At 41.4% G+C, this 72,089-nt stretch overlaps 1 long non-coding RNA gene across 1 annotated transcript; it reads right to left on the minus strand.

The window, feature by feature from the left end:
* Positions 1 to 18,464: 18,464 nt before the first annotated feature.
* On the minus strand, positions 18,465 to 48,058 carry LOC139440140 (uncharacterized). Its single transcript, XR_011650205.1, has 4 exons — positions 47,984 to 48,058; positions 47,364 to 47,525; positions 20,245 to 20,365; positions 18,465 to 18,735 (listed from the first exon to the last, which is right to left on the minus strand). It is a non-coding gene; the product is annotated as an uncharacterized lncRNA (long non-coding RNA).
* Between the last annotated feature and the right edge of the window lie 24,031 nt (positions 48,059 to 72,089).

A 72,089-nucleotide genomic window follows, 5' to 3' on the forward strand; every position in this document is an offset into this window, starting at 1 on the left:
CACAGACCCAAGTCCCTTCGTTCTGCAAAGTTCAGGCTTCAATATTTAAACTACCTTCTTTACCGGATCCCGTATCCTTGTGGAGAAATGGCATCTGCCATCTTTTCAGATGGTTAAATTTGTTCTGGGTGGGCTGCACCGAGACTTGAAGGAGAGTGTTGGTCTTAGTATGAGGAACCTGAGTTCTAACTGAACATCTGACCTCTCCACACTTAGTACCTTACGCAAGCCCTGCTCTCCCGGAGATTCCAAGTTCTCATCCACAACACGGCAGCCTTACGACTAGACGTTCAGGGTTGTCATTGGCCAAGTCCTAGACGCACGTGAAGTGATGTTGTCCGCAAGGGCTTAGAGGATACGTCTGTGTGTGTGAGCACCTCTAGCAAGGGAAGGCCAGAAGAACCCCCCTCTGCAGGAGGCGGAGGGGCTTGGTAACACCTGGGGAGGCTAGGATGGGAGCTCAAACTATCCCACTTCAAACTATCCCTCAGGGGTGGATCAAAAGTTTTCTTCTCTTGGAAAGTCTAGGCATTCCCCCCTTCATCTTAGGGAGCTTTCCTGTCCAAAGAGCTAACCCTACCCACATCAAGGGAAAATCTGCCCTGAGGTATGTATGTTCACATGTTTTTGCAGTTGTGTCATTTACACCGGCCATATGTTAATGGTATGTACACAAGGGTTAGCCTTATTTAAGAGGGTTGTACATCAATAGCTCTGGAAAACATGTAAGTGAATAAGGTTTTCAAAGGGCATGCTTCAGTGAGTGTGCATTCCCAGAGCTTGGCTATAAAAAAGATTTTCAAGCACACATTTGGCACTTGGTCTTAATTTTCTGTTGATTTCTAAGCTCTGGCAAACCGCAAACAGCTCTGTGAGCTTCTCCGCCGAGCTGGGGTTGCAGATGTGGATGCAGCAGCAGATCTTACTCCAAATCAGAATTACATTAAAAAAGTAGAGAATAAGGACAGAGCGGCAGAGTCCAAACGCTTAACACATCACACGAATGAGGCATCTTAGGACTTCAATGCCTTATTTGTGATCAGAGTGATCACCAAGAAGCCCAGACATTGAAATACACATCACAAGAAGCATTTTATCCTTGTTTTGTGTGTGTGTGTGCTGCTTTATATTTTCTGTTCTTAATACGTTACTCTCTCTTTAAAAATTTCTTCTGATTTGTCCAATGGAAAGAAAGGTTAGAATTGTTTTTTGAGCACAGGATTGTCAGCACTAATGTGGGACTCACTCCTTTGCTAGTTTTTAAATGTAGCTGGCCTTCCTCTGGGCCTTTTGGAGGATTGATGGTACGATGGATGTGCCGTAGAGCCCATCTCCGGCACCTGGAGAGGACGACGTCATCCTGCCTCGTCCTTAGCCTCGGGCCTCTTCCCCAGTGCAGGTGCACCTGCTGCTTCTCTGAGATTTAAAAGGTAAAAGGTTACCCTGAGCTGGGGCCTGGTTCACTTTAGGCAGTGACGAGGGACTAATACCTGAAATCCTTTGGAAGATGGGAAATAGATGTGGGGATATTCCGAAGGGGCACTTGAGAAACAGTGACGGATTAAAACGTTCTGTTTGTGCGATGGTGTTTGTCATTCCAGGCGGGCGTGCTCAGGCCGGGTCCAGCAACCCGCGGCAGGAGCCGAGGGGAACCTCAGGGACCTGCCTGCTGCCCGGGGCCGTGTGGCCCTCAGGAAAGCGCTCCTGTGTCACTGAGTCAATACTTACTTCATCATCATTATTCACCTAATGAAGGAAAACAGTCAAAGCCTCCTTTGAGCACAAAGCGGGGACTCATCAGCAGCGTATTTTTACACAGAAGCCGATGGTTTGCCCTGTCATGTTTCGCAAATTCTGATTTTCACTTTGATATCAGAATTTCTTTGAGGGTGACACAGTTCCATTCTAGAGCCCTCTTAATTCTCAGAAACACTCAAGAGAATCACTTCATCATCCCGTTCAAACTGAAACCTGAAGACTGGTCATTATTTTCTGATAGTAGAAACTAAATTTTCCTTAAGCACCTTCTTTTCCTTTCATTCTTACTTTTTCTTTCTTTCCTTCTCTCTTGTCTTACTATCTCCTCCCCCGCCCCTCCCTTCCCGCCCCTACCTCCCCTCCTGTCCTTTCTCCTTTTCTTTTGTAAAACAGACACTGATTCCGGAGCGGGTAAGAACTAGAGAAGCTCTTCATGCTAGGCTGCAGTTTGGGAGGTCAGCAGTATTACAGCAAATAATTGCTGACAGCAAAATACAGGTTCAATATTAACTCTACTTAATTAGTCAGTCTTGCAATCTAAAACCTTTCCAATTGAAGGAACACCATTTTGTTTTATTTTACTGGATAAAAGTTTCCAGGCATTCTGCCAAAAAGGTGACACAGGTAGAATAAAGACTTTATTTGGAAAAGGCATGGGTATTGTTTGCATAAAGTATGTTCACACAGAGCTAAGTTTCTTCCATTTATTTCTAGGAAAATATGTGGTCATCATATTTACAAGTTCTAAGCCTTTTCTCGATATAGGACAAAAGTTTAAGCAACTTTGGAGTTACAGTAAAAAGAGAGAGAGAAACTGGCAGCCTCAATAACACTATTAGAAGGAAAAACAAGCTACTACCAGCTCTCTCTTTGATTTATTTACTGGAAAAACAACCTTCAAGAACATGCAAGTTTTCACTTATCTCTTGTATTTCAATCTTTAATTAATTAAATTTAAAAATCAGGCTTCATTCTCCCTGCCAGGCATTTCCATTTTCCGGCCATAGCCGCAAAGATGCATCCGGTTTCCGTGAGTGGCTCTAGCTCTGGGCTATCTGGAAAGGGGCTCTGATATTATAAAGAAGGGCAGTTTTATTTAGTCATATGGGTTTATGCGCTTCTTATTCTTTCTGTGTTTCTCTTTCGTGGTATCCATCAGTCAAAGAAAGTAACGAATAAAGATGTTATCGAATAGTCTGTAATTTTACTGGCACTTCTAAGACTAAAATGTCTAAGCATGTCCTGGAATGCGTAGATTTCGCATTTTATCTTCTTCTGTGTTTTACTTTGTCCTTTGCTATTTTCTTGGTCGGTTGAAATCAACATGACTATGTGTTCCAACTAGCTCTTTATGAAGAATCCTGGACTGCAGTAGCCGTTAGCAAATCATCGATTATGACTCTTTCTATACTTCTGTGGCCAAATAGATGTGTATATGAGTGTGTGTCAAAACTGGGGGAGTTCTGTTGACTTAGAAACCCTGTCGCTTCTGCAGGTCTCACGTTGCAGGCCAGCATCCTGTCCTGGTTAGTACATCAGAAACTCCTTCACCGTTGATTTTCAGTCTCCGACCTCGTGTGAATTAGTGACTTTGGCAGTGTTCACATATTTTGACTCGAATAAAGCAAGCATTATTTTTTTTAAATGTTTTGGTTCATGGATTTACAAAGACTAATCTAAAGAACATTGGAAGAAATAAACGAGTCATGTCTCTTACAACATATACTATAAACCTATCTTGTCCATAACGGAAAAACGGGTTAAGGAGCCGTCATTATCTGGCCTCAGAGATGTTCAGGTTAATTAGGAAACAGGAAAGAAAGGCATATGTTTGATCAAGTGATATAAATAGAAGAGATGCACATATTCATCAATTCCCACCCAGAGCGTTAAAATGCCCAAACCTGCTCTTGTCATTTCCCTGAAGGGGGTCCCTTGCTGTCTGGGGCGGGAGGGGGGCGACGCAGCCCTGTCAGGGTTAGGACCTGCGACCACAGAGGGAGGAGAGCACGGGCAGGCGCCGCCCTGCAGCGAGCACCGAGGCCAGGGTTTGCCTGCGCGTCCCGGGGAGCTCCCCTTGCAAGGCGGGAGCTGCCCCCCGACACAAACGACCCTCTTCCATTAGGTTGACATGAACTTTACAGCAGCAAGTGACCCCGCAGGTGCACCCACCCTTCCCAGCCCCGCCGGCCTCCCAGTGATTCTTAATCGATGTAACATGACTCTACAGTGTAATCAAACAAAGGTCATGAAATGTGAAACAAGCTATTACTTTTAAGGCAATTTCAAATCTTCATCATAATTGGTTTAAATATAGAAACAATAGCTGATATTTTTTTCTCAATTTCTGTTGCATATAATCTCAAAAATCTCAAAAAATTTAGGGCTTCATGAATATTTGCCATCATGATTACTAAATGGAGAATCGTTTCACAGAATCATTACATTGTTTGGATGCTTTCAGTGTTGAACCTTCTGGATAAACGGCCTTCTGCTGTACTCAGTCACACTCGGAGCCTTAAATCAAGCCGCAAATAGGGTTAAAAAATGACCAATCAGGTTAAAAGTATAAAGATGTGCTGTTTTGATCATTGTGAGGCCGTCTTCTAGCTTCAGCAAAGGTAGTGGAGAAGAGTTTCCAATAAAGTGAGAATTTCTGCAGAAAAGATATCAGAAATGAATCTTTCCACTGTAATTGTTTACTTTTTTTACATGCTTTTCCCCCACTTTTAATAATATTGATAATTATTGTTCTTAATTTAACTTTATTGCTCTGTGGCTAATCACCATCTGAACACAACTGTGATTAAACTCAAATGAAATATTGGGCTATTTTACAAAAGGTATTATTACAAGTTTGATTCTGGCACAGACCCACAATAACCCTTGCAAATAGCTAAAACATTATCTACCTCATTTGCTGTACCCAATTTGTCTACTAGCGCATTTGTTCTTCCAGAAGGACCTGGTGATGCTGTCATACAGTGGTTTGAGACTGAGTTTTCAACAGGGAGCTCTCTCCCCGCCCCCATATTTCAGCATTGTTTCCAGCCTCATAGTTTTTCAAATACAATGTTCCACCTTTTAAAAACTATTTGAATTATTAATGACCACCACAGAGAATGCACTCATTTTTCAGAGATAGCCAGGAGATATTTAGTCTGCTTTGAGATCTCAATAACCATAACAGGAAAACAAATACTTAAAACCCTCAGTTAGATCTTGCTATCCAAGTAACAATTTCAATGTTGCTCTCACTTGTTTTAAAAAATGGTTAACTTTATTTCTAATTACACCAGTAAAGGCAATAGATCTTCTCCTGGGATCAAACTATGCCCCAAGCAGCTTAAAATTACTGTGCCCCAAAGCCCCCAGAAATGGCACCTATGTTTACCCTAGATGCCCAGGTGGAAACATTTGCTTCTTCTTTGGTTCCTCTCTTGCCCACCTCTCACCTCCGTCTTCACACTTCCGTGTTCCCAGTGCAATTGCCCTTCTGCTTCCTTCCCCTCGCTGAAAGCTCACGCAACTCCCCTCCTGTCTAGAACCACGCAAGAGCCAACCAGCCTCCCTGCCCCTATTTTCAGTCCCTCCTTTAGGGGGATCTTTTCAAAGTGTAAGTCAGATCAATTCTCCTAATCACATCCCCTTAAAACTCTCTAAGGGTTTACAAAACAAACATGCAGAGCATCCTGCAGGGCTCCGAGGCATCACAAAATTTCACAAATTCTACTATACACTTAGTGTTTATGTATGTTCATGTATGAATGACATGTTTCAATAAATTGTTCACAGAATGAAAACAAAACACAAAAAAGAAATAAAAACTCTCTAAGGCCATTTCATCCTATTAATTATAATATCCAAACTCTTAGGCAGTCTACGAGCAGGCTGGCTTCTGCTTTCTCTTGTTCCCTGGGCTTGCCCAGTTCCAGCCTCACCTCACACGTGCCCCTTTCCCCCTCCAGCTGCCAGTGGCCTAGTTCCTCAGTGTTTATTCCACCTGGAGAGCATCCCTTCACCTTTGACAATGCCTGCTCCTCAGCCCTCCAGTGTCTGCTCAAACGCACCTTTAGACCAGCTCCTGTCTCTCCTCAATATCATTTCAGAAGAAACTGCAGTCGTATTGGGTTTGAGGGCTGATTCCGAGAGAGTTCTCATGCATTGGTATTTTTTAAAAAATGTGTGTACTGGTGCAAAAGCAAAGCTTTAAAAACTTAAGTTCTCATTTTATAAATTCATTGAGTAATTTCATTTTTTCATTTAAAAGGCAATCTTAGAGGTCCTTTCATTCTGACATGTGCAGTTGTAGCCCTCTTTCTTTGTAAGGTCCTGAAGAGTATTTTTCAGTTTTCTTTTCTTTATTATAAATATTTTTCAAGGACTTGCTGCTGGCTTGGAAGTGAGAGGTGAGGGAAATGGATAAATCAAGACCCTTCCTAGATGCCCCCTGTGTGAAGTAGTTTACTGAAACAATCCTGCTTCAGAGGGCTTTCCCTCATACAAATCTTACACATGTACAACTTTGCCCCGTGAGGGATATCGAAACATGGACTGCTGTACCTTGTATGTGTACTTAAAAAAAAAATATGCTGCTACCTGAGCTTCTGGAATAGCAGTGTTCATCTACACTATCACCAGCAAGGGATGAGACCCAAAACCTGACTCTACACCATTTGGTGCTATTGAAATCTAAAATAGTTTGGTCAAATTCACTACATTTCTACAATATTACGGGGCCCATGTGGAAAACTTAAGGTGGTGCATGCCCAAGATCTCACCATAACCTGCAGATTTCGACTTAATTATTTCGGTAACTGCCCAAGAAGAAATGGCCGCAGAGTTTCCATTCATTTAATAGTATTTCAGAGTCACTGACATGGAGAGGCCAGTCATGCGCTAAGAGGCTTGTATCTGAAGCACTGCAAGGCACGGCAGCACTCAGCTTTGTTTCGTATCGCTCTGCCTTTGACAGATGAGTCCGTTTCCTTAGTATAGCTCCAGTATTTCTCCTTTATATACCACAGAAACCGATATCCCATGGGGAGCTCCATCTGAAACTTAGCTTGACTATACCTAAAGAAAATCTCTTGTGATTTTAATCAGGTCCCAAAATAAAGATCATTGATTATTGAGTTAAATCCTCTTTTTTCCTCATTATTTTTCTTTATATGACTTCCGTAAAGCCGATCTATTGGGAAATATATGCATGAAGATTCATTTATAAAGGAAATACGGCAAATGCAATTGTGCCTGAATATAAAACTCAGAAGTACTCACTCGAGACTCAGTCATGAAGACCAAGAAACTATAAATCTTTCTGACTAGGGATAAAATTTCAAAGAAGATACTTCTTCAAAGTGCACGTCAGGAGAAAGGTTTTCTTAAGTGTAATAAATTCACATTGTTTGAGTCGACAATGAGCATGGGATTTGTTTTAGCTGATAGGAAAGAGACGAGGCTTTCTTCTTTCAGACTCCCTCTGGATGGGCAGAGAGCTGTTCCAGGAACTGGAGGGCAGAGGACTTAACTAGAAGCCAGTTTGATCTGGATTGTGGGGACTGTTCTTTTTGGTTGGTTTGTATGTTTGTTGATAGAGCATAGAGGAATCAGAAGCCAATGCAGTTCTCATAATTGTGAGAATGGAATCAGAGATTATGGAGAGCAAAGTGTGACTTCCATAGATCTGAGGGCTGTGCCACAGCTCCGCTAGACTTGGGAGTGTTGCCCTTTGCCCTATGATTTGTTTGTTTTGTTTTGTTTCAGTTAGGCCAGTAAAAATAATTTATTGGAAAGTGGGGGAAAGAACAGAGCTTGCTGAGAAATGGGAGAGAGAGATGGAAATACATACCAAGATTTGGTGTGGGCCCCTCTAGGCAGAGAGCTGCCCTATGATTTGACAGAGGTATACTCACAGAAAGTGGGAGACATGGCGGAAGTGGGGGAAACCTTGTCAAAAAGTGGGAGGTACAGGTCCGGAATTAGGAGGTGTGTGTCAGGATGCAGGAAGTGCAAAGTATGGCTCCTTCCCTTGGTCTGGAGGAACCTGTCAGTAGGACAGAGCCAAAGAAGACCTGACACACATGCCACATGGTGGTGACCTGTCAAAGCAATCAAGTGACTTTCCAGAGCCCCCTCTGTCATTCATTCCATTTCTGTACTTGGAGGAAGAATCCAGATCGTCCTAACGGCCCTGCCTTCCTAACAGTATAGATTGATGACCTGTAATTCAGAGGGAAGAATGTCAGTTAAACTCCTGAGAATTAATAACTGTGGCATGAGGGGGCTCAGCTCAAGTGAACTGAAGCACCTACTCCAGGGTGACTGAACCCCGGCACTACTGACCTTGGTGCTGGAAAATTCTTCGTTGGGAAGGTCTTTTCTGTGCACTGCCAGATGGTTCGTACCATGCTTGAGCTCAAACCACCAAATGCCTGGAGCACTCCACGGCTGTGACAGCCAAACGTGTCTCTAGACGTTGCCAAGTATCATGTCTAGGTTCTAGATAAAATACCCACTTGGATGTGGTCACGCCCGAAATGGACCATTTTCCCCCAAGTTCTTCCTAAATGAACTGTGACTCATGCCAGAGAAAGGAAAGTTCTGGAAAAATGTAATGAGAATAAGATTTTTGGTCAAAGGCCTGGCACAGAATTTAAGTGGTTTATGAATCTTGTTAATGCCTTAAGTAGAGCGTAGCAGGATGTTTGCTCTATACTGCAGGTAACCGTGCAAACCAAATAAAATAAAAAAATAAAATAAAATAGTCCCTGCTCTCTTTTTTCCTATGGCTTATTATTTTCATGCCTGTTGTTTTAGCATAAACATGATGATGGTATTTCATGTGTGTTGTTTGATATCCACATATCCACCAACAAAATTTTAGAATAATGTTCTCTTTCACAAACAAGAAAATATAAAGACCTATAGAAATCAGTGTCAGAGGGAGATAAAAAGAATCACTCCGTATAAAGTTAAAAAAAAAATGTGAAAATAAAGTTTGTGTTCAAAGTCGAGACTAGTAAGTGCAACTTCTAGGTAAAAGTGAAATGTGGCCAGGTCTCAGTCAAGGAAGAATGCAGGATTCGCTTGGAAAATAATGCGTAATTGTTCGCTTCCCGCACAATATGGTTCTTTCTATTCCTCAGAACAAAAGCATTTCAAATTCATTCATGAAAACATTCACAGAAAGAGACTCCGAGGATGTTATTTTTGGGATAGGAGAGCACATCTCCCCAGGCCCCTGAAGTCATCAATGCTGAATTCAGGGAACAGGGGAGCAACAGTAGGCTATTGTCACCAGGCCTTGAGGACAAGGTAGAGCCGCGCCCTGGAGCACACCCTTTGCTCGACTTTTCCTTCTTCCTCTCCTCCCCTTCTGCTCCTCTTGCTTGTCCCATGCCTCCTCTCCCTCTTCCTCCTCCTCCTCCTCTTTCTTCTCCTCCTTTCTCCCTTGTCCTTGTCCTCTCTCTCTCCTCCTCCTTTGCATTCGTCTTTTCCCTTCCTTCTTCTCCTTCTGCAGTTCTTTCCGACTCTATTTTCTCACTGGTGATGAGGATATACTGTAAAGTGTTGTTAAAATTCCTATTTCAAACCTGGAGTTCCTTTTCCTTAACAAAGAGTATCCATATTCTTCTTCCAGCTTGTTGGCACAAGCTGGTGGGAATCAACAGACCCCATCCCCATTCCCTCCTGGGCGCCAGTGGGCAGTGGGGACACAGTGGAGATGAGGCAGGCACAGCGGGCCAGCAAAAACAGCCTGCCCTGGGTCCTGGGCTCTTTCAGCTTCCTACCTTATATGCCAGCCACTCATTTCTTTTCATCCATAAATTAGAATAAAATAAATGCTTCACAGTTGCCTTCCATAGACAGTCTCAAATTTATTGGGTAGAATAAATAAAGGATAGAGGTTAAGAGCTGCTATTATTAACATGATGGATTTTCAGATTTTCATTATTTGTGTTTTTGGTAAAGCCTTGTAAGTTATTATAGAAAAGGTATCGTGGTCTCTTTTTAAAAGCTGATAAAGGAAAGCGAAAGTGATTGCTTTTCATCAAATGCCATGCTAAAAAATCATACTCAAAAAAATGCCATACTAACAAATACTATGCTAACAAAATGTAATTTCAAGCCAAAAGATTATCTAATTGAGTCAAAGTTTCAAAATCCAATTCACCACGCTTTAGCTGCCTACAATTTGTGCTATAATATAGTTATGAAGATACTCAAGTCTGGAACCAGACCGCTTGTTTTCTAATCAGAGTTCTGCTGCTTACTAGCTAATCTCCAGGGGAAGCCACCAGATCTCCATGTGCCTCAGTTTCCCCATATGGAAATTGTTCATCAGTGTAGTAATTGCCTCAGAGGGTTGGCGTAAGAGTTAAATGAATAGATCTATGTAAAGGACTCAACGGTTCAAAGCAATCTAGCTCTTACTTTTGCTAAGAGGTTGCCCTTGCACTGACTTCTGAAATGAGGGAGAGGATGCCATAGCATCTGGCACTTGCTGCCACTATGAACAGAAACCAGTATGTCTCCAGCTGTCTACCCTGTGAGCCTGCCCTTAGCAGCCACAGGAGCTGTCCCCAACTAAACCCTGGCTAAAAGGAAATCCAAGGCTGATGGCATCAAAATCTCAGTCTCTCCCACTCAAGAAGCCCCTGTAGATTTTCTCCTCCCTGTTTCTTCTGCTCCCATCTAAGTAGCCAGTTCTGTTGTCAGAGCTGAAACACTTCTGAACCCCTTTGATCTAAAATACATATTCTGAGTTTTTGCTTAAAAATATCTAGCTTAAAATTTGAATTCCCTACAGTTTTTGAAACTGAAATTCACTGGGCATATTGAGAAGCACTCTTTGGAGACCTTATCACCAACATGTGTACACCAGTGTGCCTAACTTTCATGTAAATACAGTGAAACACGGCAGCTGAGAAGGAGGGGCCAAGGACTGGTGAATCTCTGAACTGGACGTAGAGAGTAGAGAAAAACTCTTAGCACAGCAAAGACAAAATTACATGACTTGAAAGATAATGTCACAAAATTAGTTCTTTTCATCTCCGTTCTTGCCTCTGCTCCATTTATTAGACAACAGTTTCTCCAGGTCCAACTTTAATTTGATAAAACACACCTTTTTTTTTTTTTTAAGTTGCTAGTTGAGCAGAAATGACATTTCCAGAAATCCGTGCTCTGCACGTAACCCAGGAAACTCTTCCTTTACGTCACTGACTCTGGAAGGTAAATTCTCAACTTAGTAAGCTAATCACCCCTGAACTTGGGACCGAGGTGAGGTGGTAATGGGTCCTTGGCTCACAGCGCGGTTCCGCCTGCTGAGGGCTCGGGGACATGGACGTGTGGCCGGCTCTCCTGCTCCCGCGGATCCAAATCCAGGCCCCTTTTGATCTCTCTGCCGTGAATACCCAGGCTGCCCATTTCAACATGCTTCAGGACAGGATTGCGGCGTGGAACAAAGGATTATATGTGCTTGGAATATTTCATTCCAGAGAGAAACGACCGTCCCGATATTGTATTGCAGTCTTTATTCTGCTTTCAGTGTTTGTGTTTTTGCTTTCACCTCAAAATAACTAATTGTACCTCTAATTAATTTTCTTAATATAGAGGTTAGGCTATTTAGATTCTAAGATATTCTCTTGCTTACCAATGTTCAAAGGATCAGGGTGACATATTTTGAAGGTTTTATGATCATGTCCTTTTTGTTGCCTCCTATACAAGGCTAAAATCAGTAAAACCAAGATCCTGTTAGAATTAATACAACTTTAAACACATCCCCGGTGAAGGTTGGGTAAAACCTTGATATTTCTATCTCTACCTCATGTATAATGAAATGGAGCCGAAAGGTTGTGGGTACAAGTGATGTTTTTTTCAAGCATTCCCCTGGAAGGGGCAGCCGCCTTCTGTCTGCTTCAGGCTCGGAGGCAATGGGGCATGTAAGAGGGTCGCCGTCCAGGGCAGCCGCCGCACAGCGGGGAGCGACTTCCCAGGCACCGCAGAGCAGCTCTGGAGCAGCGTGACAATTTGCAGTCAAGGAGGGAGGACGTGTGATACGAGTTTCCACTCTTAGTAAAAACGTACAAAGTGATTGTTTGTGAAGTTTATGCAAGAGGAAGTGTGGGGGTTGTAAAGCATAATATTTATTTGGATTAGGTACCACACTTTTCTAATTTGCCCTAAGAAAAGTTACACTGGAAAGAGAGAAGATTTGGAATGATTCCTTTAATAGATCTTAGGGATAACGTTTTTTTTTAAGCTGAGGAGGACAAAAAGAACATTCTTCTGTTTTATTTATTTTTAATTGAAGACACTATACAAGCATTTGCCAAATTATTCAAGTGAGAGCCATAATTAGGCAACACAAGTGGGGAGAGAGAAGCAGAAGTACCACAAAGAAACATCTATTTATGGATATTACCACACATAATGAAAGCAAAACAGTTGTAACCATATATTAAATTTAGAGTATCATTCCTAATAATATTGTCCATGTGTAAAGCAGTTGGCAGATACATCAACATAAGAACAAATTCATGATGGTCAGATGGTTGAGAAACTAGTGCAAATAATTAAAGATTAAATAAATAAAAGAACTGGATATGAACAAAAAATAGCACAGGCTATATGACTTTGTAGTATAAAATGAAGTTGTTTTGTCATGCATTTTTTATTATTGTTTTCAAAATGCTAACCACATAATTGTCAGACAAAGTTGGAATTTTTTTCTTAATATGTTCAATAAAAATAGATGAAATAGGAAGCAAAGTTTTATTTCTCAAGTAGGCACAAGATCCTAGACTAAACGTAAGAAAAAAACCTGATATATATTTACACATAGCTTCTATGCTACAGTCTTTTCACATATAAACAGGATATATACATGTCTTCCTTCTCTTAATCCACAAACTCATGGAAATATCCACATAGATGTATCAGTTAAGAGTTGTTGTTGAATTATTGTCACCTCAACCTGTTAGCCAATTTATTCATTCAGAAGAAAATTGTCTCTATAATCTGTATTAAGTGCTATATTTTCATGTCTGTACAGATAAATCTCCACGATACCAGCCCAAGAAACCTTCAGAAATTTAGAAACATACAAAGATGGTGCAGGTAATTTTATCACCACTTCCTCCATCTCCACCATAACCTCATTTTCCTTCCAAAGTTCCAACAGCCAGTGACTGAGTCTGCCCTGGGTTTGGTGCATAGCACGTGCACAACAAGATGTTGAGACTGAGAGAAGAGAAAAAAGAGCATCACATAAACTGAAAAGTACCTTTTTCTAACTGTCAGATCAATGTCTGAAGAATCAAAGCAGATTTTTGCCCAAGTGTAAGACAAAGAAGTAAACTAAAGCCCTCTCTACCTAGCCTGCTTGTTATTTTCTTACATTTTTCTTACTCTCTTGAAAGGTTGTGTCCTTCACTCATAGAATTTATTGCCCAAACTTGATATTCTTTTCTGAACTCAATAGGAAAGAAGTCAGGAAAAATTTTGTTTGCTATTAAAAACCAACGGAACTTTCGAGAGTGTATTTTCTATTGCATATCATCACAAAAAATAAAAATAAGATAAAAACCTCCGGTCTCCAGTCTCCAGAGGTCTTTGTGTTCCAAGTTCAGGAGTGACCCTTTGAAGGGGTTTTGGTGACACTCTGAGAAGCGGAAACAATGTTTCCATCCACCTGGCAGCAAAGCATTTCTAAGAGCTCTCCTTCCATTCCTGATGCTGTTGGCCTCCTCCCCAGAAGCAGTGGCTTTGAAACCCAGATCAGACCCTGGCCTGCCTGGAACCCCTGAGAGCTCCCCTTCGTGCCCCGCCTTCCCTAGAACAGCCAAACCCCGGGCTCTGACACGTGCCTGACCTGGGGACCTGGTCTCGTGCCGGCCCAGGCCTTCTCGGGGCCCACGGGCCTTTCTGCCACTGCGCCCGGCAGCCGCGCCCAGCCTGCTGGTCTGTGTCCTGGCTCTCCTTCCTGAGATGCCCCTCCCGCTCCCCTCCCCGTCCCCATTGGCACCTGCTGGCCACTCCTTGACCCCGCCGACATCGCCCCTGGACAAGCCTTCCGTGCCCACCCAGTCCCGCTCTCCGCACGCCGCCCTCTGGCTTTGCCCCTTCCCGTCACGAAGGCCCTCATCGTGCGGCCTGCCTTCCCCCCTTAGAAGGTGGTCCACGAGCTCAGGGACAGCGTGTGCACTTGGCACAGTGCGATGCCTGCTCTTAGCGGGCCCTTCGCAAGCCTTGGGCGGGTGGCTCCCCAAATCATACGTGAATGAAGCAGAAGGTAGACGGAACCGCAGCAGAGGAAAGGGGCGACGGGGAACCCCCTGGCAGGCAAGGGATTGGGCAGCAGAGTGGCCCTGTCGTGCCCAGGTCCACAGGCAGGTTTGGCAGAGACGACCCCATTTCAATGTGATGGAGGGAGCGGAAGGGAATGAGGGTGACGATGACCTGTGGGCCTGACACTGGTGACGTGGGACGGAGCAGGGCTCCCCCAGGAGTCGGATGCGCATCTGGGCAGAAGGTGTGTGCCCAGGTCAGCTGTGTCTGTTTTAATCCCTTCTTTCCACACAATCACTGTATATTGTTTTATACATAATGTGGCACGCACAGGACCAGATGATGGACTTCTTCCAAAATCCCTTTCTATTTTTTTTTTTAAGCAAATGACTATGCATCCAGAAAGTCCTCTCCAAGAGAGCTTTGCAAAAGATTGTTGTAGTATTTACATTTTAGAATCAAATGAATGGCAACCTTTGATACTGCAGCTTCATGTCAACACATACTTCATCGCCACATTTGCTGTGGGATGTCTGTTCACTATTTACTTTTCTTGTCCTTTTCTTTGACAAGCTTCAGTCGGTATGGGGAAGAGGAAGTCACCGACCTGCAGCTCCTGAGAAAACATAAAAGCAGCTAAGATTCCAGCACTTTTCAGTGTGTGGCTGTTCCATCCTTTAAAGGAACTTGTGCAAAGATTGATAGCTAAATAAGAGAGATTACAATAGTCTTATTATTATACACGTTTTTAAAAAGTAAATGTGCAAAACCAAACGGCCTGGCTGATGAAATCCTTTCTTGCAAAATATAAAAGCAAATAAATTACTGCCATAACTTTTTTTTTTTTTGATAAGAGTTGACAGCTGTTAACATGTGAAACTATTATGATAAACTAGAATACCCTGGAGATGTAGCATTATTTAAGTATATTTTATGTAGCATCAGTTATAGGAAAATTACTCAGGGAATATATTTTGCAGAATATTATTTTTGAACACAGATAGAAATAAAGCATGCTAAAAAGAAACCAAGGATTTTTAAAAAATTACATGCATATGAAAATTATTAAAGTAGCCAAATGCATTATTTCTTAAACAATGTTATTCTGATATTCTAAGCTTCATGAATTCATGATGATTCTGTGAATTCATCCAGGCTTACAGAGTACAACCACCACAGTCATTGAGAAGTCGTTATGCTTTTTTTTTTCTTTAAAACCACAATTTTTATTAACTTACAGCATAAATGATGAATGCTGAACCTAAACAAACCAGTCTTTTCTCAACACATGCACTTCATAGTGCTTTGGTCACAAAAAAAAGAAAATTGTAAAGCACTTCCAAAACTACTTCAAATTTCATTTTAAGTGGTGCCTATTTTTGGTATTTTCTTCTGAGAATACAGTGCTTGTGTGAATGTATGTGTGCATTTGCATTATACATGGGTTCTACTTATGATGGATTTTAACACAAAACTTATAAATAATAGGAGAAAATTAAAGGAAAGCTTTTGAAAAATGCAGTATTTAAAACATAAACTTAGTAGAAATTCTTGTACAAGCTTGAGCATAAACTACATTTGCATTGGTTTGAAGTCTTAAAAAATAGACCAACATATAATACATTAAAAATATGGAGTGATTGCACCTTAGGTTTCATTTTGAATATTCAAGGTAATTTCCATGTTGTAAATAGTATCTTTGAAAAATCCCATATTTATGCACAAACAATGAACATTTTAAAGAATCTTACAGGTGAAAAATTCTCACTGTGAATTATGGTATGTGTTTGAATATTGAAGACGCCAATAGAAACTGAATATTGATAAAATGAATTTCTATTTTTTGGAAAGAAAAATTATGTTTTACTCAAAACAATTCAATATTATTCTTAGAGAAAAATATTAAATTACTTGTGCTATTGACCATATTTCCATGTTGCTGAACTATTTGCTACAGCCCATGTCCAACCAACAGAGTAAATTTCTACTCCTAGAGAGCTTCATCTTGTGGCATATTGCCAACATCTACTTGACATGTCTTTCTTTTTTTTTTTTTTACATTTTTTTAATGTTACATTAAAAAAAATATAAGAAGTTCCCATATACCCCCCACCCCCCCCCACCCCAGTCTTCCCACATCAACGACACCACCACCGCCGCGGCACACTCATTGCACTTGGCGGACACGCCCCGGAGCACCGCCCCTCCCCATGGATCCCAGTGCACATTGCAGTTTACACGCTCATAAACGTCAAAGCTCCTAATTTTTTTAATGAATTTAAAAATTTTTTTAAATGATTCTAATTTTTTATTAGAAATTCACTACCACATTCTTCAGCAAACTTGATTTTAAATTATGGTTGTTATGAAACAAAGGAAATGAAGACAAGTCATTGTTTTTAACCTACTAGCACAGGCAGGAGCTGGGGCCCCAGAATTGGCACAATCCCCTGGAAGCTGGAAGCAGGGAGGGAGGAGTTCAGACTTCTGACCCGCAGAAATGTGGGATCATAAATGTCTTGTTTCAGGTGATTCGGGTTTTATTCTTCTGTTACAAAAGCCTTTCAAAGAAATGCAATAGCGGAAATGGAGATGCAGGACAGACAGGCTCTGGGAGACTGGCCGCTGTGCTGCTGCGTCGGGCGTTCCGGGACCCCCAGGCTGTGAGGTGGGACGTGCCGAACTTGAAGCACTTGCCTCTCCCCAGATTCAACCACCATCTGCTGACCCTCCACAGAGCAGCTACATAAAAGGAGGTTTGGCCTGCTGGTGGGTACTATGTATGGCTATTAGTTTCCTAAGGTTCCTGGAACAAATTACCACACACTTGGTGGCTGAAGACGGTTCTCTAACGGTTCTCCACTAAAGGCTGAAGCGCGTTTCCAGGGCCGAAGAAAAGGTGTGGGCAGGGGTGCTTCCTTTTGGAGGCTCTGGAGGATCTGTTTCCTTTTTTCCAGCTCAGTGCCCTTCTCCATCTGCAAGCCCTTCTCTTCCACCTGGCCTCCCTCTTGTAAAGAAACCTTGTGCATACATTTAAGGTCCACTGGATGATCCAGGAAAACCTCCACATCTCAGAATCCTTCATTTTATCCACCTCACCCAAATCTCTTTCACCATGGAAGGCAACATCTTCATGGGTTCTTGGAAGAAGGTCCTGGAAATCACTCCTGGTGTTCAATTACAAGTCAATTCCAGAGTCAGGCCAGGCTCCAGAGGTCAAAGGCATGGAGACCCAGACTGCCTTCAGACACCAGCTACCAAGTCGGGGGTCCCCGGGTCCACCTGCACTTCTGACCTCCTGGCTACTAATTCTGGGGTCCCACCAATCCCTCGGTTTCAATGCTTTGCTAGAACTACTCACAGGATTCAGGAAAGCTGCTACACTTAAGATTATAAGTTTATTATAGGCATAACAGATGCACATCAGAAGAAGAAGCCAAAAGAAAGGACACAGAGTGTGAGTCTGAGAAATCTCAATGGCGAAGCCCCCGTGTCTTCCCCGCATGGAGTCAGCTGCATTCCCTTCCCAGCACAGAGATGTGTTATCAGTCACGGCAGCTCCCGAGGTCTGGGTGTCCCTCAGCCTTTGCCCCTGGTTTCCTCTGCTGCTGTGAATGTCTTTATGAAGCACGAGGTCCACGCTCCGCATTCTTCAGTTTTCATTCACATGCCACCATCTCAGGGGGCCGTTGGGCATGCTGGTTAATTACGCCCACCATTCTCACTCTGCTCTCCTGGCTTGTTTTATTTTCCTTCTTCTTCTCAAAATGCAGAATCATCAAACATACTATTTATTTATTTCTTATTTATTGTCTGTCTGCCTGTCTCTTCCCCATAATTGCAAACTCCAAAGAGGGGAATTTGGTGTGTTTTATTCCTACTCATAAAAAGTACCTGGCTTAAGGTAAATGTTCAATACATAATTAAAAAATATATATATATATATATATTTAAATATACTTAGATTACACAAAATGTAACATGCAAAAATATAAGGGATTCCCATATGCCCCACTCCCCACACCCTCCACTTTTCCCCATATTAACAACATCTTTCATTAATGTGGTGCATTCATTGCAATTGATGAACACAACTTGGCGCATTACCACTAAGCATGGATTATAGTTTACATTGTAGTTTACACTCTCGCCCACTCAATTCTGTAGGTTATGATAGGCTTTATAATGGCCTGTATCTGTCCTTGCAATGACATTTAGGACAATTTCAAGTCCCAAAAATGCCCCCATATTTCACCACTATTTCCCTCTCCTTGCCTTCAGCACCTCCAGTGCCCACAGCCTCCACATAAATGATGAAAGTTTTCCATTGCTAGATTCCAGTAAGTCTATAGGAAAATACCAGTAAGTCTACTCTAGTCCATAGTTTATTCCCCAGTCCTGAGGATTCTGGATGGTGATGCTCACTCCATATCTATTTGAGAGGGGACCTCCATTCGACATGGCTGATGGTTGGGACTTTCTTGATTGCAGTTATAGACTCTCTCAGTTCCTTGGTGTGGTGGTTTACCTCCTTACTTCCTTGTTGGTTGTCCTGGGTGAGTCCAATGAGCTGGAGAGTAAGTGCTGCAACTCCATTGAGGCTCAGGGCCCAGCTGGCCCATGGATATCTCAAAGATTGAAGTCTCTTGGATGCACATTTACCAACTCCAGCACCAACTATAGATTCTAATAGAAGGGAAAGAAGAGGCACATGTAGAGATTTCACAACTGAGCACAACTCTGTCACACTGGGGAACACAGACTCCAAAGTAGGGCCCCCTGGCCCTATCTGAGCTATCTGCCTTGACCATAGGACTTGGGTGTCTCCAGAGCCCTCAGGAGTTCCACTATTCAGGGCAGTTAATACATAATTTTTGAATGGAACAATGAGCCCCTACTTGCCAGGAACCAGCCTCCCTGGTGCCTTTTCTCACTTTCAAGGACAACATGCCTGCACAGAAATCAGGAGGGTGAAGACTTGAACCCACGTCAGGCAAAGCTTACAGAATGTTCTGAGACCTCAGGACAAGGACAGAGCTGGTCCACATTTCTATATCTCGCCTGTTCGAGCTCCCCTTTCCTCTGCTTGGGGCTTCTGTCCCCTGGTTTTAATTGCAAACTTACATTTTAGTCCCCTCTAAGAAGAATAGGATGGCTGTTGATGTAGAGGATGTGGAAGTTTAAGAATTATTGTTTTCAACACCTCGCTTAAATAGACAAGTTATTCAAATGAATGCAAGGTTTGGTAGATAAACCCAGATTAAGAAGGAAAAATAGTGTTGCCTTTTGGGAGAGGGGGTGTGCTAACTCATTGCTTGGTATTACACATATCCTCCCTTGCGTTAAAGAAGTTCTGAGTTGAGTATACTCAGAGAGAGAACATGTATGTATATTCCTTGAATGTCAGGCTAGGATTCAGGTCCAATTTCCTGCTCAAAATAGCAGAAGAAAACAACATTCTTTGTGCAGATGGTGACCACAGACTGTTCTAACATTTCTCTTTGAACACTCCAGATGTAACCTTAACAAAGTAGAATTTTTCTGGTGCCTTCATGAAAACAAGCCAAGGCCAGCAGAGGAAAGCCCCATGCTTTTAACATTTGTCTGCCTTGAGTTAGCATTAAGGAGTCTAAATCAGATGCCATCAGAGCCTCTCCTTTCCAAGTGTGAAAAGCTGGACCACGAGAATGTGTGGTGTCCTTTAGAAATTACTCTCTTGGGAAATAGGTGGTCATTTAGTTCTCAGGGAATGGCAGGGCTGCGTGTGCTGTAAGACTGAAGGTTGAGTAACAGCACAGTGAAAAATAGAAAGTGGAAGTGAGGAACGAAGTTAAAGAAGAAAAAGGTAACAAAATCAGAAGAAATAAGGACTCCCAAAGCATTGTTGGTGATGGACAGATTTTGCCAGGACTTGCTAACATTTCCAAAGGGTGGGCATGCCCTTCGGACTTTGATCTCCATCTTCTCTTAGAGCAGAACTGCTGAGCAGGAAGCTAGAGTCCTGGACGCAGAGCAGGGTCGCCCAGCCCTGACCTCCGGCCAAGGGATGCGTCCAGCTCAGAAGGGCTGCCCACAGGGAAGAGGCCAGCGATGTGGACGTCCTGCCTCGCTGGATGGCACCCTCTCTGTCTCTCCCTCTGGTCTCCCTGGTCTCCCTGTCAGCCAGAACCAAGGGCTACTGACTTTCCTACTGACCAGTCTTCTGAGCACGGAGCCTCGTGTTGGAATTGGAGGGCCAGGATCAGGTGAGTGGACAGCGGAGCTGCCCAGCCAAGCTCCTGACAGCACCTGCCTACAGCACACGGGGTCCGTCCATCTGCAAGGGAATCCAGGAAGGAGAGATATTAGCCGGGACAAATTGTCAGTACTAATTAAACCAGAGTCTGTTAAATTACAGGAGGAGGGAACAATGGGAATTAGAAAATCAACCAGCATTTCCAGCTGCAAAAAAAAGCTACATTACATGATTTAGTCAGAAAGTTATTAAAGCTGGAAAAGAAAATGAGAGATAAACATGGCAGAAAGAACTCTGTGCCATATCACCTAAAGAATGCACAATTTACAGGGATAAAAATTATAAAGGAATAAACTGAACAGGCAATATGCAACTTACAATTTAATCAGCCAATAGACCAATTTTCAACTTTGTATTTGCTATAGACTTAGGAATAAAGAAAATCAATAATCCTATGAACACAGTAGAATACAACTTGGTTACAAAAACATTTGTCCATACATTCAAAATAGTTTGCAGTACAAATATGACATAAATATCAGTTTGTTTTACGTTGGCAAAGTTGAGTAAGAACTGTCTTAGCCTGGGACCCTGAAGAAGGAGACCTAAGATCAGACTTGGGAGCCAATACTTGATGATGTGCAGTCCAGGGTGATGAGTGGTAGATTGAAACGTTGACCCGATAGATGCATGCTCCACATCTGAGTCCAAGTTTCCGTGGGTGTGGACCCATTGTAAACAAGACCTGTGGAGCTGTTATTATCAGCTAAGATGAGGACCTATTTGTCAAGACATCTCTGAAGATACTATTCAGGTGTGGCCAACCCGAATCAGGTGAGTCATCTGTGTTGCTGGGAACCTTACTATGAGAAAACTGGGAGTTGGAGAAATCCACAAAAAGAAGCCATAAGCCACAGAAACTGGAGAGCAGCACGAGACGAGGTCTGCCAGCCTGACCCGGGAGGCAGCATGGCCTTGCACCTCGCCAAGTTGGCCTTGAGAAAGTCAGGGCTCGAGGCTTCAGCCAGCCCATTGGGTGGTGTTTGTCCCAGCTGCCTGGTCAAGACAGAGTGTGAGTGTGAGGTGAGAGGGGAGGGAGACAGGGAAGAGGGGTATGGACTCAAGGAGGTGCTTCCTCAGCCATGGTTGGTGGAGAGTGGCAGTGTTTTGTGAACGGTCTCTTGGAGGCATGGTGGGGAGGGAGATGACCTGCTGGCTGCCCATTTCTCCACATGCTCGTTGGCCAGGGTTTGTGCCCAAGCGAGGTGACTCCCCACTAGGAAGTCAGATCCTCACCCACTGCTCAAATAAGGGTCATGTCACTGGAATCAGAACTAGTACCGAGCACGTGGAGAACAGTGAGAACAAGCAAATCTGCAAGGCATAGAAAATGCACCCAACACATAGCATTTTAGGACAGAAAAATTGAAGTGAAAATTCCAAAAAAAATCCAGTTCGTTAAAATCTAATATCTGACCCAATTTTGCCAAGAGTAATTAGATTTTGGTTTTGTTCTCACTTTTTTTGAAATGCTGTTTTTATTTTATATTGATTTATTATTTGTTAGCAAGTATGTATGTAACCCACATACACACATATTGCTAACAGAATAAAATTGCCTGGCTACATTATAACTTGGAAAAATTCAAGTATACATGCTTCTAATTTTTAACATGCCATTCCCACTCTTATTCATAATTATTTGGGCTTGGATACACAAATTTAATTATGTCCCTTATTGGCCATTTCTAACTATGTTATGTGTGTTATAAATCTTGATGTCATTGCAAATAAGAGCTTAAACTTGTAAACTCCTAACCACTTTCACACAAGGCATCTTTGTGATTTGTAGCCTTTATTCCCTTTATGAATGCTGATGAAAATTAAGAATATGTACTTTATAAAGTATTTATCCCAGGCTGTTTTGGTCCAAGGCAGAGCACACATTTTATTTAAGATTTTACAGAATTTTAGTTGTTCAAAAAGTTCTAGCATTGCTCAGCCCCAATCAAACATGGCTTGCTGGAAGAACGTGTGTGCCTGGTTGTTGCCTTGGAGATCAACTTTTCAGAAATACTAAGTTCAGCCCAGCACCGCTTGGTCACACCTCCAGCAGTCACCAGGAGGTCAAGTGAAATGAAGGATCTCTACTAGCAAACAGTGGGTTCTTACAGCCTCTGTGACCTTGGCACAGGGCATTTCCCGGGGGGCAGATGACCTCTGCAGACGGTCAGTTCCCGTGGGTGGTCACACATCCTCCAAGCCATGCCCCTGTGTGCATCACTGGTGCTCTACTTCATGAGGACTTCATTACTCCAGCAGGCGCCTTGGCTTCCCTCTTCTCTGATACAGGCGGGCTCAGGCGCCAGGCACGTTAGCATCGTTTCCCACGCACGGACAGAGAAATAGGTGCCGCTTCATAGACACAGACGTGATTACATGCATGACGTTTTGGAAATATTTATAAATACATTCAAATAGACAGACACTTTCCATATGCACAAATACCAGCTTCATACATCACCCCAGGGCATTTTCTTAGAGTCTGTTTTTATGCACAAACAAGGGTTAGATTTGTCATTTTACTATAGGGCCTTATTTGCAAATCACAACTTTGATAAGCTTGGATGTTGCTATTTGAAGGAATCTTTATAATCTCTTAAGATAAGACTGAATTTAAGCACTGGAAACAGAAAAACACACGTTTTGCAGGTGTAGTTGGCCATCTGTGTGTGTGCCCACACGTGCAGGTGTGTGTTTCCCTGCTCAGTTGTGTTTGCGTGTGTGGTTCAGGACTAGTCCGTTTAAACTTACTGCCCACCAGCACAGCATCTCTCACCCAAGCTTCTGGTCAGAAAGACAGGCTCAAATCTCAGCGCCATTACGAAGCATTACCTAACTCTCCTACTCTCTGTTCTCCATATTTGTAAACAGAGCTTCTTAAGTTCATAATATTGTTGTGAGGATTAAAAGTGCCTCCACTTCCCATTTCACCATGTGATTGGATCACAGATATGGGATGCCAATATAATCCCCGAAAGAGAATTCTCAGTGTGGATATATGTGGATGTGCACATATACTAGTTATTATAATTCCACTATTTCATGGGCAGTGAATGTTTCAGTCTAAGATAATAAAAGAATTTATTGAGTTATAAACCTCTAGTCCCATTAAAATTAAAACCAAATTAAAATACATCTTTTCAAAGAAAGGTAATCAATCATATAGTTCAATGAGACATTTTGGCTTTCATCGATTTTACTATATTTTACAAACATTGCCTATATTTTACTCATGCATAAATTTATTAATCTCATTTGTATAAGCATGGCTAACATGTTCCTTGACGTGTGGCCCCAGCTTCTGTTCAATAGAATAATGACTCGTTTTTGTTCCAGCCATTTCTCTGTGTCATCGCAACATTGAAATGACATTTTAAATATTTCCTTTGTCTTTCTGTGATCATTTCCTTAAATAGTGATATTAATAAAATCATATGAGTTCTGAAGTATTTGTTCTATTTCTTTATAGAACTATTATATTAACTCCTTCTTTCTCATTTCAGGCACAACAACAGTATTTCCCGTAGGAGACGTGCACAGAAAAGCGCTGTCTAGAAAAGGCTCCATCTCCTCTCCTTCTGGGAAAGAGCTGTGATCTCCTCTAGAAACAGTAAACGAACAAAAACAGACAAAACTCAAGGCAGTCACAAGTGCAGTGAGTCTCCCTCTTTTGAAATGTAAAATCCAGCGAGCAGTTTTATAAAGTAGATATTTTGTGTGCAGTGATATTGCACACAATATTGCACACAATTGGCATGCACTTACAGTTCACAATGAACATGTAAAATGAAGCCTTGTGGAAGCTGCTGTTTTTAAAGAATGTGTATTAATCATAAAGGTGAATGGGTTACTTCCAATACCATTTCATACTTTCACCTAAGTCTTCTCTCACTGACAAAATTTTAACATCTAAGAAACTTCTGCTCAAGTTCTGATGATCTTGGTAACAAAAGGCTACTTCCATCTTTTGAATGGATCTGGTTTAACTCATTATGTTTTCTCCATATTCTGAGGTTGGCTTCCCTTTTTTTTTAAAAAAAAAAGATTTATCCTTAAGCTTTTACATGGAAACTTTAGTTAATATTCTAATAGGTAGAATATAAAGTTGGGAAAGATAAGATCACTCCTTCAGCTTGGTACACTAATCAGCCCTTATGTATTTACTTGTTAGATATAAGAAACCAAATTGAACACAAGGTGTAAATTAGCCCCTGCAAAAACTACACATATGATTCTTTCTGTAACCTGATGGGTCAGATATAAATATATTCCCTTCTGGGTCTCTTTGCTCCATCAAGATGTAAATGTTTATGATATCTAAAATTCATTCTGTGCTAACTTCCCTAGTGCTTTAGATGGTGTATCTTATTTGCGCTTCATGAGCTGCATTGACAGATCTTATATCATCACCCCCACACTGAGGATGGGTTTTTGATTAGAGTGGCTCATTCCAGAGGCTTCACTGCGAAACGCCATGGTCTAACACCCAGGAGAGACGGAGAACCTGCTGCACCACTGTCCAGCCGGAGAGCAGCCAGTGCCGTCAATTTACAAACCAAGACTCCAGATCTAAGACCAGTTAGCGCAAACATTTCAGGGAAATCTAATCTCTATCATGTGGGAAAGCATAGATAACATACATACTATTTAGCAGAAAAACACAATAAAGTTAATGAGACGTGTCCAAATTTAAATAAGTCATGCTTGGATGAAAATTTTCAGTTGAAGATCACAAACAAGATATGGAGAATCAGTTGTTGTTTTTAATTTTATTTTTTGAGGAGGGGGATAAGAGCTTAAAATAACATAGAAAACATTGAAAGCGTTTTTGAGCATGTTTGTTTATAGTTTCACACATTAAAATTTCTTAAGTCCTAAATTCTGTCTTTTGCGGAAAGCCTGAGTACATAAAATATTGTGTCAAGGTTTCCACTATAAATGTTATTTCTCAGGGATTTATAACATTTGCCATAAAATGTGACCCCAGGCATTACCTATCTGTTCTCAACACAGAGACTGACGTTTTTATGTGTACCTTATCATACACACACACAAAAACTATCAGTCGGGCTGTTTTACGCCATGTATAATTGCTGAAAACCTGTTAGTATTGTAGTTACCTGAGTTGCAGTTACTGCAATTGAAAAGCACTCCTAAAAGGGCAATTAATTGGTCTGTAATCGGGTCTAATCATATTTTATTTGAAAAACACTTGGGCGACACCGGCACTGGTCTGAGTGTCCCTTTTGTGGAGAGATATGAGCCTCTGCCGCTGGCTCTAGCTCCCCCCGGCCCGTCCCCTTACTTCCTCTGTGTCATAGTTCATTATGCACAAAAGTGCTTTGTGGCGTTGCAGGTTTATGGGAAAGGAAAACGTAGACATCTAGGACTTCCTCTGAGAAATGAACATTGACTTTCTCTGAAAAAAATATAAATGGATTTACTTAATTGGACTTCAGGCATCGGAGCAATTAATAATAGATTGTGTCATAGTGAGGGCTTTGTTTGTATTTAAAGCAATAAATTACAAGTATTAAATGTATATTTATTCCAACTTAAACTCATTTCTAATTGACATGTTACTTAGCCCAAGGCTTTTAAGATCTTTTAGTATAATTAAATTAATAGAGAGCTATAGATCACAGCATGATAAACAAACAGCCTGGGTTTTAACATGACAGATATACAGAGGACAGGCCGTGTAAGCAGATCATTATTATCGGGTTAGGCTCACCAAAATACCACCAAAGAAAGAGGAAAGAAGTAGGAGAAGTCGTGGCTGGAGTGGGTGCTACAGAAGCTGCCAGCTGGCGCATCTGATCTGCCAACAGCAGATGACCGAGCTGAGCAGGCCTCCCTGCATGGGCATTTTCCTGACTAGATTGATTCCTATTCCACATGCACTTAAAGCCCCACATTCAGACACTTAACAAATAACATGGTCACTCCTGATAATGGTCAGTCAAAAAAATGCAAAAATATTACGTGTATATAGTGTAAGATTAGCCACTTCTACTGATTACTTCTCAGAACTTATATACATAAACGTAGTCCTCGACGCGAAATGCCTATCATAAGCATTTTCAACTCAAGCTATAATGCTGGCTTTAATTTTTTTAACTTCATTCAAGCCAAGAGCTCATCATACTCTGCAATGGGTTTCTTTTCTTCCTTTGTTTTGACAATATGCCAAAGAGACAAATACAACCTTCTCTAACATCAGGTAAAATTGCTCTGTAGGCCATGTCTACAAGCTGAATTGTTTCATTTCAAATGAGAATGGTTTATTTTTGCCCATGATGTAGAAACAGTGTTTCTCTATGGCAACCATGTTACTCATCCATGAACACTTCCCAAATTCCCTGTCTCTGGGACCGTATTGTAATGAGATTTCTCATTCTATAACGTTATTTTTCATATCTGATAGGAGTTGACTTGTGTCCCCAAAAAGATATGTCCAAAGTCCTGCCTCCCATCCTGTGAATTTGGTCTTATTTGAAAATGGGGTCTTTGAAAATGTGATTAGTTAAAATAAGGTCAGTCAGGTAGGCTGGGCCACAATCCAGTAAGATGGGTGTCATAATAATTTTTCATATCTGTCTTAACAAATGTGTCAGGAAAATGCAAGGCATTAAGAATAGGGCAGGTAAGTGAGGAGTCTATGTTTTACTCAGTCTTAACACTTAAGACACATCCCTATGTCTAATGGGTGCTTTCCGCTGTTTTCATTTCCAATATATATTAGCCAAACCCTCCAAACAATTTTGGTTCTAACAGGATAATGAAGCACATTGGATGGAAAATGGGTATATGAGTCAGGGTTCTCCAGAGAAACAGCCGACAGGAGACGTGCATGTGTGTATGTAAACACTAAGATATTTATTATAGGAATTAGCTCACATGACTGTGAGGATTGGAGATTAGAAAGTCCAAAGTCTGTAGAACAGTCCATGAGTTGGAAGCTTGATGAACGTGAAGCTGAATTCCCCAGGCTGAAGTAAAGACAGAAATTCTGACTTGTAAAGTCCTCAGTTCTCAACTTGAGGCCTCCAGCTGAATGCACTGTCCTTTTCTGACTGTAGATGTGATCAGCCTGAAACACCTATTAGTCTATAAAAGTAGAACCCACAGCGACGACCCTCATTTTCTGGGTCCCCTGAGTCCCAAACTGCATCATGTGTCTTAGGACTTGTGTCTTGCATATTTGGCTCCTCTCTCTTTCCAACATCATTCAACATCCTAACTGATGGAACCCTTCCCTGCCTTCCATCAGGTAGGGCTTTAACCAAGGAGACCAGTGGGGCCACTTGCATCACCTAATTCTCTTTAAAACTCCTGGAGGAATTGTTGAAACTCTAGTTGTTACACATTGTTGTCGAGGAGTCAAGGACACACTTAGCAGCCGTCTCTCATCCCTCACCTCTCCCCCTCCTTTCCCGTCTTGCTCGTTTGTGTGCAGGTATTCGTTATGTTTACCCTCTTGCTTGTTTTGTGGGCAGGTGATTTTACGTTTCCATCTGTGCTTGTTTACATGCAAGTTTTGGTATGTTGCTATTTCACAACAAAACGCAGGCAGCCACAGAGCCATTAACTCTTAATCAGCTCAAGCTCTTGCCAGGGCACACAGGTTGCTCATTGGCAGAGCCCATCCCCTGGAGTATATGAAAGCCCATCCTGAGTCAGGTGACCCTCAACTCCACTATGAGGAGAGGTGTGGAGACATGTCACCTACTCACGCTGACCTGAGTAACTGGCCTCCCCTAGGGACTTGCCAAGGTAGGCTCTTTCCCCTGCTCTTTTGGACACTTAGTGCTATGCTAGCAATAAAACAGTCCTTTGCTGGGAGCTTAAGTTTTACCCGATACTATACTGTCACTGCACACCAAATAGAAACTCACCCCATGAATGTGACTCCTTACCTTAATTGGAGGATGGGCAAACATAGCTAAGAATAAACAAGAGGTCTGAAGTTTTTTCGTTTAGACTCTCAAAGGCCATTAAATATTCTGCAGATTTTAAATCCTTGCAGGAAATAGATGTTGCATTTGGGAAGCTCAGGATTGAAGAGAAGCTTCTGTACTTTTCAGCCTTACTAATGCGTTTACTCTCCTGACACTTGGGGGTGGGATGAGGGCAAAGTTGCAGAGAACTTAGCAAGATTAACTCCTGATATTTTATGAAAGGAAGAATTTGAAAATGGCAAGCCTGGATATTTAGTTGAAGAACTTTCCAAAGTAAACTTGAAGAATATGGCTTGGCGTCTCCTTGCAGCTTTAGCAAAGTACTAGATGAGCAAGAACTGAATTGCTGGGTATAAAGAAACCAGAAACTCAGTTGTCATTTGTAACTCTAAAGTACTGTGAAAATACCCAATGATTATCTGAACATTTTTATATACCCTATATACATGCCCTGGAGAACTCCCTCCCAACCATGTATCCCCATCAATAACACCCCATACCAGTGCTCCTCCCCTGCCATAGTTAAACCCCTCTGTGGTCCAAAACTTCTTCAAAAATGAAGTCTAATATATTAGCAAATTCAATTAGTAGGAAAAAAAATATTAATGATAGGATTAAAGATTAGAAATAGAATACATATTAATTTAGAAAAAATAAAAAATAAGTTGGGGTATTAAAAAATGAAAAATATCATAAAACTTTGTTCTTGAATTTTGCCTTTCTTCATTGTAATAGGTGTTGCCTTGTATGTACAGTGGCAATGCAATTTCTTTCATTCCTTCCTCAGTGTCTACATACTTTTTTAAAAAAAATGTTTAAAATGACAACTGAGGGAGTGCTGAGTTCCCAGCCAGGGGAGCGCTGTCGCATTCCCCAGTGAAACAGCAACAATTCCGCAAGTGCAAGGGGATGATCCAATGATGAGCTCTTGATACTGATGACTATGCTTATGAGCCTGTGTGTCTGAAATTTCAAGTAAGCCTAGAGCTGCATGATGCCTAAGAGTTACCTCCTGAGAGCCTCCTTGTTGCTCAAATATGACCACTCCTGAAGCCAAACTCAACACGTAAATGCATTACCTTCCCCAAGTGTTGGACACGACTCCTGGGGCTGAGCCTCCCTGGTGCCAAGGGATTACTACAAATCACCAGTTGATGATGCAACTAGAAAAAGAACTTGAATAAAAGGGGGAAATGGTAAAGACAAATGAATTTATATGGCTAAGAGATTTCAAAATGAGTCAGGAGGGGTCACGCTTACACACATCTCAGCAGGATCTCAGAGACAGCCAAAGAAAATACAACCCCAGGTAGTGGTACTCCCGAGGATTATGGAGGCACCCAAGTCCTATGGTCATGACAGATGGTTCTGGAATTCGGTGCCTTGCCAGTAGGCCCTACTTTGGAATTTGTGCTACTGAGTATGATGGACTTGGTCTCAGATGTGGCCTCTCTACACATGCCTCTTCTGTCACTTTTCCTGAACCTATAATTGGCACTGGGGTTGGTGTAGGCTAAGGAGATTGTCCATGTGCCAAATGAGTCCTGAGCCTCAGTACAGTTGCAAATCCTACTCTCAGGCTCATTCGACTTACCCTGGTCTGCTAACAAGGGGGTGAGGATGGTCAACCACCACACCACGAAACTGAGAGTCTACAACTGCGAGCAGGAGAATCCCATCTATCAGCCATGTGGGATCTAAGCCTGCTCTTGATTTAAAGGTGGCGTGGATATCACCATCCCAGGGCCTTCAGGATGGAGGAAAAAATGTGTGTTAGAATAGACTTACTGGTATTCTAATATAGAATTATCATGACTCTAGCAATGGAAGAAACTATATCATTGATGTGGAAACAGTGGTCACAGGAATTGCTGAGGGCAGAGAGAGGGGAGAAGATGTGTGTTTTAGGGGCATTTTTTGGACTTGAAGTTGTCCTGAATGAAATTGCAGAGACAGATGCAGGACATTATATATCCTGCCATAACCCACTAAATGGACTGGGAGAGAGTGAAAACTAAAATGTAAACTATAATCCATGTGGGGTAGCAGTGCTCCAAAATGTGCTCATCAAATGCAATGAATGTGCCACACTGATGAAAGAAGTTTTTGATGTGGGAGGAGTGGGGGTGGGGTAGGGAGTGGAGTATATGGGAAACTCTTATATTTTTTAATGTAACTTTTTATGTGAGCTATGTTTCTTTAAATAAAAATAAATTAAAAATTTAAAAAAGGTAATAAATAATACTAGAAATATAAAAAAAGTTAAAAGGGAGAAATTCTGTTTTGTAAATATGTTACCTCAATAAAAATTTTTAAAAATTAAAAAAGAAATGAAATCAACTAAGTAATGAGTATATATTATATGTATGATATGTACCATAATAATATTTTTCATCAACCTTAACAAATGTACCACTCTAATAATAGGGAGGGTATGTGGAGCTCTGTATTTTTTGCATGACTTTTCTGTAAACCTACAACTTCTCCAATTAATAATATGCATAATAGAATTCTCCTTTACAGGTTTCATAGAGAGTATGGCTGTGGTGACATTTTGACCAGACTTATCGTCTCCAGAACTGAAATAGAATAAATTTAAACAAACAGATAAAGCCAACTATTTTGTGTTACTTGTTATGGCAGCCATAGGAAGTAAGACAATCCAGATGAATTGCTCCTCAAGGACCGGAAGGTCTCCTATTAACCTTTGAATCCCCAATGATCATATTGCCCTGCATATAGTAAGTGTGCAATAAATGTCTGTCTAATGGAACAATGAAGTAAGCGCACGGCAATGGCACTCTTGCTATTGAAATGATTTCTCTTCACTGAGCAGATCAAACCTTGGAAGCATGAGGACCTTCTTAAAGATAAAGCACTGAAAACTCAAATTTTGCCAAGTATTATGTATTCCTTGGAATATATTTTATTGTGTAAAGTTGCCCAAGTATAGACTGGGCAAATTTATTTTGCACCAGCTGCGGAGAAAATCGTAACAATCGTGGGGAAGATTCAGCCAATGTGGTATCTGGCTTCTCAAAGGGAGGAGGACATTTTTGGCTAGAAGTGATGGTTAGAAGTGATGGACCATTAAAATGTTTAACTGTGAATTTTATCTTAATTTTTAAAGCCTTACTCAACAATCTGTAGGGTATTTAATTTACCTCTAAGAATTTTGAAAGAAATATAGAAAAATCAATGTGAAAGTCTGTCAGATCCTTCAGTCATGTCAATGCGTATGTGTGAATGTGTTATTTCCTTGGTCTATTTAATTTTGTGCCTAAGGGTTTTGAAAACCATCTATTCTAGAGAATAAGACCTTTATTTAGGACTTAAATAAAAATTCTTTTGTTGTTATTCTACACAATGATTCTAAATCCAGTAATCTTTGTGAAAGTCATAAACTACATTTCTGAGTTTAACTTAGTTATGAATTTAGAACACAAAAGATAAATTGAATCTGCACGATTACTCCACTTACTGGTTGTTATAATTTCTTTTTTTTTTTTAAGATTTTTAAAAAATTTTTCTCCCCTTCCTGCCACCCCCCGCCCCCATTGTTTGCTCTCTGTGTCCATTTGCTATGTGTTCTTCTGTGTCTGCTTGCATTCTTGTCAGGTGGCACCAGGAATCTGTGTCTCTTTTTGTTACATCATCTTGCTGTGTCAGCTCTGCATGGGTGCAGTGTGGGGTGGCTCTCCTTGCGGGGCACACTCCTTGTGCATGAAGCCCCCCTATGCGGGGGGCACCCCTGCATGGCATGGCACTCCTTGTGTGTGGTAGCACTGCACGTGGGCCAGCTCACTTCATGGGCCAGGAGGCCCTGGGTATCGAACCCTGGACCTCCTATGTGGTAGGGGGACACTCTATCAGTTGAGCATATCAGCTTCCTATAACTTCTTTAATTCCACTTCAATTAGGGTTTAAAAATTGCTGAATATACATTCTCCTTTTAAACTGGATACATTTAAATATGCCTAAAAACAATGCAATTATTAATTTTCTTCCTAGTATTTACTACCAAAGGTAGTTAGTTAGAAATAATCATTTGATCATGAGCGATTTACTAAGGAACAACTGTCCCTCATACCTCACAAGATGGAGGTCGAAATCAATGACAGATCTTAATCATTTTCATATAAAAGCAAACAAGTGGCATTACCCCCTTCCCCATAGTTTGAGGAAACTGTGATGATGAATCTGAAATGAGATTCAAGGGCTACTAAAACTAGTTTTTAAGATAAAATGCAAGGCACAGATGGACTTAAGTTAGTAGAATCCCTCTCTGCATTGAAATAGACTTGTCTTGGGTGTCTACCAAACAATGGCTAGAGCTTTTGGATTCAAATAATTGTTTTATGTGAACTGATTCTCCAATTTCCCCTTTGGTCAAGGATGTCACCTGGCAGGCTGCCTAAAGGGAAGATTGCTAGCCACAGGCATTAGACCTTTTCAAAGTGAACCATAAATGACTTAGTAGATTAAAAAAAAATAAAATAAAATAAAAAGGAAAAATGTGAGCAAATTCTGTGTTCAATGGATTTATTGTCTCATTTATGTAACTTGTGGTTAGCCTCAGTTAGGATTCTTAACATTGTTGGGCGAGTTTATGCTTAATTCTATAATATTCTGATGATTGTCATGAAGCATCACAAGGAAATTAATTCTGTGGCTTCCTGGGCATTTTATCAGACAAGCAATAAAATCCATTTGCGCTCCAATCAATTTAATAAAACCAAATAGCTAGAATACTTCTACTAAGTTGTGCCTGGAGGCATTAATACTTCGTTGTTTTTCTTTGTGTTAATCTCTAAACCAAACAATAATTGTTCCAACTTGTGTCTTTGGTTGAACCTGTTATTATTATAAAATTGGTCAAGCATATTAAATACTTAACCAAAATTGGTTTAAATTGGTTAAGGCAGTTAGAAAGAGTTTGTTAAAAAAATCATCCCTAAAAATGAAGTTGAATTTCTACTTGTTATTTCAATTAGTGGAGGTAACTAATGTGACATAATATTTTAAAAAACTGTTTATTTTGGGATAATTTTCCACTTAAGAAAAAAGTTTCAAAGTGAGGAAAGAAAATTCCCATGTACCTTTCACCAAGTTTCCATCAAAGGTAGCATATTACATAACTTTTGTAGAAACTAAACAAGGCATATTTGATAGCACGTTTAACTAAACTCCAGACAATATTTGAATTTCACCCGTTCTTTCACTTGTGTTCCTTTCCCCCTCCCCTTTACTTTTTTAAATTGTTACATTCAAAAAATATAAGAGGTCCCCATATACCCCCCACCCCCTCACCACACTCCTCCCACATCAACAACCTCTTTCATCATTGTGGCACTTTCATTGCATTTGGCAAATACTGCTGCACCACATGGATAATAGTTTACATTGTAGTCTACACTCTCCCCCAGTCCACCCAGTGGGCCATGGGAGAACATGCAATGTCCTGCATCTGTCCCGGCAGTGCCACCCAGGACAACTCCAAGTCCTGAAAATACCACCACATCATATCTCTTCTTCCCTCTCCTTACCCTCAGCAACTACCATGATCACTTTCTCCACAACAATACTACAATTTCTTCCATTACTAATCACAATAGTTGCATAGTAGAATATCAGTACATCTACTCTAATTTATCTGCTCCATGATCCAATCCAGAATCAAACACAGCCTTATCCAGCATGTATCCCCAGTCCTCTCTGACGTGGAAAGTTTCTCAGTCTTTGCAGGTTTTTCCTGAACTTGAGAGTTTTGAAGAGTGGTGGTGTAATATTTTGTAAAACGCCCCTCACTTTGGGTCTCTCTGTTGTTTTCTCATTCATATATTAATTTATGGATTTTGCATAAAGGGTTCTTCCTGTCACAGCATGCAGGAGTACCTGATCTTGACATGTTGTCACTGGTGATGTCACCCTGCACCACTCACTAAGGTAATGCCAGACACACTGCTCCTCTCTAAGGCACAGTGCTCTTGTATTTGGAAGCAAGTCACTGATTAGAGCCAAGGGGAAAGACACAGACCCCTACCTTCTGGAAGTGGAGTTACATTATTTGGAATTCCTCTATGAGGAAGATCTGTGGCACAGTGTGTTAGAAGGAATTACAGGTTTAATGTAGGAATCTTTCAAATGACTTGCCACCAGCAACTGCAGTACCTGCCCTTCCTGGCTGACATTCATCTGTCCTGCTGCACTTGCAATTAAAAAAGGCACATCAGCCACTGACGCATTTTCCAGAGGTAAAGATTCTATTTCTTCATTTTTTTTCTACATTGCATGTTGTCAACAACCTAGGCCATGGTACCATTCAAAAGAAACTTCATTTTTAATGTTTTTAATAGATAGACTACTTAGAAATTGCACTCAGCTAGGAGGAAGCCAAAACAGTATTATTCTCCAATCACTGGGGCAGCCAGAGATATATTTGACTCTGCTAGAATAATTCAGTCAAAAAATACCTTAGTCTTGAAAAAATTCTCCTAGGAAAATATGGAAGCATATAGAGCATTTAATGGAAATATAACCAGTAAGACACTTGTAAACATTATATCAGAATTAACATCAGGGGACCTTTTTCTGTTAGAGCTAAGAGTCTAAAGAGTAGATTATTGTTTGGTTTGGTTTTAAAAGTATTTGACTTAAGAAACTCTTGCATGCATTTATACTCGTTTTACAGATCACCTGTATAGGTACACATAAATGCATTTAAAGATATTTCTTTTCCTAAAAAATATACATTTTATGTTACTTTCAACTCCATAGAAAGTATGTGACAATAATCAGGAAAAATCTGTGGCAAATTTCAAAAAAGTCCAAATGAAAGAATGAAAAAGTTTAAATATCAAGGTGAAAGTTGCAGAGCAAACAAATGTTTTGCTCTTGTAACTATCTCACTTATTTTGCAAATATTACTCCCCCCAGGAAAAGTGTATTATTATCTAAATAAATTCAATAGCCATGATCATAGTTTTCATTTCTAATGCACTTATTTTTCTCTAAAATCCTAAAGAAAAGTACTGTGGGCTGAAATAGAGCTAGTACTGTAAAGTCTAAAATGGGAAATCGTTCTTCAAAATATGCTTCTATTAATGATAAATATGCTCACAATTATTACTCACTGTATATACATTCATGGAGAGAACTAGTTTGAACATGCTTTATAAGTGCCTACATCATGTGGTCCTACAATAAAGTGTGTTGTAAAGATAAGTTATATGTCAGAGAGAATCATTAGAAGAATGCTCCGTTTTCAGACCATTTAGGCTGACATTGTCCCTCCTTAGATCTACCTCCCAGGAGCAGGAAGCAATGCGAACCAGGTCGGTAGAACAGCTTCTGGGGAAATGGGAGCCGGCACGTTGTAGTCCACCTGCAGACTCGAGGTACCTGTGCTGAGTGGCAAGTCCACAATGTTTGGTACACTTAACTATTTGTTTAGTTGTTTGTTTAATTTTCTAATACAATTTCCATAAGAAAGTGCATGCTATATTTTAGCATAAATGCACAAGATTTAGTATACCTCAGTTGTTACATTGGGGCTGATTTTTCTGAGCTTCACTTTCTTCATCTATACAATAGATTAAATATCAGTGACCTCATTGGGTTGTTGAAAGATTTAAAAGCAGTAACATGTAAAGTATACAGTTGAGTGCCTGGCACACAACTCGGCAACACACGTAGTACAGTGTGTGCATGCTGTATCTTTAAGGGTGGAGGTTATGTACCTAATATTGACACATTATATTAAAACAACAAACAGTTTTGAACCTCAAAGGAAGCAAAATAAACAATACCAGATGGTACAGTTCCATAGAAGTTTGCTTTAAAATACCTATCCATCTGTTGGGAACACTCGAAATCGTCTGAGCTGTCTTTGTGAGAAATATTTAATAGTCCAATAAAGATAAAAAATAATGCATTTGCTATCTATTCTTTCATAATAAATTACTCCAATGTTTGGTGACTTAAAACAACACAGATTCATTAGCTCACCCTTCCTGAGGCTCAGGAATTGGTGCTCAGTTCAGCCAATCAAGATTAAACCAGGGCTGGGGTCTTATCCAGAGCTCAGCTGAGGAAGGAGCCGCTTCCTGGCTGCATGGTTTTGGCAGAGTTTGGTTCCTTGAAAACTGGGGGACTGAGGTCCCAGGTCCTTCTTGGCCATTGACTGGCAGCCATTCAAAGCTCCTTACCATGTGGGCCCCTTTGCATAGCAGCTTGCTTCATCCAAGCCAGCGAGAGAGAGAAAGGAAGCTGGAGAGATGGAAGTTACAGTCCTTGTGAACTGATCTCTGAAGGGACAGCTGACCAATACTGCTGTTTTCTACTGGCTGGAAGCAAATCGTTAGTTCAGACCACACTCAAGGAAAGGGCTTTACGCATGTTGTGAATACTATGAGGTGGGATCATTGGTTACTATTTTAGAGGCTGCCTACCACAGATACACACTTTCGTTCAGAAATTTGATGCATGCTTCATTTGCTTCATTAATAAGCAAAATATATATTTAAATTATGAGTATTTATCTTTTCCAAATAAATAGTAGTGCATTTGTTAAGGAACACTAGCCTTGCTATACATTATAAATTCAGGGGTGAAACATTTTATAAATGGGTAGAATGGTAACTTTGCTACATAGGTATTGTGATAGACTTTTGGAGGAAAAATGGAGGCAGCATTTTTCGACCTTTGTTGTGGAATCCAAGGAAATCCAGTGTGGATATCTACGATTCAGGAAAGAGAAACTTGAGAAAGATATGGGGTCTGCTTAAGGGGAAAACAAAACAATATAGAAACGTTGGTCGCCTATGAATTTTGGCAGAGGATTACAAGTTCGTTGGGCACCTGGATTGTTTAAGGCCAGTTTAGTCCACTTGAAGCTCTGTCTACTAAGACATGGGGATCTGAATTCAGCAGGCAAAGTGGAACGACTGTGTCCTGGTATTCAATTCCCAGTTCCTTCCGTCTCTGCCACTCAAGACCTATCAAAGTCTCATTAAGAGGAAGACATGTTTACAGAGGTTGCTTGAGATGCTTGAAGTACACTAATTCTGGATATCCTAAAAATTACTCTTTGTTTAGGTCAGTTTAGTGCAGCTGGTTCACAGGATTATGTCACATCGGCCATTTGAGAAATGGTACCCTTTACCGAAGTGTGCTGAGGTGTGAAGTTCTGATTTTTTATCAAGGGATTGGACTAGACAGCCCTCTAAAGCCCCTTGGTGTCCACTTAAAGGATATCGCTAGCGCTACTGAACATTTTATTATCCCGGGCCCCTTTTCTAAAGACCTTGTAAGCAATTTGTCCTGTTTGAGAATCAGGATTGCCCCACTTCTCTTGAACACTTCCTCCAAAGGTTCGTTTTCTATTTTATGAACACTGCAAAGGGTTTGACCGGGTTATTCTTATTCCATTGACTACTAGAAACTTCAGAAAGATATTGTGGCCAGGCCTTTGCAAGTTTCTGGATATCTATGCAGTTTTGTTTGTTTCATTTCTAGTAACATATACATTTCCCTTTTTAACAAAATTATAATATATAATATAGTGGTATTTTTATGTATTGAAAATGGTATGTTGCCAATCACCACCATCTACTATCAAAACTTTTCTATCACCCAGACAGAAAGCATGTACATTTTAAGCCTTAATTCCCTGTTTCCTACCCCTACCCTATTCCCTCCTAACCCATATTCTAGATTCTGACTATGAGTTTAACTATTCTAATTTATCTCCTATCAGTGAGGTCATACAATCTTGGTCCTTTTATGTCTGGCTTATTTCATTGAACATAGATTCATCCATGTTGTTGCATGGATCGAAACTTCATTCCTTTACATGGAGGAATAGTATTCTATTGTAATTATATACCGAATTTTGCTTATCTATTCATCAATTGATGGACATTGGGGTTGCTTCCGTCTTTTGCCAATTGTGAATAATTATTGAAAGATCTGTTCAAGTCCCTGCTTTCAAATCTTTTGGGCATTTATCTACTAAGTAGGATGGCTTGATCATATTGTAATTTTATATTAAACTTTCTGAAGAACTGCCTAACTACCTTCACAGCAACTATACCATTTTACATGCCCACCAGGAATGTGTTCCTATTTCTCCACGGCCTCCCCAACACTTGTAATTTTCCATTTTTTAATAGTAGGCAGAGGTGGCGGACTTGGCTCAGTGGTTAGGGTGTCCGCCTACCACATGAGAGGTCCAGGGTTCAAACCCCGGGCCTCCTTGACCCGTGTGGAGCTGGCCCATGCGCAGTGCTGATGCGCGCAGGGAGTGCCCTGCCACGCAGGGGTGTCCCCTGCATAGACACAGGGAGCAGACAACTGGGGTGGGGAAATAAATAAATAAATAAATCTTAAAAAAAATAGTAGTCATTCTAGAGGATGTGAAATGACAAATCATATTATTTGCATAGTATATAGAAAACCAAAGGCTTATCTTTACTTTTTATCCAATTTCATATTAAAACCCATAAAAAATAAAAAATAATGTTAAATACAAACAAGCAAACAACAAAAACAGTGCAGTAGCTAGCACTGCCATTTGTAATTACCCATATGGCTACTTTTACCAGTAGTCTTTACTTCTTACGCCGCTTCAGTTCACGCTCCGGCATCCTTTCTTTTCAGTCTAAAAACTCCTTTTAGCATTGCTTGTAGAACAGGTCTGGGGTGATGAACTCACACAGATTTTGTTTATCTGGGAATGTTTTAATCACTTCCTCATTTTTGAAGGATAGTCTCATTGGCTCACAAAATTCTTAGTTGGCAATTGTGCTCTTTCAGTGCTTTAATAATTTTTCCTCACTGCCTGCTTGCATCTATGGTTCCTGATGAAAAATCAGCACTTAATGTTGTACCTAACACGTTCCTTTCTCTTGCAGCTTTCATTATCCTTGTTCTTGACATTCAAGAGTTTGATTTCTATCTATCTGGGCATGATTATCTTCCAAGTTTATCTTTTTGGGTTTTCGTTGAACTTTGTGAATATGCATATCCCTGTCCTTCATTAAACTGAAAGATTTATGGCATTGTTTATTTAAACATTCCTTCTGCCCCTTCTCTGTTTCCTTATCTTCTGAGACTCCCATACATGTTATGTTGGTATACTTGATGGTGTCCCATAAGTCTCTTAGGCTTGGTTTGTTTACTTAATTACTTTTTTTTTCCTTTCTGCTTCTTATCCTGTGTCATTTCAATTGTCTTCTCTTCAGATTCCCTGATTTTTTCTTCTGCCAGTTGCAATCTGCTGTTTAAAGCCTTTGAGGCAGTTTTTTATTTCACTTATCATGATAGTTAATGCCAGTAATTATGTTCAGTCCTTTTTTTAAAATTCCCATCTCTTCATTTAGATTTTCCTATGTTTATTCATAATTTTCCTGATTCTTTTAGTCCTTTCTCTGTGTTTTCCTTTATCTCCTTGAGCAAACTGATGATTTGTTTAAAGTATTTGTATGGTATGTCCAAAGTCTTGTCTTCTTTGTTAATGGTTTATGGATTTTTATCTAGTTCTTTTGAATAGGATCATTCTTCTCTTTCCTTGTTTGTTTTTTTATGTTGCAAATATATTTAAATATTTTTAGCTGTTAAAACTGGGATTCAGTCCCTGAGCTGTCTGCTCCTGAAGTTTGTATCCAGATATTTAAATAACAGAAATTTGCTTGAATGTCATAAAATGATAAGTCAAATGAACCAACTCAAAAACATCTTTCACAGACTTGCAAATTGATTTTGTGTTGGCTTGCACTCTTCTTCAGAGTTTAGCTCTCATATCAGAAAATCATCCTAAGGCAAACGCAAAGTGAAGGATCCTCTTTGTCTTTTCTGATCCTGGATCTTGTCCTGAGATTTTGTTTGCACCTGGCTTTATTAATTCTCCTATTTAGAGGAATGTAACTGCCCAACAACTATGAAGTAGACTTTGCCCTAAGCTACTCTGATTTAATTGTTTCTTATACTGCTTTAGCTGTCTGCAAGCTGCTTCTGCCTTCAAGACAAGTTCTGGTAGGGCAGCCAGAGAAGACATTCCTGGTTCAGTCTTTCAAGCTGCAACTGATAGACTGGCATCAACATGCAGGCATCCCTCTATGTGCATAGGGGTTACTCTGCTCCCTTTGGAACAGGATCAGGGATCCACAGTGGAGCACTCTGAGGTTTTTCTACTCTGAGCTGAGGATGAAATGGTGAGGGACCAGCAAGGGTCTAATAAGATTCTCCTACCATTTTAAGCCTTTCTTTTTCTTGAACAGGCACTGTAGCAGTCTGATATTGTTTATGAATTCCAAAAATAGATATTGGATTATGTTTGTAAAGTGGTCCATTGGAGATTTCTCTTGTATTTGATTAAATTATTATTAAGGCTTTGATTGGGCCATGTCAGTAGGACATTGAGTCCGTGCCCCCTTGGTGGAGAGGTACTCACAGAGAAAATGACATGGTAGAAGAGAAAGTTAGAGTTTTAATGCTGGAACCCCAGGAAGTAAAGTGAATACATGGAGAAACAGATATGTGAGGAAAGAGAGAAGGCTCTAAGAGACACAGCAGCAGCCCTGGGAAGAGACACAAGCCATTCGCCTGACAATTTATAGCTGATCTTGTGGTGGTTACAGATCAGCTAAGCCTGGAGAGAAATGAACCTTGGAGAGAGAGACGAGACTTATCTCAGCCTACAGCTGATATTGGAAGAAGCTGGAACCATGGAGCCTTAAGAGGATGAGGAAGCCTGAGTCCTTGCAGATGTTGGCAGCCATCTTGGCCCAACATTTGGCAGCAGACTTTGGTGAGGAAAGTAACTTATGGTTTATGGCCTGGTAACTGTAAGCTTCTACCCCAAATAAATACCCTTTATAAAAACCAACAGATTTCTGGCACTTTGCATCAGCACCATTTTGGTTGCCTAATACAGAATTTAGAACTGTGAGTAGGGTAATGCTTTGGAATTACCAACGTGCTGAAATGGTTTTATAAGTGGATAAGGGGTATTTTTTGGAGGAATTGTGAGATGCTTGGTAGAAAAGACTTACATTGTTTTGAAAAGACTTTTTATTATGCCCTAGAAGTAAATGATGAAATTATTATTGGAAATGGGAGGAAAGATGATCCATGTTTTAAAGTCACAGATAACTTAGCAAGATTCACTCCTGATGTTTTATGGAAGGCAGAATTGAAAATGGCAAGCTAGGGCATTTAGCTGAAGAATTTTCCAAGGTAAACTTGGAGAATGTGGTTTTGTTTCTCCTTACAGCTTATAGTAAAAGGCTAGATTGGAGAAATAAGCTGAGAATTGGATTGGGCACAAACAAACCAGAAGCTGATTCTGGAAATTCCAAACCTCTGGAAATCAAGCTTCCAGATAATATTGCCCCATTTGAGGAATTAACTAAATTTGGAACTTATAAATCAAGATTAAAAATGCAGTTATCTAGGAAAGACTTCTGGAAAGTCTTATTAGCTAATGGCTTTCACTCTTGCTTCTTGCATGCTAAACCAATAAGATTTTGAGAGATCATATGAACAAAACCACTGTCATCTTGGACATAAAGGAACATGTAAGGGAGAGATGGAAGGGGAAATGATGTCAAGAGGAAAACCATGGAAAATGGGATCTGGAATTAAGACATCTCCTTGGGCCAAGAGAGGAAATCCACCCATGTGTACAGAGAGGGTGAGTTTGTCCCAGCAGTTGAAGAGGGAAGATGTTTTCATTTGATGTTCAGGGAGAGTTTGCCACCCCAGGGTACAGAGAGGTTAGAGAACATTCCCTGGGGATTAGGGAGGTTGAGCTCAATGTCCCATAGGTCTGAGAAAGGCAGGACTGTACCCAATGGATTAGGGAAGGCTAGACGGCCAACTCATTGCTCTGAGAGTATTGGGCCTTGGGCCTGTATGCCAATGGTTAGGGAGGATGTTGTCTTCACATTATTTTACTAAGGAGGTTAAGACTCAAACTCAAAGTTTGGTTGAAGTGTGGCCATCACTCCAATACTCTTGGAGGGTGAGGTCTGGAGATTGGTCGCCACCCAGATGCTTGATAATGGTGGGACCAAGAAAATGGCTCTTGGGCAAGCCTGTGGAAAGGGTGGGTCCCCATGAGGCCTCAGGGAGAAGAAACCATCATCATAAGTCATCTTAAGAATGACTCTCAGACTTTAACTAATGAAGTATGCCCTGCAGGTGTATAGAACTGCAGAAGACCCACAACTCATGTTTCCCTCCCAATTTCTCCTTTTGGTAATAGTAATGTCTACCCTTTTTCCATATTTGGTTTTTGGAAGAAGATAAATTGTTTTGTAAGTTTCAGAGATCTACAGCTAGATAAGACTTTGCCCCAAGACAAATTATTTCTTCAAGCTCGTATGATTTTTTATTTAGCATTGTTACTGAAATAAGGCTTTTAAAATATTGTAATGTCTTTTTGGAATTTAGAGGGTGGAGTATAGTAATTTGATGCTGTTTATGAACTCCAAATATAGGTATTGGATTATGTTTGTGAACTGATCTGTTCCTCTGGGATTGGACTGGATTCAGAGGTTTCACATTTACTTGATTAAATTATGATTAAGGCTTTGATTGGGCCATGTCAGTAGGATGTTGAGTTTTGGGCAGGGACTCACAGAGAAAACTACATGTCAGAGGAGTTAGTTGGAGTTTAATGCTGGAGCCCCAGGAAGTAAATACACAGAGAAGTAGATACATGATGAAAGAGAGAAGACTCCATTAGACATGGCAGAGGCCCCAGGAAGAGATGAGCCATTTGCCTGATAGTTTACAGATGGGATTGTGGAGAGAGCAGAGCAGCTGAGCCCAGAGAGAAACAAGAGAGACAAGACTTATCCCAGGCTACAGATGATAGTGGAAGAAGATGGGACCATGGACCCTCAAGAGGAAGAGGAAACCTGAACCCCTGTGATACTGGCAGCCATCTTGTACCAACACGTGGCAACAGACGTTAGTGAGGGAAGTAACTTTTACTTTATGGCCTGGTAACTATAAGCTTCTACCCCAAATAAATATCCTTTATAAAAGCCAACAGTTTTATGGTATTTTGCATCAACACCCATTTGGCTGACTATCACATTTATTTATTTATTTATTTATTCATTCATTCATTCATTCATTCATTCATTTAATATACAAGTGTATTTTGGGAAAGGTTAAAGGCTTATTCTTTACTTTTGGATGAGGCACTCCAATCAGTGGAAGAGTCTGACAATTACAGTGGGCTAACCAAAATGGGTATCAGGTCTTGCCTGGTCTTATTTTAATACTTATCTCATAGGTAGAGGACACCTTCTCCTCACCAACAAATACTTCACATTTAACAAGAATATGTCTAAAATGACTCAATTATGAAAATATGGAGTTGATGATTTTGAGCATAACAATATTTTATAGCATAATAAAACAAGGTTAAAGTACTGTAGATAAGAATTCTGGAATGTTTTCTCTGATATTCAAAATAACATTAGCTTTAAAATTTCCCTTCTTTTTTTGCCTTAAATATTTTAATATATTTATCTAATTTCTTAAATGATTCCAAAGTAAATTCATTTGTTATATAGCTTAGTGAAATTAACTCATACACTTTTATTCTAAATTATGTAACCTACACACAGCTTCATCTTCTCCTTCTCCATGAACATTTAACTCAAAGTATTTGTTTCTGAGGTTTATGTCTCATATTAAGACATTTAAACATTAATGATTTGATCAACCGAATTGTATGACTGTTAAAATATGATCCACAGTGCCTATTTGTTTTGTCCCTGATATCAGGGATTGTGGGATGTCAGAAGATTGAGCTTGTACCTCCCCTTGAAATGCTCACTGTGTTTTGGTCATGGGTTGCCCTGTGTGTTCTTCCTAGACTACAGCTTTTTTTGACCTCTGTAACATTAGGTAGGTCATACTTTGTGTCAAAGGGGAAAAAAAAAAGATTTTATTGAATAGAAAGAGTGATTGCCTATAGAATCTTAACAACCTCCTACATTATTTTCTTCTTGATTCAGAGATCTGAGAAACTAAGAAACTGAATGATTGACCCTCTGTTATTTAAGTGTCCCTCTTGAGACAATAGAGGAGAATTTTGCTGTGTCCCTTTCAGATGCAGAATTACCCTGTACATGGAACCAATTGTGGGAGGGAGAGAGAGGACAAATAGAGGAGCAGGCCAAGCAGCACATGGGCAATGGCTAGGGACAATGACGACACAGGAGAAACAATTTCTTGTGCACACTGGAAATTATAATCTTTTTGATATTAACTGAGCTGATATTTTTGAAGTACAGTGGATGAAGAAAATAATTATGTTTCTGAAGTACAACATGGCAACTCCTAGTAGTGTTGGCTAGAAAGGTGGATGACCTGGTACTGGCCATAACCATTTGTGCTGAGATTGTAATTTAATAGTAGGATTCAACAATTATTTCAATAGCCATGGACATAGCTAAGAACAGTACACTTCACCATCTTCAGATGAATATTTTTATACAAACTTAGTGAATTTTAAATATAAGAGATAAAGAGATATAAGTTAAATTCTGTTCTATGAGAAAGATACATCAATTTTAGAAAAGTGAATGTTGGGGATTGACTTGTGTCCTCCACAAAAGACATGTTTAAATCTTAATATCTGTCCCTGACAATTTGAAACTATTTGAAATTAGTGTATTTGAATATTTTTACGTGAGTCAGGGTAATGACTCATTTGTGAATAGAATTTTCTAAGATCCTTTTTAAAGAAGGCCAATTTGAATGAAGTTGGGCCATAATCCACCCTGTAGGAGTCCTTATACGAAAGGAAATTGAGTATGGAGGTAGAAGCCAGAAGTCAGAAGAAGCCAGAGAAGGAAGCAGATGGCTGAATGATGGAGGGAAATGTGAATGAAGGAGCCCCAAGGGGCAAGCCAACACCAGAACTCTGCGACTCCAGGAAGCTTGGCTTCTCAAGACCTCAAAAGCTGTGAGACAGTAAGTTTCTATTGCTTAAACCAACCTGTGTATGTATTTTTTATAGCAGCCCTGGAAGCAAGGACTGTGAACTTCATGCAACTGATGAGCAGGAATTATCTCCCAAATAAGTTGCTGTACCTGCATCACTGAAAGTGAATTATTTCAGACATTTGAGCCAAATAAACAGTAAACTCCCAATCCATATAAATTCTTCCAGAATTCCAAAGGAGTTACCACCACCCAATCCCAAATTCTGGGAGTGAGCAAAACAAAGTAAGCTCAATTAAAAAAAGGAATCATTCCAATCCCAGCTATGAGTAGAGAAGCAAATTACGACTACAGTATTGTTAAGTCAAATCCAGCAAGATACACTTTATAAATACCCTCTCGGTCAAGTGATGCATTTTGCAGAAATGTAAACACAGTCACTACTGTTGGGAAACTACAGATTCATTTTACCACATAAGTAGGTTTAAATTAGACTTATCACCAGGTTCACAAAGTCATTAACATAAAGGGTCCAAAATTTTAACTTCAATTTTTGACTGAAAATAAAAATAAAATTTCTTAACAAATTATAATAAAATGATAATTCAAATATATAAATAATATCTCTCTTAAAATAAGGGCTATCAGGATACTAAGGATAAATTCTTGAAGCATCCTACTACCAGAAGTATTGAATACAATTCTGAATACTTTAGCCTATACTCAAAGTAAAGAACAAAATAAATTATGAATGCTATAAATAAAGTTTTTATTTGTGAATAATTTGAGTGTCTACTTGAAAATTAAGAGAATCAACTACTAGGCTTTATTAAAATAATGCCTGTCAAAAAAACGTATTTAGCATTTTAACTTCCTAGAATTCACCTAACTACAGAAGTGAAAGTTCAGTGTAAATAAGATTGTAGTAGTCTAGTGAGTTACAAAATGAAGACTCTGAAGTTATATCTCCCAAATTGAAAAGCAATCAATATTTAAGAGAGGTCTTTTATTCTAAAGTTAATCTTCAATGCAATACAAATCTAATAAAAATTTGAATAGAATTTTGCATGGAACATGAGAAAACTATCAGAGAATTATTTTTGTAGGAAAGCTGAATAGCCTTATACCATAGACAATATTGTCAAAATTATTGGAGATAATGACTTTTACACTACCCTCAGCTCCTTATGTAAGGCACCAGAATCAGAGGAACTTTGGGGAAGTTGTGAAAAACATTCAGGGAACAGGTAACACTCTTGTTTTTAATTGTTATAAAAAGAATGAGCTCTGGTTCATTTTTGTTGTTGTTGTTTTCCAGTCAGTATAGCAAGAATTTCCAGTGCCGTCAAAGAAAACCATAAACCATATTCTCTTATAAATATGGGTTTGAAAATTCCAAATAAGGTGAACCTCAATGCACTATGAACATTTATCTGCTAATTCCAGGAAAATAGGCTACCAACCCATTAGTTTAAATGGATAGGGTTTCCCTGATTCAGCTAAGAGATGAAAAAAGATAACTGGTAAATTTTAGCTTTCTTCCCTGATAACTGGTTTATAAAACCACACATAGAGTTTTCTCTTCTATGAAAAAGTAAATTCCTTAGAATTTAGTATGAAATTCTATAATCAACAAGGAAACACTAGTGAAATTCTAATTGAAAGAAAGGAAGCAAGGATTATTCCCAGCCAATATTTGTTTCACATGTCTTAGCCATGAAAAATGCAAAGAGAAACAACCTTAAAATGATCATCAATTTCATTCAATTGGCTATCTGCAATTCCCAAGAGTCTATCAAAGAGCTTTTGGAGATTAGTGTAATAACATATCTGGAGAAATGATAATAAATATCCAAACAATATCTTTTCCACATAACTGGTGTCTGTGTGGACATTGTAGTCCTTGGATATTCAAAAATAGGCTGCAGAGTGAGAAGCAGGGAGAAGGTATGGAGGAGCATAAAGAAGGGATGCTGACTAGGATGTCTAAACGGAGAATTTTAAGAAAGGGTTTGTCTTGTTTGCTAGATATGTTATGACAAAGACCACACACCAGTTGGCATAAGCAATAGGAATTTAGGACTCACAGTTAGGAGGCTCGAAGTTCAAAATCAAGGACATGCTTTCTCCAAAGTCTGTAGTGTTCCAGGGATGGCCATCGTCTGCCCCATGGCCATCTCCTTCTGCTTCTCTTGTTTCTGCTTCTTCTGGCTTCTGCTTCTGTCTCCAATTTCTTTTGCTTACAAGGACTTAAAAGTCACATTGGATTAAGGCCTGTGCCCATTCATTTTGGTCTCACACTAACTAATTTTAATATCTACAAAGATCCAAAGGTCCTACCTATTTGCAAATGGGTTCACACCTACAGGGACATGGGCTAAGACTTGAACATATGGTTTGTGAGGGACATGATACAATCCCCAAAAGGGGTCATTAGAACATGCTCACAGAAGTCAAGAAGATTTCACAATTTGTGGAGGCCCTTAGACAGCTGTCAGGTCTGATGGCAGGGACCAGGTTGCCCCAGGTCCCTTCTTGTTTCATTGATGTTGCACTGTGTTGTCGCTTCTATTGATTAAGCATGGCAAGAATCCTAAGGAAGACCCTTTCCAGGGTGACAAGGACTTTCTGATGGCTTCTTAGGACCTCCCACAGACTGCACAGTTCTCTAGGATCCCCTGTTTGCTTCACTAGGGGACAGACTTACTGGGTGGTCTGACATCTCTCACAACCTTCTCTTGCTCCTTCCTGAATGTTCTTATACCCAGACAGTTCTCCTAATAAAATAAAATTATTTCATATTTATTCCTCTTGGTATTTACTTCTTAGGGGGCATGGACTAATATGCAACTAAATGTTTCAATTTAATAAAAAAGAATAAAATAAAAAAAAATAAAGTGGCCCAAACATGTCACTTGATGATAGTATTTCCCATGGGGAGACGTAGGCAGATGTTGTCAAATTGTGGCAAAATAAGAGATTATGGGTATAGTGGTCCTGGAGAGGATGAGTCTGCCTTCATTTCCTGGAACTTTGATAAAAAGGTCAGGAAGATATACTCCACTCTAGACACTGGGATAATGGAAGGACTATCATTTTTAAAGATGTCAGTGTTATGTGGTTTTACTCATGTTATCCAACATGAACAATTTGCCAAACTTAAGCTGGGACAGGTGCTTTGAAACTATCTCTTAGAATGTCCTCTCACTTCTCCAATGCCCCTCCTCAAATGATTCACCCCGTGTGCTGGTTTGATTCTTTTGTGGACCTGAGAAAACTATGTTCTTACACTAACCCATTCCTGTGCATATAAACCTACTGTATGTGGTACCTTTTGGTTAGATTTGGTTAAGGGATCTTTTGAGAAGATCACTTTTGATTGGATTGAATTCAGTTGGAGGCCTTTGATTATAGTACTTCAGTGAGGCCTGACCCAGGGTGGGTCTTGGCCCTCTTGCCAGAGTCTTATAAAAATGGGAGAAACGTGCAGACACACACAGAGAAGGAGAGCTGCCTTTTTCACCCTGCCATGTGAGAAAGGATTCTAGGATTCCCTGCAGATGTAGAAAGACAGAGAAACCCCAAGAGGCTGAGAGAGAGGACAGAGCAGCCGAAGCTGAGGAATGAGGCCTGAGAGAGAGAGGGGAGACATGCGCCACCTGCCTGATCTCCACAGCCGAGCTTGGGGAGAACATGAGCCTGGAGGAGAAGGCAGTGACTGACTGCCATTTTGCCTTGAAAAGTGGCAGGAGTCCAGGATTGCCAGCAGCTGACCTAAAAGAGAATCTCTGCTGATGTCATAATTTGGATTTTCACTACCTCAAAACTGTATGCTCTTACCCTAACCTACCCATTTCTGGTATTCTGCTTTGGTACTTTTTAACAAACTAAGACACCCAGCCAACTCCTCTCCTACATCCAAGCCTATTTACAGGTGTATTTCATCAACCCTTCAATCTGGGTTCCTGTCTGTGAAGAAGATGAAACCCCTGACTGAATCAGCTGGCGTATTATCTAACCTTTCTAGTTTTGACCACACACACATTTAACAAGACTGCTTTTAAGATATTCCTTTGAGTCACAGATGAATATGTGAACATGGTTTTGTCAAGGACAGAACCTTGTAACAATTCACTAGACATTCATCCATATTGATTTTTGATCAATTGACCAATATTCTTTGAGAACAGTTCTGTAACCAGCAACAAATTCATTTAACTCAGCTCCAATTATGGCTTTCATTCTTCCTACATTCCCAAATGATGACAGGAAAGTCCATGCCGCTTGTTTCATAGTGATCAGCAGAGGTGCCTCCACGACAGCCACTGGCCTATGCTCTAGTGAAGTAGAAGTAAGATGAGCTGGGCCAAACTCAGATCCAGGGACTCCATGCACATCTCCACTGGCTTCTGCAGTTTTCTAAGTGCTCAAAGGTGATCTACCTACCAATTTTTGGGAATCAAAGACAAGAATAGCAATCAATAGATCCTGGGATTGACTTTCTTTGGAAAATGAAGGTTCTTTTCCATTTTTAAGTCTTTGGGTACTTCTACATTGGAAGAGAAAATCCAGAATCATCTGAGACCAACAAGCTCTTCAAATTCATTTACAACAGTTAGCAGATCTCTTTGATTTTGCAAGGCTCATAGGTTTCTGTTATTTCTTAGCATGTTGATTTGATATTTTCCTTGAATTCTTTTTTATTTGTTCTTTCTTAAAAAAAGTAATTTAGGAGAACAGATACGACTTTCCTGACTAGGTGAACAGTAAATTATATTCCTGAAGAAATGACTCTACTTGCTTTTCAGTTTTCTTCCTCCATATTTAGGTGAAAAATCATCACATTTTTAAAATTTGATTTTGAGCTTTTAGTCCTGTGGGCACTCTTAAAAGATTGAGCATACTTTTATACTAATCCAGGGATAAATAACAGTGCTATAATATCTTGAATTATCAATAGTGTCTGTCTACAAAACTATACTTTTTTCAGTTGTGAACCTTCAAAATTCTATTATTTATTATGTAGGTGAAATGAATCATTGCCAATTCTACTCATCAGCCCCAATCTTTCAGAAATTGGGGAAATGCAGCAAAAGAGCAAAAGGTTAATCTACAAGTGGTAGTTTCCATTCTCAGAAATTGAGTACCAGGGGTACTGCTAACAGATTCCAAGCTGGGCAGTCCCTAGACCCCCAATCATGTTTCAACCAGAACACCTCTACTTTTTATCTGATTTGATGCTGGTTTTTATGGAATATTCCTTTTGGGAGAAAACATTCTTCTAATTTCCAGGAAAGCAAGAAATTTTGTTCTATTTTCCAGGGGAACAAGTACACATAATTCTTTTAAGAACTTTCATATTTCCTTATAACACCATCCCCAGGATGGACCCAAGCCTCATGTGTGCGTGCGTGTGTGTGCGTGTGTGTGTGTGCGCGCGTGCGTGTGTGTGTGTGTGGCTATATGCATGCATGTGTTTTAGATAGCTTGCCTGGCAAGGTCAAGGCCTTTCTCAAACGTCATCTCAAAAGATTTTTGGACCTCATTATCTGCTGTTTCTGCTATCCATTTCCAACCCTCTTTCCCCACTTTATTGACATTTTAATCCTTATTACTAGAAAAACGTTTCCCTATTTTGTTTGTATATTGTTTCTTCCTACAATGGAAGTTCAAAAAAAGAGATATTTTGCTTATTTTGCTCATCGTTGCATTCCCAGCACCTTGGGTATCATCAGCCATTTAGTGGGGATTCAGGAGATATTTATTGCAGGACAATATCACAGTCCATCTCCTCGGTCATGTCTGTGTTCCACACTCTTATCCTTGCACCTCCAGCGCCTCTCACACTCGGAGTCAAACACGCAGGCAGCACCGGCAGTCCTGGGTCTTTCCCTTCTTGCTCACGTACTTTGCTCACCAGTCTTCCCCACTCTTGGGAGAAGGAAGAGGAATAGCTACACACGACACACTTAGGAGCCCATGGTTTCCTGTACATAAAAACTGAGAACAGAATTTTTGTAACAGATGTGAATGTTTATAAGGCACTAATTTTTCCGTAGCTAGATTAAGATCTATGTATTAGAAGTTACAGATTTAGGTCTGAAGTTAAGGGTGTACAGCACATTATTATCTTAAATCCTTCTCATGTAAAGGAAAGCTTTGGCTAATCTTGAAGTTGACAGCCTTATAAGACTGAGCCATTCATGAGTATGCAGCGCTGTTCTCCTCCTCTTTAGAACTGCCATTGCATTATATGAGAGCTTAGAGGCTGGTTTAATTAAAGTTATCTGAATAGAGTACAGTATGCCAGATGTTCATAATAAATATAATGTAGCTTATGTAATGTTATGCCATCATGGAATATATTGGAATGGTAGTGATTATCCATTATTACCCATAATAAATCTAAATTTATTTCACTGTTTTTAGGCATTAAGCTTTTCTCAGCCACTATAAATTAGCTTAGTATTTGAACTTTGCCTTTTGCTGAAGTTTTTCCAATCGAGATAATTAAAGAGCTCTTTTGGCAAAATTAGTTCAAATTATTTCCATTAGAATTAAACATACACATGGGATAACACAGTCTACAACACTGATGTTTATGATTGACATTTGAAAGTACAAATGCTGAGCATTTTATTCTCTTTCCATTTTATTCCTACAGGGTGTGAGGGTAAAAAGTCTAAGTTAATTCCATAAACTCTTTACCTTCATAGTCAAAAGCTATTTTAATATGTTTTGAGATAGAATATACTGTGTATATGCTGCATTAGAAGGACTTGCCTGAATAGGCACTGGGCATGTGCAGAGGATCTCCTCTGTCCCCCAACAATGAATCCACATTCGACCTGTTTAACCTTTGGTGGGCAAAGGTCAGAAGGGACGTGCAGAACAACCGCAGGGAAGGACAGACAGTGGCAGTGGTAGTGATGGAGGAGGGAAGAGGGCAGACAATTCCCCTTGAAGGTGCATTTTCATAGGTACTGATGATTTTATGAATCTTGGGGTGTCCTTGGGCAATGACGGCCACTCTGGGGTGAGGCTGAATTCCCCCACACCCGTTTAAATGCACACTCTCACTGTCTGACTGGGCTGAGCTACAGTCCAGGCAGCCTTGCTCCTGACTCTGGGTTGCACCCAGGTTCCATCTGTTCTCTTCCCAAAGAGAGTTTGTTAAAGAAAGAGTTGGTTTAATGGTCAGGTCTGAGATGCCAATTAGACATTCCAGTGTAAATTGTGAAGATAATTACGTATAAGCATCTGGGGTTCAGGGATATATATATATCTGAGAATCATTGGCGTACTGATGGTTTTAAAATTTATGAGCATGGATGAAAGTCATGGGCACATGGGGAGATCAAGAGATCCAAGAGGACTGAGTTCTGTGCCCCGTCAGTCTACTGTTTAGAGATGGAGAGATGGGAAGGCGCCATCCCAGAGACTGAGAAGCCAGCAAAGGAGAAAGGAAAAGCGAGAGGGAAAAGGAGACGGAGGTCACAGAGGCGATGTGCTTTCGCTTTACTGAAGAGTGAGTTTTACGCTATTCTGTTCTTGACAATGGCTTGTGTTTTTATTTCTGACTACCTAAATGAATTAGCTGGAAACACTATTAGCTATCAGAAATTGCCAATCTCGAATGACATGACCCATATTAACTTTGAATTCATCAGCATGTTTGGTCACCTCCTTGGCCATCTCTGAACAAGCAGATCCCCAGACATAAGCTGATTCCTCTTGTGACGAGGCAGCAGTTACAGCACCCATCCCCCAACTGTGAGGTTGTAGACAGGCATGTCTGACCACATCTGCCAATCCTTCAGACCCACATGAAAGAAAAGGAACAAACTATAACAGACTTTGAAAGAAAACTGTTACGAGTTTATTTTGAAAAAATTCCTTTGACTTATGCAGAGACATCTGCGAGAGGAAAAATACATTATAAGAATGTTCATTTGAATCTGATTCTGATAGTCTGGTTGTAGAATGTTGTCATTTGATGAGTTAGAAAGGCAGCTGAACAAAGCAGGGTCCTTAAATCTGCTTATCTAAAACCAAACAAAGTTAACATTTTGCTTATTTTGCAAATGGTTAATGCAAAATGGGGCAGTTTTTTTTGTTCCAGAAAGACACTGCATCCAGTAGTCATTTCCAGAGTTAAGTTTCTTAGTTTAATTTTAAGTTCATTTCCAAACTTAAAAATATGATGAGTACTAGAAGAAAGGTACAATAATAAAGCCATGAATTCGTACTTGAGGTAATCACGGTTTAAAATGTAGGGGTATATCCTTAAAAAGTTCATAGATAGTATTTCGGTGACTCTTCTAAAATTAGATAGCAATATCAAATCCATCAATATTAGCGACCTTTATTTATAAAATTATAACTATTATTTGAAATGTGTGTTCTTTGCAATAATTAAGAGTGTTTGGTTCTTCTACATGAACATATAGCTCAATTAATATAATTGATTGATTACATTATTAAACTGATTATTTTATCAGTATAAACACATAGCTCAGCTAATACACATTCATTGACTAGATGATGGAAGTTAATTTAGCAAAATAATTGGTGACGTTTATAACACCTATATTTACATCTTTGGACAATATTCTTCTTTTGGAAGAGTAAGCTAAATAAAAGAAATTGAATCTTTTTTTTAATTTCCAGTTTTAAAGTATTTTAATTTTGCTTCAGAGTCAGATTTATAGGCTAGAGTATTTAATATTTTAAACAATTTACCCATTGTAAATGCCACAAAGATGACAAAGATTGAATGTGACTGCTGCTAAGTATTTTATGTATCAAAACAATGACAGATTTGACTAAATGTGGCCAGAATCAAATATCTGAGAATCCTGAATGAGGAGAAGCAAGCACTAATACCACAGATGCTGCCCATGGTCAAAAGAGTCCCCTTGCCTCCTGCATGAATTTCATTTTGCTGCTGGAACAAATACTGCAAACTTTGTGGGTTAAACAGCACAAAGTTCTCAGCTTACAGTAAGTAAAAAATCGGAAATAAGTCTTACAGGGCTAAAAATCAAGGAAAAACCAGGGCTGCCTTCCTTCTGGAAGCTCCAGGAGAGAGTCCACTTCTTTCCTGCCTCTTTGGCATCAAAAGGCTGCCTGCATTCCTTGGCTTGTGGTCCCTTCCTTGCTTCACTCTGACCTCTGCTTCTGCTTTCATATCTCCTTCTCTCATGCTGTCGCTCCTGCCTCCCTCTTACAAGGACCACTGAGGTTGCACAGGATACACCCAAATAATCTAGGCTAATCTCCCCATCTCAAGAGCTTTTGCTTAATCACATCTACAAAGTCCCTTTTGCCATAGAACCTAAGACATGCACAGGTGTCAGTGATTAGCAAGTGGATATTATGGGGATTCTTCCTAGCACACTTCTCTTATTTTCATTCTTGTCATTTTCATTCAATTTTAAACTTTATTGTAGCACTTTGGGTCTTTATTCCACTGAAGACATAATCTATTAAATAAAATGACCTAAATATTAAGATACATGAAAATTAGTTGTCTTCCAAATATAGTATGACATATGATATTCTTTCCTCTGAGTCCATCTGTGACTTTAGCTTATGATTAAGCTAGCTGGTAAGATACCACAACATTTTCCTGCACAACAAAGTGACTATCACCATCATTATGCACTCAGCAAAGTCTTTCTTGAGGGCCTACTGTGTGGTAGACACAGCTCCATCAGTGGGAAACATCCTGGGAAGGGAGGTTGATAATGAACAGTAGACATAACCAATAAGCACATTTTATAATGTTTATGAATTAGTAGGAACTCATAAAAAAAAAACAAAGCTCATTGAGGGCAGGGAATTTTTATCACTTTTCTTCTCTTTATCTTTCATAACTACATAAAGGCCAGATACAACACAGTTGCACAATGGATATGAACAAACGAAGATGGTAGTCCTCTCAGATTTAGAGACTTTGGAAAAACTAGGAACCTGTTAATTTCATCAATTAAACAGCCTTGGATGGAGTTTTGACCGAGTACATTGTCTCAGATGGGGCACGGGGATTCCAAACTGAACAAGACACAGTCCATCTCCTCACAGACTTTGTGTTCAATCCAAATATGTTACAGAAAAAGCTCAGTGGGCTGCCTTTAGGTTTCCTTTATCCTTTTGATTTGTGCACGCTTCATCTGCCTGCTAATATTGAAGCCATGTGCTTTCTGGAGAGAACCAAAACCTTCTGCAGATGTTCTTGTCAATTTTGACAGCAATCATATTTTTATCCCATTTGCACATATTTTTCTTGATAGATACAAGAAGCCATCAGTAGAGGTTCTTAAAATTTACTTAACACTGTACAATCATGCCAGATAAGACCATGAGCAGAATGTGCTCATTTCAAATGGAAAGATAACATGTCCTCCTTCCCCAGGTACTTCTCGTATCATTTTCATTTTGGTTCAAAGCTTTGGACTGTAGATTCTTAACTTTCCTTATCACCTGTGGGACTAGGACATCGTCAAAAATGTACCAGATGCACCTGCAAATACGAGAAGTTAGAGGAACAAAGCCTTTCTTGGTATTTGAATAGGACTTTACAGCGGCTAAGGGGCTAATAAGGAGGGTGCTTGTGGCGTGGGGGTGCTGGCTGACGCGCAGAGAGCACCACCCTCTGAAGGCAGATGCTGAAGTTTGGCTTTGCACCACCGTACAATGGCTACTCAAATGAGACAACCCGGTGGAGCATGTGTCCCAAGGAACTGCTTGCAGTTATTAAAATAAAAATTTTTAACCTAAATTATTTAAATTGCTATCTGTTGTATTTACAATCAAAGGATTAAAACCTACACTCAATGAACAACCAGGCAGTCATTTACAGGCAAAAATGAATCCCTCTGTCACCTCTTTGGAAAGAACAACTGTGAGGAGATGGGTGGCCACAGTCAGGGAACGCTGTTGTCCCCCACCTCATAGCAAGAAGGAATTGTGGGGACTCTCTGGAAGCTATTTTCAGAAATAGCAATACTGCTATTTCACCCGTACTTTCTTGACTCTTCCATTCTTTGAGAAGTGAGTGCCCTAGAGTGGTGAAGAAGTCAGTTTTCCCTCAATCCCACATATGAAATAGCTATATTTTCCCCTTTGATATTAATGAGATAAGTCCATAAAAGAGTTACATATTCAGAAAAAAAAATTGCTAACACATTTAACATCGCTTTACATTAAAAATACACACCCTCTTCTAGTTTTTTATTGCTGAATTTTTGCTGCTGAGTTGCTTACCAGTAACTTGAACTCAAGTATTATGAGAAAATTTAAAATAAAAACAAAACCCAGGGAACATATATTAAATTTGGATGGTGAAAAACCAAAATTACATAATATTATGTCTTCACTAGATATTTCAAATACAGTAATTTATGAAAATAAATAAGATATGAATCAACTAATGTTACTTAAGTAAAAGTTTTACGTAAATAAACAATTTCCAAAAATAGATTGTTGCACTGATAAGGTAGCAGATTATAAAGAACTGCACAGTAAAACTTTTGTTGTAAGCAAAATTATTGTAATGTTACCAAGTCATATTTGTACTTTAAATGTTGCAGTTAATTCAATTAAAAAAATGAAAACATTTGTAACAAGGGCAGAAAGTAAAAGGCTGCATAAATTGCCAAAGTCTACATTGCCAGATTGATGCCCAAAATGCTGATGATGCCGGGAGTCCAGAGAAGGTGGGGGAAGAGCCAAGATGATCCTCAGTCATTAGAATTTCCCCCCAGTCTTCTGCTTAAGGATGAAAGAAAATAATTACCAATCATCACCAAGGGTGCAGAAACCCATGTTCTGCAGCACATTGTAGAGTGACCCAAAGTAACCCAATTTAAAGTTAAACTTTGAAAATAACACTGCTTCATAAAGGTTGCACATAGACTCCATTTTCATTTTATTAATGTTTAAGAGAAAAGTAAAAGGAGCTTGTGCTAAATTCTGTAGCAATGGAAATTGTTTATTAAAATGAATATGCAATGAAAACTGTGAAAACTAAAGTGGGGGGGGGGGGGGGAGGTTCAAAGACCTGCTCTAATTTCCATTTCACAGGGTACAGTGTTTCATCACACAGCAGGTCCCAAGGTCATGGACAAGTCAGTCTGGACTCCAGGTCTGGCGAGCTCCTGCTGCACCCGGCGCACCCCACTGCCTTCTGCGTCCAGCCTCTTTTCTCCCCCTCCTGACAGCCACCATCCTCGGGTCTCGCCCACACCTGCCTCCTCCGCCCTGCGTGGAGTTTGCTGTCTCGGGTCTCACATCCTGGGTCCAGTGGCGCCATCGACTAAGCCAGCGCTGAGAAAGGGGCTGGCCTTATGCTCTCTCCCTCCTAAAGCTGCCCCCTTGCTCCCCAGAAAGGCTTTCACAGATGGAGGGGACCCCAGGGCATCTCTCAGGAGCAAGGAGGTTCTGGGAAGGAGGGAGCACACCGACGAGAAGAGCCAGGAGCCTTCTCTAAGTGTGCACGGTGAATGTTCCTGTGACCGAATAGCCGGGAAAAGCCTCAGCGAAAGACAGTTTTCCTTTTAGGTGGAAAAATATGTTTTACAAATTCCGTATTAGATTCACCATCTGGAAAATATTTATTTTTATAATCCAACAACCCTGAAAGCAAATGGGGAAAATGAGGATTTTCCTTTATCCAAAAATCATAGATATTTTCTCATTTTCATATACTTTTTTTTAAAGATTTATCTTTTATTCATTTCTCTCCCCTTCTCCCTCTCCCCCAGTTGTCTGCTCTCTGTGTCCATTTGCTGTGTGTTCTTCTGTGACCTCTCGTATCCTTATCAGCAGCACAGGAAATCCTTGCTTCTTGTTGTTGTTGTTGCATCATCTTGCCACATCACCTCTCCATGTGGGCGGTGCCATTCCTGGGCAGGCTGCACTTTCTTTCGCACTGGGTGGCTCTCCTTACGGGGCGCACTCCTTGAGCGTGGGGCTCCCCTACGCAGGGGACACCCCTGCGTGGCACGGCACTCCTTGCGCGCATCAGCACTGCGCATGGGCCAGCTCCACACGGGTCAAGGAGGCCCGGGGTTTGAACCACGGACCTCCCATAAGGCCACGTCCCACTTCCCCATATACTTATATTTTACTATATTGTACAGTAGACGGAACTTTTTAGAAATCACATGTGGTGGATTATTATTATTTTTTACAGCTCCCTTATAAAGACGAGGACTGTATAATACAAACAGGGATTCTTAGTGTAAATGATGGACCGCAGTTAATTATACAATTATAAAAATGTTTTTCGTGAATTGTGATGTGTGCCACACTAATGCAGGGTGTTGAAAATTGGGTGTTGTGGGTGAACTCAGTGTTTTTTGCATGAATTTTCTGCAAACCTTCAACATCTCTAATAAAATAATATGTGAAAAGTACAATTAATGTGAAAGCTGTGACTGTAAGATGAAAACCAAGGAACATGTCAAGTGTCTTTGGAGACTAAAGCTGATGACTCTCACAATGTTTTACATTCGTGCTACTAAAATGTTACCAAACATTGAGCAGCGTCTTAGTATTTCATAGTGATTTTTTTAAACAATGTAACGAGTCTCTTTGGCCTGACCTTGTAGTCAGAAATCTCTTTTCTAATTCTGGTCCCCGCCCCACCAGCTCACCTGCAAAGTGCAGGAATCCACAAACATCTCCTTTCCGCAAATTCCATCTCTGCCAAAGAGGGGAAATAAAGCCCCTGCCGCCTTATCTGCATTCTATTATTTCTGACTTTGACAGAGATATTGAGAGGAAAAAGCGATCAAACATGTGAAACTCTCAGCGCTCCTCTGAGTAATCTAATTTGCCTTCTTAGGAGGCTTGTTGGGAGGATGAGGAGACTCGGTTCCTGCGCAATGTTGCGAGGTTGGCGAGAAAGGCAGCCTGTGCCCAGCGACCCCCCTCTTGGGTTTCAGTGTGCCAGTCCTCATTTTACAGTCACAAGCAGTGTCCTTCCCCGCGAAGACATACGGTTTGTCTTGAGATTGTGCCAAGTGAGTTAATCCTCCGGTTACCGACATCATTACATTTCGGATTGCAATGGAGATGTGAAGACAGGCTACAGCAATGGGTTTTGCAGCACTGCTGCCGCCATTTCTTTGTGATAGCAATCCAAAAATAGAAGCAGGCAGACGCCGACACTCGTCGTTTGGGCACCGTTGTGCACAGTGTCGCCTGTGAGCTCGGCGGGGCCCTCCGCTGGGCGCGCGTCGGGCTGGACGGCAGGTGCGCTGCGCCCTGGGGCGCCGGGTGTCTGAGCCCTGCTGAAGGAGGAGGCCCCTTGTTGAAGCTCTGAGCCGGGCTGCTTCTCCCTGCAGGGGCTGCCTGAGCTCGGGATTGCTGCTACCCCCTTCCACACATGTCAACGCTGTCCAGAGCTGAATGGCTCTGCCCAAGGTCACACAGCTAGCCCGTTGCAGACCCTCAAGTGTATCGATAGCAGGAATCGGCATGGAGGGCTTCTCCCCTGGGGGTTTTAGAAGTGACATCTCGACTGCGGGCTTCTGGCCACCAGAATTACGAGGCAATACGTCTCTGATGTTTTAAGGCACCTTGGCTCTGGGAGCCTAAGGGACCCTGAGAATGGGTGCGATGGGAGGCCTTTCCTAGACCGCAGGGGGCAGGGGCAGGTCCTGGCCGGCCATCTTGGGCTGCATTCTTGACCCGCTGGGTGCTTGGGTTTACCAGCCCGGGGTTGCCATGCCGACCTGCTGGCCAGCGACCTGCCTCACGGCAGTCTTCAGTGCAAGGCCTCTCCCCTGGTCACTGGTGCCCAGGCCCGTCCCCTGTCTGCTCCAGGAGCAGCCCCCACCACATCCCAGCACGACCTCACCCGTGCCTCAGTCCTCGGCCGCTCCCCATCCACCCCAGCAGGCGAGCAGAGGCCTGCCAATCTTTCCTCTCTCTTTTTCCATCCACCCAGCTCAGGAAAGACTTTTGTCACATCCCTCCAGGAAGACAATGTCCAAAGGGTGTCCAGCCCCTGAACCAGGCAGGAGAGAATCAGCTCCCCTGGGTTGTTGGCGATGGCTCCAGTCACTCCCCTCCGTGGCTCCATTTCCTGTGGCCACAAAGGGCCACCAACTGCATGGCTTACAACAACAGAAGCGCACTGTCTCCCAGTTTGGAGGCCATGGTGGGGCTGCACCCCACCTGAAGGCTCTCGGGAGGCCCTTCCTTGCCTCCTGGCTTCTGGTGGCTCAGCAATCCCTGGCTGGGGGCAGCCCCAGCCCAGTGTCCACCTCCATCTTCACAAGGTGTCTTCTCTGAACCTCTACCCTTTCTTCTTGTGTAAGGACACCAGTCCTCGGGTTCAGGGCCCCCTGGCATAATCCAGCAACATCTCCTCACAAGACCCTTCATTTAATTATATCTGCAAAGATGCATTTTCTCAAGAATGTCAGTGCCAGTTTCTGGGGAACATATCAAGTGGGAGCATCCATTCAACTCACTGCACCAGCTCGAGACCAGCCTTCCCACGTCCTCCTGGGCCCATGGATGTGGTCCTGTGGGCACAGCCCACTCTCTTGGTTCTTGGCTAAATCCTGGACTTCAAGATTATTCCAGGCAGTGACCAACTTCTGTTTCAGAAAATCTGGGATATTTAAGGAGACAAAGGCTTGGGGTGAGGGTCGTTGTAAATAATGTGGGAAATCTTCCTTTTGTACCACCAAATTCTGAAGTATTCTTTGTCACTCTTTAGTTTGTTGATCATGGAAATGATATATGATAATAATGGCTAAGAACTTTCCAAACAAAGCTTAAAGTTGATAAGCTTTCACTTTTTAATCTATAAATTTGACACATTACTGTGTAACTCAGTTCTTACAATCGTTAAATGGGGAAGTACAAATTTCAACATAAAGCGCTCATAAATGTCATTATTATTACTACTGCCTTACCAGTGTACATGTAAGTCTCATTCAAATTATAATTCACTGTGTCTGTCCTTATAATTTTTATTACACTTTTAATCTGTTAAAAACAAGGCCCATGGCCCATTTATCTTTTTGTCTTTCTAAGTCTGCATTCACTGAATTCTGGCAGAATGGAAGTATTTATTACATGGTGTGACACGATAAGAATCACTTAAAATTTCTTCACTGAAGAAATATGCAAATCTAGACTTGACCATCCATCCCAAAGAGGTTATTTGTCCCTGACTTAGAAGTATGGAGCTTTAATATGTCAAAGAATGTCCGGGTAGCTCCGTAGCTAGAATGGCAAGTACCATCAGTCTGCGCAGAAAGGGCTTTTATTTCATTAATCGACACTTAACATAAAAGAAATTAAGGTTTGGAAATTTTAAGTGGTTTTATATATTACCTCTAAGCTGTTTTCCTTCTGGAAATTATGTTGTTTGCCTCAGACTTGTCATTCAGAATTCCTCTCACATAGATCAAGAAAGAAGGGTTGGTTCAGCTCTGTAAAGCACCATCCAACAAGGTAGATAGCCGCTTCTGTTTAACAATCACCGGCACACTCAATGGCTTAAAACAACAATCGCTGTTTTTCTCTTCCACGCTTTCATGTTGTAAGGAGTTGGCTGATATGGCTGGACTCAGCCAGGTGGATCTTCTGTGGATCACCTGAGCTAAGCATTTCCTGCTGGGTTGACTCAGGTTTGTTCCAAATCCGTTCACCTGGGCACAGGTAGAAGGGGTAGCGAATTGTCCAGGGACTGTATTACAATGACGCCACTTGCATTTTGTGTCCTAGTTTCCCTTTGAACCAAGCCAGTCTCAAAGCTGGGGAAGTACCACCTCTGCCTTTTAGCGAGCCAGCACAAGGTACACAGCAAAGCTAAATAAAACTGAGCTGCGGAGGTTGGAAAGGAAAAGAAGAGTGCCTCTTTTTCAATAATAATCTATTCTACCACTGTCCAAAGTCTGTACTGCACTCTTCAAATGCTAAATCTTATCAGCTTTGAGCATCAAAAAAATGCAAGAAAACTGCCTGAAGACCAAAGGACTGCTTTCATTAGTAAGAGAACGTCTTATCACAAATTTAGACTATAATTTATGACTTTGTTTTATTTTTAAATATATGTTAAAGATATTCTGACTCCCATTCTTCATGAGAGAAAGAAGGTATGATCCTATATGATTTATATTCTTTTCTACTTATATTATTAAATCTTTTTTTTCTTCTTTGGAAAAGAAGACAATGCTCAATGGACTTGACTTTTAAGAAAGGAGATTAAGTACTTTCATCGCTAAATATTGAAGCAAATTCATTTGAATCTTGATGGAGACATTTTGAAGGAGAGGAGGGAGTTGTATACCATAAGGTTGGATTAATATAAATTGATTTGCCCAAGGTTATTTGTTTAGATAATGGAGGTAATAGAAGGAGGGCCTCAGGTCTCAGGAACTGATGCTTGAGACGTCCTAGCCTGTCATTATGTTCAAAGGAAGTTCACGTCGGGGCAGGCTCCATTTAGGCAGGGAAAATTCAATTAGCATCATTCTGTGGACTGAAGACTCCCACTGGGGATTGGGGCAGAAATATGGAGCTCTTGTTGTCTTAACAAAATATATGCTAACAAAGGACATTTTACTGCTGGCTGGCGCTCCCGCCTGTATATCTGTGTGTGTGTGTGTGTGTGAGACAGAGAGTTTCTGGCAAATTAATATAACTACTGCCTATGAATCCAAGGGGGGTTATAGTTTATCTTCTGCCTTACTCATATTTTTGCATGTGCCACTTCTCCCCTAGAAAATATAATGAGCTATGTCTTCACTGCAGCCTCTTTTAGCATCTTTTTATACATGAATCAAAATCCCATGGACTGAAATCCTGATGTCTCAGATCCCAAACCTTATGATAATGATTTTCTATCATTGTATGTCCCTGACGCGGGCGATATTTCTGCCCTTTAATTCAATAATTTTGAAAGCCATATTCACATTATTTTATTGAATTATTTTTAACATAATACTTTAATTAATATTAATTAACACTGATCCACCAGCAAAAACACATTTTAAAAATATATAACTGTATGTTCCAATTTAGGTGTTTGCTTGCAAATGGAAATCAACTCCCTGTACTTTAAAATAGTTTCCGAGAGTGGATAAGAAAACTCAAACCTGGAAAGAGGGGATGTACATTTTCTTTTTCCCCCTGAAATTTTGGTCTCAGGTTCCATGGAAATTTTTCTTTTTTAACTTTTTTTTCCGTTCTGAGTAAGAAATAGAGTCATTGATTAAAACTTCCCAAATAAATAAAACCTCTAACAAATAGTATTCTGGAGACTTTTCATTTCGTTACGTTGGCTCGCCATAAGTCACGATGAAATAAAACTAAGTGACAATCCGAGACTGGCGCTAAGGGAAATAAATCACACAGGGGATCAAAATGCTTTCAGCGTGATTATCGAAGCAGGGCCCTGCTTCTGCAGCCGGGGATGAGAGCGGGCGTCGCCTGCTGCGGCCACCGGCCGGGCCCCTCCCCGTGGCCAGGCAGCCGTTGCCCCCAGGACGGGTCTTTGACAGCCACGATTGTGGCCATTTGCACCCGGCCCCGTGCTCTCTCTCCCCCACACCGCTTTCATTCTGGCGGATCCAACCCAAGCACGCAAGGCCAGTCTGGGCGAGCTTTCACAGCAGCCCGAGGCCCAGAACCCACCCTGACTGCTGGTAAGACATCTCCTCGCAGAAACCCCAGGCCCTCTGGTCAAAACAGCGAAGTGTTCGGCTCCCTGGGCGCCGCCAGCAGGGCTGAGCAGGCGGGGTGGCAGCTCTTCCCGGGCCCGGCCCTGCTGTGCCCCGAGGCCGGAGCCCTGCCCAGGGGAGCGCCGGCCCGGGTCACTGCCCCCACCTGCCTGGGCTCACCTGGACCCGCCCAAAGGCCTCCTGCATGCCTGGAAGGTGGGGAGAACTCGCCGATGCCTCGGGAGCAGCAGGGCAGCGCGGCCGCCCCGCGCCAGGCCCTGGTCAGTCAGCTGCCCCACGCCACCATGGACCAGGGCCCTAGAATGCCAGTGACGCCCACCTCCACCCACCCTGGCACTGTCGGGGTGTGGCCTGTGTATGGGAGTGTGCGCTGTGGGGAGCGGGGTGTGGTGTCTGGGGTATGGTGGTGTGTGCACGCCTGTGGTGTGGTGTGTGTGGTGTGTGCTGCGTGGTTCATCTGGATGTCTAGTGTGTGGTGTGGGGTGTAGAGAGGGGTGTGGTGTGTGGTGTGTAAAACAGGATGTGGTGTGGTGTGGTGAGTGGGGTATGGGGTGGGCTGTGGTGTGTGTGTGGAGTGGGCTGTGGTGTGTGGGGTTTGGTGGTGTGTGCACGCCTGTGGTGTGGTGTGTGTGGTTTGTGCTGCATGATTCGTCTGGATATCTAGGGTGTGGTGTGGGGTGTGTCTGGCGTGGGCTGTGTTAGTGTGAGGTTGCGACGTTGGTGTCTGCGGTGTCTTGTGGTGTAAGTCTGCTGTGGTGTGGTGTGTGTGTTGGTGTGTGTATCTGGTGTGTGGTGGTGTGCCTTGGGTGGGGTGTGCCTGATCACGTGGTGGTGTGTGTGCCTGTGATGTGTGGTGTGTGTCAGTGTGTGCACGTGGTCATCACTGCCCCTAGAGTGACCCCTCCATCCACTCTGACGCCTCGGCACCCCCTGCCCGGCCCACCACACCTTTGTGGCGACAACCCCCTGCGGCCTGGGACGTCAGGGAGGGGCCAGTGGGCCTGCTGGCCCTGAACTTGGACCTTCCGCCCGCAGCACAGCTCGGAGGCCTCCTGGTGAGGGGTGGGCGGCAGGGCCAGGGCAGCGGCGGGGAGGCCGGTGGGCTCGGGGGCGTCTGGAGTTGAACGCTGCCCGCAGACACCAGGGTTCTGAGCTCCACGCGGGACGACGGCTGCCGTCCAGCCTTGATGCCTCCCGCTGTGCCCTCACTCTAGAAGCCTCCACAGAGGAAGCGTCACCTTCCCTGGGGGAAGTGGCTCGCTCTTCATCGCTAACTGACATGAGGGCTGCTGGATAGAGACGCGGCCTCCATGGGGCTACCTGGACCTGACGACCGAGGATCTGCGGGGGAGGAGTCATGAGTGGAATGAAGGATGCTTGCTAGAGCTCGTCGGCTTTCACGGCCCAGGAGGTGGGGGTGTTTTTAATGAAATACGGAAGGATTCGGTATTTATTTTCTAAACTCTGAATTATTCAGGAGATAATAAAACCAGAGCGAGCTTTAAGGAGAGAATTCTAATTGGGATTTGCTCTCCTAAGTAGAGCAGAATATTCGGAGAAAGGAATAGAGCTTTTCAGCAACTGCTCTTCCTCCTTGATCACCCAGGGGGTAATTACTGAACAGAGACGCTCTCATATTTCCCAAGCGCTGACGGTAACTGTTATAAACTGTCCATCTCCTGTTTGTGTCATAGTGAGGAAGACAAACGTCCCTCCGGATGATGCTCTGGGAAAGGCAACAAGCCCGATCCTTGCAATGACAGCTCTGCGCGTGTGTGGCCTTAGGCCAGGGGACATTCTCGCCCCTGTATTTGCTTTTCCCTCCTTTTCTTTTTCCAAAATCAGCTCATTGGGCGGCAGGGCAGGAGAAGGGCTTGGGTTCTTTATAAGCCCTTTCGTTCCACCCCCAGGGGTCGGAGGTGGAGTGGGGCTATCGATGGCGCAGTCCTCCTTAGAAAGGGGCTGGCTCAGCATCCAGTCGCAGCACGTCCACCGCCCCCCTGAGCACGGCGGCGTCCTGGCCTGGTCACGTCCATGAGCTCCGTCCCCCTGTTGCTCGAGGTCCGGGCAGGAAGCTCTCCTTTGCAGAGCTGTCCTGAGCCTCCCGCTGAATGTCCCTGGGCCCGTCCACTGACTGCGCCCAGGCCGTTGTGACACCGCCCCCCCCCGCACTTCCCAATGCCCCAGTCACTACTGGCACCACACACAACTGTTAGACAAAGTGTGAGCAAGTGCAAAGGCCCCGGTCTGAGTGAGGTTAGAGGAATCAGGGTTGCTCCCTGGAGGCGGCAGCGTCCGAAACGGAGGGTGAAGGCAACGAGACGTGAGGCAGGACTGGGAGGGAGCAGGCAGCAGAGGGAGGCAGCGTGCTCCAAACGAGGGGGCAGTGAGCCCTCCCTGCTGAGCTGGCCACAGAGGGAGACCCTGGGGGCGCGAGAGGGGACGCCCGCGTGGGCAGGGCACTGGACGCAGACGCCGAGCAGGGGGCACCGCTGAGGCATTTCCAGCAGGCATGTGCAAGGCAGAACCACATTTTGGAGAGACTGATTGGAGGCCTCAGTGGAGGATGGACGTGTACACCTTAGCAACCAGGTCACGGGATGCTACTGTTAAAACTGGTATCCTTTTGGCAATAATGACCTCGCACTCCGGCCGTTGCAACAAAGTCTGCCTTCGTTGGCGCATTAGCTTTGCCTCCTGCTAGCTGGCTTCTTGGTAACAAAACCCGGAGCTTTCGTTGCTCCAGGCATTCCATAATGCTCGTAGCCGCTCTGGAGATCATGTCCTCGCAAACAAACAAACAAAATATATATATATATATGCTATCGAAATATAAATGTTGTCTCATAATACAAACACGTATTTCCTATTTTGCTTATTATTTTATACAATCGTGTATATTGATATGTTATCTAATATTTATATATGGTATTTCTTTTTTAAGAACAAAAACAAACATTCTCAGCCACCCTCATCTTCCCTTGAATAGACATCATGTGCCCATTTCAAAACTAGTCACTGAAAAGCCTAGGAATTTATCACGATTAACCTAAGAAAAGCAAGACTGATTCCAAGAGTGGAACGGAAGCTTCTCAGAAGCACCTGGACTACACATACCTGGAGAAAATTTAGCTATATGGCAGTCAGGGACGCAGCAAGAGTGACTGCCCCAATCCTTAAGAACGGTGTCAGCATAAGTCTCTTTTAAATACCACGGCAGCTGTACGAAGATTCTTTATGGCATTTATTACTTTACCTTCAAACTGAGTGTTTAGATTATTAGACAAACAATTTATTAGAAGATGATATTTTGTCTTTCACCGCTCTTTTCTCTCGAGCTCAAACACTGTGACCATGTGCCCGATATCTAATGACACAAACTGAATTGATTGCTGTTCATCAACAACCAGCAAACTAGCATTTTGGACCATGTGGACATGACCATCAGGGTGATGCTTCACTCCTTGAACTCTCTTCACTGTCGTGTTTAAAAACATAACCATGGTAGCTTTAAAACCAACAACTCTTTTTGGCTATTGAAAGTCACATGATGCACAAATGTAACAGTGTATAACCATCATTTTTGTATATTTATTAACCTTAAGAAGAACCTTAAGAAGAAAAGAATTTTCAAAAACATCACTATTTTGAATAAAATATTCCCATAAACCTTATCAAGCAAGGATTAGTGAATATTAATGAATGGACTTTGGTGTAATTGTCTGTAAACCCAAAACTTCTCTAAAAACAAAGTTTATTATTACAAAAAAATTAAGTCCATTGTTTACTTAAATTATTTGGCCTGAGCACGTGCTTTTAGACAGGATTCTCATTACTCCCTTGCCTTCCAGTAGATTTAGTTGTGCCCTACTGAAAGCACACTACACTACACAGTTAAACAATGGGCTAGGGTTAACAGTACACCTTTAAAAATGTGCTTTCATCAATTGTAACAAATGTTCTACGCCAATGCAAGGTGTTAATAATAGGGTGGTATACAGTAATACTGAACTGTATTCATGATTATTCTTCTCTAATGAAAAAAATAAAACAGTAACCATGTAGAAGTAAACTGGTATATGTCTTGCTTTGCTACATTGTGGTTGATGAGGATGTCACCTGGAACATATATTACCCCATGCAGAAGACTTTGCAAAGCATCATAATATTTTCATTTGGTTTGATTTTCCATCCCATATATTGTAGTGAACTTTACAATACAATGTAGACTGCCCTTGTTGATTTCCATTTCCAAACATAATTCTGTATTGTAAAAACAAATGACCCCAGAACTCACTTTACATAGCTTTAAACATAAAATAGACAAACAATTACAAGTTTCTAAAGGAAAGATGGTTAGGTCACATTCTATTTTATGTTTTTTTTGTTGTTTTTTTTTTTCAAGATTTATTTTTATTTATTTTTCTCCCCTTCCCCCCCCCCAGTTGTCTTTTCTCTGTGTCCATTCACTGTGTATTCTTCTGTGTCTGCTTGTATTTTTGTCAGCGGCACCAGGAATCTGTGTCTCTTTTCATTGCGTCATCTTGCTGCATCAGCTCTGCATGTGTGAGGCGCCACTCCTGGGCAGGCTGTGCTTTTTTTTCACGCAGGGTAGCTCTCCTTACGGAATGCAGTCCTTGAGTGTGGGGCTCCCCTATGTGGGGGACACCCCTGTGTGGCAGAGCACTCCTTGCACACAACAGAACTGTGCATGGGCCAGCTCACCCCATGGGTCAGGAGGCCCTGGGTTTGAACCCTGGACCTCCCACATGGTAGGTGGATGCTCTATCCTTTGAGCCAAGTCTGCTTCCTCTACTTTATGTTAATCTTCAGTTACACATTCTATTCTGATTCCTCTGTCAAATCTTTAAAAAAGATTTACTCATTTGATATGTAATAGTCATTACACTGATATGAGCATTAGAAAATCTATCTATGTAGGTAAGGTGGTCAAATACATAATACAGGAAGTGCTGGATAGCTGGGTTGCAGGCTGCACTAGCAGAAGAAACATGCTCTGGAGTTAACCGTTGCAGCCTGCAAGGGAAACCACTGCCTCCATTTTTGTCGCCAACTCTAAATCTTGTTCCTCTTGTTTCCTGGATGGGTGACTGAAGGTTAGGCAACCAACCAATCAGGTCTCATAAGTAGCAAGAGATGGATCTACCACATGAAGCTCAAGTAACTACGATATTTTAATCAATTCTTTAAGGTAATACTAGGTAACACTTCTCATTGTAGGCTCACATAGGCTTGGTGAGTTACGTACCACCTATTTTAACTCCCATTTTACAAGAGAGGAAACCAAGGTGAATGGGCAATTAGACCAAAGTCATGCAAGATGTGTTGAAGTCATGACTTGAACTCAGTCACTTGGGTTCCAGCGTCTTGACTTCTCAAACACAGCTGCCATCTTGGTGTCCTTGGGTCTCCTGGGATGTTGTCGTGGTACAGCAACTAGGTGGCTTAAACCAACAGAAGTGTATCATCTCGCCATTCTGGAGGCTGAAAGTCTACAGCCAAGGTGCTGGCAGGACTGTGCTCCCTCCCAAACCGCTAGCAGTGGATCCTTCTTTGTTGCACCCACCTTCTGGTGGCTCCAGGCATTCGTTGGAGTCCCTGCCTCCATCTTCTCTGTGTCCATGTCCCTGTGTCCAAACTTCCCCCTTCCTATGGGGCACCAGTCCTACTGTATTGGACCCATTTCAATTTGACTACATCAGCAAGGACCTTTTTGTGATAAGGTTACATTTGAAAGTATTGAGGGTTAGGATGTGAGCACATCCTTTTACAGGACACAATTCAACTATCAGGCAAGAGAAGAATAACACTTACCAAAAATCCACCTTCAGGAATGAGGAAAGCGACCCGAAGCTTAAAAATAATTTTTTAAGATATTTACAATTAGAAAATATTGGGAAAACTGACTAGCCATATGTCCAGCCATATGATCTTTTTATGCCAGGTTCCTATTTATAGTTTCATATTGTCTGTATGGTGTACTGTGGCGCATACTGAATATATTAGGATTGCGGTTGATTAGAGTAGCACAAAAGGTTTGAGCATGACCCATGGCCCAAGTAAGCCTATGTATATTTGGACAGTTGTCAAAACGCCTTCCAAATTTCAGAACCTGTTGAACAGGCAAGTGTGGGCTGCCATCATAAGACTTTCTAGGTCACTTCATAAATACTTATTGGGAAAAATTACAGAGGAGTAGAGAATAATTAAAATCCATTCCATTACTAGAGTTATTAATCAGTATTGTCAATGACTATTAGCTCTATGAAATTAGCATAAAGAATCTGAAAATGTGTTACTGTGACCACACAAAGCCCATGATAATATTCTGTGATTTGAAGAATGGCAGGGTGGCTCTTCATTTAGAATCGAACATCAAGGTAATGAAACAGTGTGATGGTCATAAAGTGTGAAGGTTAAGATGATTGGAATGCCGGTGTGTAGGTTGATTTAACAGTTCGCATTAGCATTTCCCAGGTGTCACAGTAATTTGAGCTAAAATCTTTTTACCAGCTGTCGGATATTTCCTTGCACGTTGTCTCATAGGATGCCCTCACTTCGGGCTTTTCTCTAGTTTTTTCCCACATTCCCTACCACCCTGGAGGAGCCCAGGCCTCGTGAGCACAGTGTCCCGTCTCCAGTGACAACAAGCTCGTGGACAGAGCCACGCTGCATCTCGGCTTTCAGCATCAAACATTCGGAGCGAACTCCCCACCGGCCAGTCCCTTTTAGCGATGGTGCATCTGTTTATTCAAAAGGAATGCATTTGTTCCGCATCATGAACCCCATCATAGGAAGAGCAGTTAAGAGCAAGAGATCCAAGGTATTTATAGAACCTGGTTTAATATAACCATTTATATATTCAAATCCTTTAGTAGGCAAAAAGGCGGCAAGCCGTGCTTAGAAAGAGTTCACACGTGCACACACACATTCCTCCAGAGAAGCACAGGGAGCTGCTCTCCTCTGTTCCTTTACTTTTTGAATACACTAGGACTCTGCTGCGGCTCCATAATTGAGTTATAGCCGTCACCCATATATTAGATTTCAGCTTGAGCCATGGCAAGTCTAAGTAATAGATTGAAAAATACAATTATTGCTTACCTACAGAATTCCTTTGCTTGGGAGGTAAGGCATATATATCAGAAAAGTTGTTGTGTTTTTTTTTCCCCAGGCCTATTCAATAAATGAACATTACACCCGGATTCTTACACAGAGTATCTCTGAAATGGGTTTTGTATTGATTTTTGTAACTACCCTGTTAGATGACGTTATTCCTTAGTGTGTCAGGTCTAGACTGCTCCGCCCGGAGCAGGTCATTGAGGTGATAACTGTCATTTGGAGGGACAGAAAAGCAATCATAGCTTTTTCATTACTTACTGTTTTCCCCCTGCGAGTGTGGGATCATTTGACATATTATGGCTTCTGTGATTTAAGCTGCATTCCGAAATTAAGTGCTAGAATATCACGCTGCGGGTTTAGAAAAATCCACTTGAAGTCAGAGACCGGCAGCCCCTGTGGGCTGCTCACATCCATGATCCCGTGGGGATATCCTTTTAAAATTTTAAGAGAGATGGGGTGTTCACTGTATAAATAAATATACCCATACTTGAAAAAGAAGGCATGCAAAGCAGAACAAATCCAGTAAATTGTCATTTCCTCAGCTTCTAAAAAAATTATAACCATTGCTATGGAAAATACCAGAAACTATAAAATCAGATTTATCACAGATAGAGGTTTAAAGACACATGCATTTTTACAATTCTAATACGTAATGGCAATATTAACTTTCAAATTGCACAAATTTCATGCAAAATATTTTTTTTTTCTAGCAATCGTACTTGCCAAGTCAAACATAAAGGCTTGAGGACAGCTAAAAAAAATAACTGAAAATGGAACAAGCTAATCAACCCTTTGTAAGCGCAATCGAGAAGATTCAAGGGCTAAATGGAGCCGTCTATAATAGGACGTGTCTAAGTAGGGGGCAGCAAACTGCTCATCGTAGCCCCAGACCCTGCTGTGTTGCTGGAGAATCAGACTGATGGGCAACCGACACCACCCAGGGACAGGTACCTCCCGAGG

The sequence above is a fragment of the Dasypus novemcinctus genome, chromosome 2 (assembly GCF_030445035.2).
Source record: "Dasypus novemcinctus isolate mDasNov1 chromosome 2, mDasNov1.1.hap2, whole genome shotgun sequence".
NCBI lineage: Eukaryota > Metazoa > Chordata > Mammalia > Cingulata > Dasypodidae > Dasypus > Dasypus novemcinctus.